The sequence below is a fragment of the Dromiciops gliroides genome, chromosome 4 (assembly GCF_019393635.1).
Source record: "Dromiciops gliroides isolate mDroGli1 chromosome 4, mDroGli1.pri, whole genome shotgun sequence".
In the NCBI taxonomy this organism is placed as follows: domain Eukaryota; kingdom Metazoa; phylum Chordata; class Mammalia; order Microbiotheria; family Microbiotheriidae; genus Dromiciops; species Dromiciops gliroides.
This window is the reverse complement of record NC_057864.1, coordinates 182,271,347-182,343,435: the sequence shown is the minus strand read 5'-3', so window position 1 is coordinate 182,343,435 and position 72,089 is coordinate 182,271,347. Positions and strand designations below refer to the sequence as shown.

General features: G+C 39.1%; 1 protein-coding gene across 1 annotated transcript; it reads right to left on the bottom strand.

Annotated features, from left to right (window-relative positions):
- Window positions 1-32,528: 32,528 nt before the first annotated feature.
- On the bottom strand, window positions 32,529-54,405 carry KRT23 (keratin 23). Its single transcript, XM_043963854.1, has 8 exons — window positions 53,989-54,405; window positions 42,727-42,809; window positions 41,363-41,519; window positions 38,884-39,045; window positions 38,650-38,775; window positions 35,825-36,045; window positions 34,383-34,414; window positions 32,529-32,656 (listed from the first exon to the last, which is right to left on the bottom strand). The coding sequence occupies exons 1-8, from the start codon at window positions 54,403-54,405 to the stop codon at window positions 32,571-32,573; spliced, it is 1,284 nt and encodes a 427-aa protein (XP_043819789.1). The 3' UTR covers window positions 32,529-32,570.
- Between the last annotated feature and the right edge of the window lie 17,684 nt (window positions 54,406-72,089).

The window sequence follows — 72,089 nt, the reverse complement described above, 5'->3', positions numbered from 1 at the left end:
ATCCTCCTGAATCCAGGGCCAGTACTCTATCCGCTGTGCCACCTAGCTGCCCCAACCCAAGACTTCTTGATGAAGCCATGTTGACTCTTTGAGGTCATTACTTCCTTTCCTAAATATTCACTAACCAGCCCTTTAATTACACACTGTAGAATTGTCTTAGGAATTCAAGTCAGTTTCCTTGGCTAATAGTTTACAGAATCTATTGAGCAATTTGATTTTCGACAATTCAGTTTGGAATTTACTGTGTCTTCTGTATATAAAGCACTAGGCTAGATCTGGGTGAATCAGAGCCTGAATTCACCTAAGCCTTTTCCTCAAGGATCTTATCTTCCCCCAGACATATAACATGTGCACAACCAATTCAATACAAAGTCTACATAATGCAACACAGTATTGCAAGGGGGAGAAAAGATGAACAACCGGAAGAGTAAGGAAAAACCTCCTCTTGAAGTTTTTGCTTGAGCTGTGACTTGAAAGATGATAGGGCTTCAAAGAGGTAAAGTGGGAATGCATTCCAGAAAAGGATTGGGGGCGGGGTTTGACTTTCACAAAGGCAAAGAGATGGGGGATAGAGCCTCATGTAAAGAAAGTAGCCAGACAGCCAGTTTGGATGCAACAATGAGTGCATGATGGGCACAGATATGTAATAAGAATAGGAAGGAAAGTGGAAGCCAATTGTAGAGGACTCTAAGCACAAGTGTGCAGGAGGTTAGGTGCCAGCTAACGGATGTGCATTTTATCCTATAGGCATTAGGAAGCCCCTGAAACTTCTTGAGTAAGGCTGTGATCCCATGAGATCTGTGTATAAGCAATATTTAGAAGTTGCTGTAGAGGATAGAAGAGAGGAGTGGAACTGGATGAGGGCAGTATGGGAGCACAGTAGAGTGCCAAGCCAGGCCTGGAGTCAGAAAGACTCATCTTTGTGAGTTCCAATCTGGCCTCAGTTGTGTGACCCTGGGCAGGTCATTTAACCCTGTTTGCCTCAGTTTCCCCAGCTAAGTGCTGGGGATACAAACAATAGTTTTAAAAAAGACAGTACCTGCCTCCCCCCCCCCCCCCCCCGCAGGAGCTTACAATTTAATGAGGAAAGACAACACACAAAAGGAAGCTATGAGGGATAGGGGAGGGAATGGGTGTGCAGGGGCATGATGGAGAAGTACCACAATGTCCAAAAGCAGTGTAGTTGGTGGAAAAGGGGGAGAAGATTATACTGAAGCTCATTATTCCTTCCTTCCCTCCTTCCTTCCTTCCTTCCTTCCTTCCTTCCTTCCTTCCTTCCTTCCTTCCTTCCTTCCTTCCTTCCTTCCTTCCTTCCTTCCTTCCTTCCTTTCTTTCTTTCTTTCTTTCTTTCTTTCTTTCTTTCTTTCTTTCTTTCTTTTGGAGAGGCAATGAGGGTTAAGTGACTTGCCCAGGGTCACACAGCTAGTAAGTGTCAAGTGTCTGAGGCCGGATTTGAACTCAGGTCCTCCTGAATCCAGGGCCTGTGCTTTATCTACTGTGCCACCTAGCTGCCCCCTATTACATTTCTATATCACAGATAAAGGTAAACCCTCTTATCAGGAAAGGTAAACTTTAAGCTATAGCAGCATTTCTGGAAATGATCTTGCATTGAAATTCCTGACTTACTTTTCAGGGTCCCTGATACCTCTAGGATATTTAATATATCCTACCTGATATTTAAAAGAAGTTCATGATCTGTCTTCCACTTACCTCCTACCTCTTTTTTATTACTCCCCTCTACACACTCTTCATTCCCTTTAAGCTGGCCTGCTGGCTGTTGCCAAATTGGAACATCCTATGTCTTGCCTCCATGCCTTTGTACAAGTTGTCCTCCTTGGCTAGAAGCTATGTTCTCTTCACTCCTGCTGTAGTGCAGTCCTTGGTTTCCATCAATATACACTTCAGTGGCTTCTTAAACTTTCTATAGGAGGGATCCTCCCTCCCACAATCCCAAAATATTAGCAGTCTCTCTTTGAAACTGTTGTTTTGCTTTATTTTTACTTTATTATTTTTTTTACAGTTTCTATGATAGGTACAAGAGCCCTACAAATGGGAGCACCTACCAGGCCATGCCCCCCTACTTTTAGCTTAGCCCCCACAGTTATCACTCAGGAGAGAAATTATGGTGGATAGGAAGCCTACCTTCATCATCACCAGGAATAACTGCTGACCACCTGCCAACCACAATCATATAGGAATAGGACCTTTGGGAAGAGTAGTACCACCTAGACCACCAGACGTGCTTCAAGTCTAGTCACCATAAGCATAATTGAAGGGACAAATCATGGTGGAGAGAAATCTGGAATTATACCAATGAGTTATTAAACTACCTATATTATTTGACCCAGTGATATCACTAATTGGTCTATTTCGAAAGATGATTAGAGAAAAAGAAAAATAACCTATATGTTCTAAAATATTTATAGCAGCTCTTTGTGATGGCAAAGAACTGGACATTGCAAGGATGCCCATCAGTTGGGGAATGGCCGAACAAATTGTGATATATGATTGTGATGCAATACTATTATGCTATAAGAAATAATGAACTCAATGATTTTACAAAAACATGGAAAGACTTACGTGAAATAATGAAGAACAAAATGAGCAGAACCAAGAGAACATTCTATAGTGTAACAGCAATATTGTTTTTTCCAATCTTAATAGTAAGCAATAGTGTTTTAAGAACAACTGAGTGAATAAATTATCTTAGCTCTTATAAATACCCAAATAAACTGCAAAGAACATATGAAGAAAGATGTTATCTGCATCCAGAAAAAACCTGATAAATAGAAGTGTGTATAGAATAATTTTACAAATATGTGTATATATACATACACACAAGCACACACATATATATCTGTTAACCATTTCTAGGGTGGGAGGGGGTAAGGAAGAAAAATAAAGGAAAAAATTACGTGATAATTTTGTTGTATATTTGAAAAAATAGCAAATTGTACATATTAGATCTGCAGTTTCATATGTAATCATTTTTATTCTACTATGTTATGGAAATGCTTGTTTTATTCCATAAATTAAAAATAAATAGGGGCAGCTAGATGGCGCAGTAGATAGAGCACTGGCCCTGGATTCAGGAAGACCTGAGTTCAAATCTGGACTCAGACACTTAACACTTACTGGCTATGTGACCCTGGGCAAGTCACTTAACCCCAATTGCCTCACCAAAAACAAACAAACAAACAAATAAATAAATAGAAACTTAAAAAAAAGAAACGACAGGGGAGAGAGCGCCTACATTCTTTGTCACTACCGGCAACACCTGCCAAACTCCTTCAATGAACAATTAGATGGTCTCAGGAGACCTTGGATGAAGAGTTCTTCCCACACTATTAGACCTTCTTCCAGCTCAGATCTCATACTCATCTCCCACAGCTTTGTCCTGTGGAGAAGGGGCCAGCCATCCCCATCTTCTGCCAACCAACTACCACATACAGACAAAGCCAGTCGGCCTAGGTGAAGCAGTAAGACACTCTTGGGGAAGAGACAGGAGGAAGAATGCTCTGTGCAGGTTAATCTGCCACTACTATCTTGACCACCATCTCTCCTCAGACCCCAATGGAGACACACTAGAACCCTGAGCTCAAGAGCCTTGGGGATGGTCATGTTCTAGCCCAGTGATCTCTGTCATTGTTTTAAGAAACAATCCCTGTAGATTGCTCCTACAGGTTCTCCAACTGCTGCTGCTGAACATTAATAAAAGAAAATTCTTAGTACCAAAGTCCTTGGCATTGTCAAATGCTTCAATGCCAGAACTGATATGATTTTATCAGTGAATATGATATGAAAATAGAGGTAGTATCAACTTTGCCCCTGGACCTTAAAGACCATGGGACTTTTCCACTTGACTTGAAACTGAAACCTTCCATATGTATTGTCTTCCCCATTAGAATGTGAGCTCCTTGAGAGCATGGTCTATCTTACTTTTCTATATGTCAGGGCTTCTTAAGCTTTTCCCCCTTGTGATTCCTTTTTGCCCAAGAAATTTTTATGCAACCTTGGTATGAAGGTATATAAAATAGGTATACAAATCAAACATTTACTGCCAAATTTTTTGTGACCCCCAAATTCAGTTCCATGACCCCATATGGGCTTGTTACCCACAGTTTTTACCCCTTAGTAGATATTTATTGTTGATTTCAACCACGTCTGAATGGGCTTTACCTTTACCTAGTCCAGAAATGTCAAATATGTACCCAGAAACACTCCCCCGTCCTGCTAGAAGCAGATTGAAATGAAATTCAGAAATGTTTAACAACATAAATATAAATACAATAGAACATAATGTTAATATGTGGTTTTCTAAGTCATTAGACAGCTTCCTGAATTCTTGTGTGTAGTTTAGTGGCTCAATTTCCATTTTAGTTTGACATCACTAATCTAGCTCATCTCTCTCTACCTTGCCCATAAAAATAAAATGGGACCTTTCTGAGTCTATGAAATCTGGTCAAAAATTGAAATTAGGTTAGTTCCCATGTCTTATTCTTGATGAAGCTAAGTTTTCTTCTTTTCTAATTATGCAGAAACAATATGTAACAATATGCACTTTAGTATTTTGCCAGAAATTGAAGTTCTTGGTTTATAGTTTGTAGATTCTTCCCCTTTTTGAAATTAGGAAATATGCCTTTTTCCAGTCCCCTAACACGTTTCCTAACTAAGAGAATCGTTCAAAGATGACTAGTAGAGTTTCATCTCTCATATGTACCATTACTTTTGGTAACCTGAGATGTGGTTAGTCTGAATCTGGTGACTCACAGTTTAAGAAACTTTGCTATATGTATCCCCACAACTTAGTATAGTTCATTGTACTTAAATACTTCAGTCACTTAAATACTTTATTCAGTCATTTTTATTTAACATTTGATTACTTATGTACATGTTTCCCTTCAACAGGATACAAATTCCTTGAGTCCTTGGGGACTGGGACTATCTTACTTTTTTATTTATATTCCAAGCCTTTAGAATAGCTCATTGTACTTATATACTTAAATCAATTAAATACTGTATTCCTTCCTTCATTTTTACTTAATATTTGATTACTTGTGTACATATTTCCCTTCAATAGGATACAGACTCTTTGATGGTAAGAACTGTTGCTTTCTTTTGCCTTGTGGGTAAAATTTTCAGTGATGGAACAAACCAGAATCAGAACTAGAACCAGAACAAAACCAAAATGAAAACCAGAAACAAAAATTCAGGAACCAGTCAGGGTTTATTGAGTTTGCCCCAAGATAGCAGCACCCAGATAGGCAGAGACTCCAAAGGAACCAAAGGACAAAGCTTATCTAGATTTTAATTTAGGCAGATGGTGAATTGGGTATAAAGTACCATGGGCTTGGGCAGATATTGTTGCTAGGGGCTCAAAGGGCAGGAATAGGAGATGTGGTATTCCTTGATTTGACAGGGCCTGTTGCTAGGGCTAGGAATGGGAAAGGCTCTTCTTCAGCTTAGCTATCTCTTATCATCCCAGCCTAATAAATAGGACTGTCCTTGCTGTTTTAGCAGAAAGGAAGGTTGAAGACAGGGCTGGGGGCCACAGTACAAACAAGGTCAGGGGCAAGACAGAGGAACGACACACAAAATGGAGTTGCTTTAGTTTTTCTCATCTACCCACAATTTTTGTATCCCTAACACCTGGTATAGGACTTCGTAGATCATGGGAGTTTAACTTTTTGTTGAATTGAATTTGAGTACAGCCCATTATAATCTTCCATCTCAGGAACAGCTTTCCTCAGATAAGAGAGGCTCCATTACTAGGAAGCCAGCCCCCAGGTGATTACTCTATTTGACCACAACAACTCATAAGAAGTGTCTAGTAAGGCATAGAAAGGTTGCAAAGGGACCTATGTCAGAAGGAGGAGGATTCCCAAATATTTTTTGAATTATTGAAATAAATTTTGCTTAACAATGCTTTCTATAGTTTTCTATAAGTAGGATATCAGCACAAAAATATCCGCATTAACAATTTAATGCATCTCCAGCTTGAGTGAGTTCCTAAGTCAATATACCCAAACAGCCCCACCCTTCAGACAATGCCCTTTATTTGCAGTGTTCTGTTCAAGAACATGAACTATTCACCATCTGTGCTCTTATCGTTGGGAGAAAATCCTGTTTGATTTAAATATTGCCAACTTTTTCAGTTACGATGATGTTTGTAAGTAAAATACGTTTTTCTAACAGAAGGCATCCAGGGCTGTGGACTAACTATAGCTTAGAGCCCCCGGGGAAACCATTTTCTCCTTTATCTGCTTGGTTCCATTAAGAAAAATACAACATTTATGATGTGGGTTTAACAGCTGGTAATCACAGCGGGTGGCATGACTCAGTCAACAAATAATGGAAGCATAATGGCTGAAATGAGCTCTATCCAGCTGCTGGGCTATTGTATAATGTATTCAGAGGGGCTCTGCCTATCCATTCTGAATGATTCTTTTTATCTTCAGCCAACATTTTTAATATGGTGACATGCCCCATTGCAGACTCCAATGGATCTATGAGTCAATCAATGTGGTCACTCCCTCTAGTAATGAAGGTGACAACACATCCTGTGGGATTCTCAGCCTTCACAGAGTTTGTCACAGGGGACCTAACCAGTGTATTGGGGGCTTTCTCTAAATGTCTTGACATTGCATGGACACCAGTGGAGAATTAGAACCATCCATTGGTTATTCCCCATTTTGGCTACATAGGCAGATCATTTTTTTGTTTGTTCCCATCACGTATTCTTTTCATGTCATTCTTTTTTTTTTTTTTTTTGGCAGGGCAATGAGGGTTAAGTGACTTGTCCAAGGTCACACAGCTAGTAAGTGTCTGAGGCCGGATTTGAACTCAGGTCCTCCTGAATCCAGGGCTGGTGCTTTATCCACTGTGCCACCTAGCTGGCCCCTTTCATGTCATTCTTACCCCACTTCTACTACGACATCTTGTGGGCTGCTCATGTCCACTATGTACCTTTCCATTGCCCTTTGTGTGATCCTAAACTTTAATTATTTAAAGACTATAGTATGACATAACTTGGAGCCATGAAACTCCGTGGAGAAACCTCCACTATCATAGATAACAAACCCCCAAATTTCAATACACTTAACATTATGCCATATCCCTGAATGAGAATTCTTGTTAGTTTTTGTTCTGGAAGGAAATGGTTCAAGGGAATTCAAAGAACTAAAAAAATGAAAATTATTATTAAAACCAAAGAACCAAGGCATCAGGGGTCATTTATCATTGAAAAGGGAACACTAAAAGGAGCAGCTGTTGGACTCTTGGGTAGGTAGGCAGCATGGCAATATGAAATAGGTCCTGGTTGCCAAAATAGGGGACCTGAGTTCAAATACCACACCGGATGCTTACTCCTAGTGTGATAGCCTCCATGGATCTCAGTTTCCTCTTCTAAAAATAATGAGTAGGGTTAGGTAACCTCTGATATCCCTTTCCACTCTAGGCTGATAATCCTATGAGTGTGCATCTCTTAATATATGTTCCTATAATACAAGGGATTTAGTAATGACAATAGTAACTAATGTTTGTATAACTTAAAACAATTTTAAAGTCTTTTAAATACATGCTATCACTAGATCCTATGAAGTAAATTACATATGTAATATTACATCTAACATTATGATATATAATATAATAAACATATACACATATGTAGTTTTAGAGATGGGGAATTTGGGCATAGAAATGTTTAGTCACTTGCCTATATTCACACAACTACTTAAGTGTCAGAAGTTGGATTTGATGATGGAGCCCCTGTTGATTCTAAATCTAACCCCCTTTCTACTATATAATTGAAGCAAACTTAATGCAAAAATCCTGGAAGAATAAAAATTCCAAGTAACCCAGAGATCAAGGGGAATATGCATGGTGGCAGTATGCTACTACAATAACTTATGGCATAAAGGGCACCACAGAGGATCTATATCACACTGCTGATTCATACTGATCTTGTAATCCATTAAGATCCCAGATCTTTTTTAGAACAAGCCTGTGCCCCACCAATTTTGTACTTAGATTTTTTAATACAAAAGTGTGAGACATTATATTAATTCACCTTTAATTTCATCTTATTTGATTCAGTTCAATTCTTTGGCCTGTCAAGATCCTGTTGGATCCTGATTCCATCATTCACTGGGTTAGCCATTCCTCCTATTTTCTTGTCATCTACAAATTTGATGAGTGTATTATCTATTTCTTTATCCAAAGGATTGATACAAATGCTAAATTGCATAGATCACTGAGGTATTCCTCCAGTGATCTCTAGTGGTGACCAAGAGGTCACCTCTTGGTTTTGACATTGAACCATGAATTACTCTTTGAGTCCAGTCATCCAACCAATTCTGAACCCAGGTCTTTCTGTTACTCAGGCCAGCTTTATATTCATTATGTCTATTTAATTTTATTTATGTCTATTTAATACCAAAACACTGGTATTAAAGTGAGGAACTTTTGTGTAGGTGAACAGGTTGGGATCATTGGGAGAAATGCAATTTTTCAAATATGATCTGACCTCATCTCTTTTCCCTATGTAGGTCTGGGCCTAGCTCATTCTCCATAAACACATATGTGCACATATGCTAATTTCCAACAATTGTACACACATATATACATATATACTTTGTGTGTGTATCTTTAATGGGGATGCCAATATGAGTGGAACTGCCAGAGTGGAAACTCCCCCCACCAAAACAGAATGACCACTCATCTGTAAATTATAGAATCAAGGGATCATAAATTTAGAGTTAGAAGGGACCTTAGAAGTCATCTAGTCTCATGCTCTCATTTTATAGTTGAGGAAACCAAGGCACAGAGAGGTTAAGTGATTTGCTCAATGTCCCTCAGATAGTAAGGCTGGCAGATCCAAAGTTATGTCCTCTGACTCTGAAATCTAACACTTAGTTTTAGAGAATTGTCTGCAGCACTGTGATGTTGAGATGCATCCATGGTCACTTAGCTAGTGTGTCAAAAATATGTCCTGACCTCAGGTCTTTCTGACTCCAAAGCCATTTCTCCATCCACCACACCAAGCTGTTTCTCTTGTATACATGCTGTGTATATATCTTTATATCTATGTACCTATCTTTATGCCTATTTTTTCTAATGTGGAACATAAGAACTTTACCTATTACATATGAATATACAAAGAGTCAATTCTTTACTTATGCACAAGTATAATAACCACTAAACAGTAGAATTGAAGCTTTGGAAGGGTCCTTAGAAGTCATCTAGTCCAACTGATGCATAAAAGGAACATCCTCTTCAACATAGTGAGAAGTGTTTATCCAGTCTTTTCTTGAAGACCTGTTGCCAGGGGACTCTGTTACTTCCTGAGCCTGGCCATTATACTTTTGGAAGGTTTAAATGGCCAGAAGGTGTTTCCTTACATCAAATAGTGACTAGATAGCATAAAGGATAAAGTTTTGGATTCGGAGTCAGGAAAATCTGAATGTTCATCCTGACTGACACTTACTAGCTATTTGTCTCTAGGCAAGCCATCTAATTTTTCTCAGTTTCCTCATCTATAAAATGGGAATGAGAATAACACCCACCTCAATAGGTTGTGAGGATCAAATCAGATAAGATATGTAAAGTGCTTTGTACACTTTGAAGTGCTATACCAATTTTTGCTGTTATTATTTATAATAATATTTATAATATTATTTATAATAATATTTATAATAATTATAATCAGTAATGTTATAATATATTTTTACTGCAACTTCCACTCATTACTTTTCAATCTGTCCTAGGAATAAATCCAATCCTTCCTCCCCATAATAGTCCTTCAAATGTTTGAAGAAAACCATGATCTGTCCCCCCTAAGAAGTCCCACCTAAATCTTCTATCTTTCAGGTGAATGCCAGTAGCACATATAGGGAGGATATGGATTTGTGGTACAAGGGGTAAGCAAGCTTCTCAGATACACTTGGGAATAACCACATTAACCCTCACCTCTCTCCACTACTGGCTCATCTCATTAATTTTTTTGGAGTACAAAAGTGGTCTATTGTGGGTATGAGCTGGAATCTTCTCATTAAATGACGAAAATGGAAGAAACTCCCTCTCTAATCAGATTGCTCCTTTCTTGTTGTTCAACCATGTTTTTCAGGCATGTCTGACTCTTTGTGGTCCTATTTGGGATTCTCTTAGCTAATATACTGGAGTGGTTTGCCATTTCCTTCTCCAGCTCATTTTATACATAAGGAAAAAAGAGACAAACAGGGATAAGTGATTTGCCCAGGGTCACAGAGCTAGTTAATGTCTGAGATCAGATTTGAACTCAGGAAGATGAGTCTTCCTGACTACAGGTTCAACACTATCCCCTGTACCACCTAGTTTTCTAAGTAAAACTGGGGAAATATCATCTCCCATGAGCTAATTTTCCCTCTCTCAAATCTTGAATTGCATTCTTACAGTCTTAGGCAAAATCATTGTTAGGGGATACTTCATTTATTAGCAGTATCAAACAACATAGCAATGTAGATAAACATTCATAAGACTTGTAGCTAGTCACTTCTTTTCCCCCTCTTTTCCCCTTTCCAAAGCCATTCTCAAGAGCATTGCTTAAGGAAGAGATCAATATTTAAACACTGGGCATACATTTCTAGAGAATGAACTTCACTCCTATCCCCTGCCACAATTGCTTTAACTGCCAGTTCAACCCGGCTCTTAACTCCAGCTGTCTCCTGTACCCTACTTCTTGTCTTGTCTTCTCTCATTTTCTGGTCACCTGCATAATCTAATCCCATTTCACTTAAACCTTGTCACTTCTCCCATTTGGTTTCCCTAAATTTGGGCAGAAGTCCCTTCCTCAAAGCCACTCAAATCGCTCAAAAAAGTTGAACCGCCCTGGATGCCTGTAATAAGTCTAGCCAAAGGATTTTCTATCATCCTTGGAAGGTGCTCCAGAGCATCTGAGATCCTTGGCAATACGGTGCTATATACCTATTGATAAACCAAGACTGTGAGAACAGTGGAGTAATGCAGTATTTGGTGAACGTTCCTTTAGAAAGTTTTTTTTCTTTTAAAAGCTAGAAGGGACCTAGTAAAACTTCTTTTTTTTTTTTAAATAAATCAAATTCAATTTATCCTTTTAACAACATTTTTTTTAAAACCTGGGAAGATATAAATGAACTATACAAAATTAAATTAACAAAACCAAGAGAACAATGTACACAGTAGTAGCAATATTGTAAAGATAATCAACTATGAAAGACTAAGTAACTCTGCTCGATATAATGATCCACCATAAATCCAAAGAACTCATTAAAAATGCTATCTGCCTCCAGAAAGAGAATCTATAGATATGGAGTGCTGAGTAATGCATATTTTCCCTTTAAAAATTTTTCTTGCTTTCTCTATCCCCAATATAGCTAATGTGGAAATATGTTTTGCATGACTTCATATGTGTAATTGGTATTGTATTTCCTGTCTTCTTAGTGGGTAGGATTGGGGGTAGAGGGAGAAAGAATTTGGCACTGAAAATAAAAATAAAATAAAACAAAATTCTTTTTTTAAAATGTTTTTTCCTTTTCAAATTAATCTATTCCATTTAAGAAATGTGATTATATCTTTTTCAGTTTTAAACAGAATAAACTCCTCTTTCCTTGCCCAAATGCTTAAAAAAAATCCCTAAACTCCCAGTTTTCTGAAATGAGTTTTTAAAGCTTTTGCTCCCTCTGCTGGCTGGATGATAATCTGATGTTCTTTGATAATGAATATACAGCGACTGATTTTTTACTTATAATCTTTCAGCCTAGTGACTAATTAAATCCAGGAGAATCTCTTAATGTCTAGGGTGAGGACAAACCAAATTCCTTGTCCTGTGATTAATTATGGTATTTAAGATTTTCATTCATGTCTACTTTTGTGTGTGTGCAGTCCAGAGCATACAATTTCACTATAATCTATTTAAACCAAAGGGACTTAGACTTGGTAGAATCTTTTGATATCACCTAATTCAACTCCTACATTTTATAGGTGAGGAAACCGAGACCTGGGGGAGATTAAGAAACTTGCCCAAAGTTGCACAGACACACAGGTAGTAAGGGAAGGGAATAAGTATTTATTAAAAACCTACTACGTACCAAGCACTACTCACTAAACACTTTACAAATATTATCATGTTTGATACAACAGTTGAGAAAATTGGACTGTCAGAGTTTAAACAACTTGGCCAACATCATACAAGTACTTTTTTTTTTTTGGCAGAGGGGTCCTTGAAATCACTGAAGGTCCACTCTTCTGGGCCTGAGGGGAAACCTGACCTTTTTAGGAGGGAGGTCAGAAGGGATGATTCATGATCTTCCCACTAGATGCGACCTCCTCCCTAAAAGGTACATTCTGAGTACAGAGAGTTAAAGAGGACCAACTATGAAAGCCAGGAGCCTTTATGCTTGGAATTCAGGTTATCCTCATCACCACCTGGTGAAATCCTCTTGTTTCGAGGCTCAGCTTCATATACGTGTCCTCCATGAAGCCCTTAATTCTTCCCATATCACACCAGTCTACATCACTTTTCTCCTTCTTTCCATTGTCCCATCACACTCTAGCATGTATCATAGTTATATATAGAAATAGCCACCCCTGATAATTCACTTTATGGTTTGTTTGTTTTTTGTTGTTGTTGTTGTTGTTTTGTGGGGCAATGGGGGTTAAGTGACTTGCCCAGGGTCACACACCTAGTAAGTGTCAAGTGTCTGAGGCCGGATTTGAACTCAGGTCCTCCTGAATCCAGGGCCGGTGCTTTATCCACTGCGCCACCTAGCCGCCCCCGATAATTCACTTTAAACTCCATGAATGCTGGGGTTATGTGGTACCTATCTCTGTATCCTGAGTGTGGTGATGTTTCTTTAATGCTATTTTATTGAATTGGCTGCTCCTGTTTAGGGGCTATCCTTTGCTGTTCTGCTTGTCTCTTTAAGTGCTAAGGGATATAAACAGCGTTGCATTTATTGACACAAAACTCCCAGAATGCCCATTCTCTTAATCAGCCACCTCTGGGTTAAATCTTGGATAAACACACTTTGGAGGGTAAGCCAATGCTTTGTCAGGCTGCAGTTACTACTCTGGCCAATAGATGTCACACTTACTCTTTATAAACTGAATAGGAATTCTGACAACTACAGTCATTATCAAGGCTGTAGGAAATCGGGGGTTCCTGCAAAAAACAGCATTGTTCCATGGGGTAAAAAAACAAAACAAAGCAAAAAAACCCCAAATCCCCCAAACCCCAAAACAACAACAACAACAACAACAACAACAAAACAACCCAAGACGAAGCAAAACAAAAAAAAACCCAAGCCCTCTGACAAGGTACCACACAACTGTAAAAACAGACAGTAGAATATAGATTCAGTATTTATCTCAAACTACCACCACCACCACCGTCTGTTTAAACGAGAGAATTTCTAGGTCATTTTATAAGGAGAAAATAGGACTTGACCTCCCTCTAAAATACCCTTTATCTTCCATTGACTTTGAAAATACTATTACCCTTTTTTCTATGTGTAGCATTCTTTTCTTATGATCCGTATCTTTCCTATTTTACCTGTGAATTAGCCTGTGCAACTAAAAGATGAAGGGGATGGTCTGAGACATCTGTGGTGTGTGTGTGTGTGTGTGTGTGTGTGTGTGTGTGCCTGTCTGAGCTCAAACATGCATGAGTACTGATTTCAAAGCCATTCAGAAACCAGTGCAGCTGGAATTGCGAAATGGCATCCCTTTTATTTATCTCATCCTTTAATCCACCTTTAAAAAGAAAGGTGATATAGTTTACAGTAACAGGCTCTGACTGGTTGAAATATCCCAGAAAAACACTGTTTTAAAGTTTTCCAGAAGTTCATCCAAGAATATCATGTTCTTTCTTTTAATATATTGAAAGGCACACAAGATAATTATGGCAGTCTAGCTGTTGATGTGGAAATTCAATTGATAAGAATTCTTGTCATCACCAATCATAGTTATAAGACAAATCTCTGTAAGAAGGGGCAAGGACTAAAGCTTCTTTCTCCATTGACCAAGTCCCTTAAGCCCCTCTCATTTTTAGACTATTTGGCAATTTTGTTCCAGCTATTGGCCAATATATATGAGGCAAGACTTGAACATAGGCCTTTCAAACACCTAGTCAGGCTCTCATTGGTATGGCATGCCACCTTTCTGTGATGTAGTAGTAATGGTGGTGGTAGCAGTACAAGTAGTAGTAGTAGCAATTACAGTAGCTGCAGTAGTAGTAGTAGCAGCAACAGGAGTAGTATTTGTAGCAGCAACAGGAGTAGTAGTAGTAACTTTAAATTTGCAAAGTGCTTTAAAATATATAATTTGATCCTCACAACAACCTTTGGGGTAGATAATATTATTACCCCATTTTAGAGATGAGACCAAAGTAGACAGAGGTTAAGGGACTTGCCCAAGGTCACACAGCTAGTAAGTGTCTGAGGCAGGATTTGACTCTCGCAACAACTCTGAGAGGTAGGTTCTATTATTATCCCCACTTTACAGATGAGGAAACTAAGTTAGATAGAGGTTAAGTAACTCGTCCAAAATTCACAAAGATGATAAATGTATGAGGTCAGATTTGAACTAATTTCTTCCTGGTTCTTGGTTCTCTGTTTAAGTCCACTGTACTACATGGCTGACATTTCTCTCATCAAATATTCCCATTCTCATTTGTTCGATGAATTAACAAAGAGACGAATATTGGAATAATTATCAGTAGCACATGTATTCAGAGCTTTCCAGTCTTCACTGACTCCGTGGTTGAAGGATTTGGATTCAAATCCCAAGTTGTATGCTTATATGGCTATGACTTTGGCCTGTACAATGACCTTCTCTGTAGCACAGCAGATAAAGTTCAGGTCTTGGATCCAAAAAAACCTGAATGTCTCTGAATGACTCCTTTAATATTTATGTTAGCCAAATGACTTTGGGCAAATCACAGAACCTGCTTGGTTTCTTCATCTCTAAAACAAAAGATTTGGGGTAGATAGATTACGTTTTCCTTCTAGTTCTAAATCTTTTTCTCTTCTATCCTTGCTAGACCTTTTGGTGGTGCAGTGCGGACCTGGAATCAGGAAGATGTGAGTTCAAATCTGATTTCAGACATTTACTAGCTTTGTAATTTTGGGCAAGTCACTTCACTTCTATATGCCTCAATTTTCTCCTCTTTAAAATGGGGATAATAATAGCACTTACCTCTAAGGGCTAGTCAAATGAGAGAATTGTAAAACACTTAGCTTGATTCTTGGCACATAGTAAGTACTATATAAATCTTTTTATGTTTTTTAATTTTTTAAAAAAATTTTTTGCAGGGCAATGAAGGTTAAATGACTTGCCCAGGATCACACAGCTAGTAAATGTCAAGTGTCTGCGGTCGGATTTGAACTCAGGTCCTCCTGGATCCAGGGCCGGTGCTCAATCTGTGGTGCCACGTAGCTGTCCTCTTATATAAATCTTAATTATTATTATATCAATTCTGCAAGGTAGGAACTATAGGTATTATTAACACTATTTCATAAAAATAAGAAAACCAATGCTCAGAGAGGTCAAGGAACTTGTTCATGGTCCCAAAGCTAAGAAGGGGTAGTGATGATAGCTCTACTTGTTTCTTTTCCTTTTTTAAAAATGAAGATTCTGAGGCAGCTAGGTGGCGCAGTGGATAGGGCACTGGCCCTGGATTCAGTAGGACCTGAGTTCAAAATCCAGCATCAGACACTTGACACTTACTAGCTGTACGACCCTGGGCAAGTCACTTAACCCCAAATGCCTCACACAAAAAAATAATAAAAATTTTAAAAAATGAAGATTCTAGGATTATAGATTCAGATCGAGTTCACCTCCCTCATTTTCCAGATGAGAAAACTGAGGCTCAGAGAGGTTACATGACCTCCCTAACACAAAACTAGTAAGAGTCTGAGGCAGAATTTGAATGCAGGTCTTCCTGACTCTATAACCAGGGCATTATCCACAGGACCACATAGCCTCTCACTCCCTTCTGAGTCATTCCTCAGATAATCCAGGCATTCCGAGGGAAATACTTAACTCTTAGAGGCACTGGGGATGAGGCATCTCACCTTGGATTCAGAAAGCCTCATTCTGCTGTACTACCTGATTACTCCTGCATGGGTCACTGCTGGTAACTCAGGTGTGACTTCTACAAAGCTCTTTATTAGTGAAGCTTCCACTGGAACCTGTCATTCCAGTAAGGACTGCCGCCCTCAGAAAAAAACACATGCCAAGGCATCATTAGGGGCAGGTCTGTGTGGTAATGCATGGATGTTTGAGAAGGGTGGAAGACTAGTAATAGGAATCTGTGTATTGGAATGAAGGTGAAAAGGTGGAGAACCTTGAAAAGGGGTTTAAGGTAAAACTCTAAGTTGCAGGTAGATTTCCAGCAGGAAGGAGTATGTGTGTGGGGGTTGAGGGTGGGGCTGTGGGGAGGTAGGTAACCTACCACAGTGGAGAAATTAATATTTTCTTTGTGTCTTTCTAATCCAATTACTTCTGTTAACAGGATAGACAACTAGGGAAAGAAAGGTAGTGATTATTGCAGTTGGATAAGCAGGGTAATTCTGACTGCCCGGGTTGGGCAAAGAATGGGTTTCAGTTCCATATTTCCTTCTCTGAATTTCCCATTTCTAGAGCTTTCTTGTCTTGAAGCCCTCACTGAGCCTAGCAAGGTTCTAGGCATCTAGTTGGGGCTTAGCCAATACTTGCTGAGGGATCATTTAGTCACATAAATGGATTAGTTCCATAAGTTTTTCTGGGTTGGGAATGGAATAAAATCAGAGTTTCACTGTTTGCTTTCTCTACTTTCTCCTCTCAAAACTTTGATTTTGTTTTTGGGTCCCTTATTTCAGTAGAGGGGGTAGCGAGGTGGTGTAGTGGATAGAGTGGGGGGCCTGGAGTCAGGAAGATTCATCGTCCTAAGTTCAAATCTAGCCTGAGACACTTATTAGCTGTGTGACCCTGGGCAAGTCACTTAATCCTGTTGGCCTTAGTTCCCTCATCTGTAAAAATGAGTTGGAGAAGAAGATGGCAAAGCACTCCAGGATTTTTGCCAAGAAAACCCCAGAAAGGGTCATGCAGAGTCAGACACAAGTGAAAAATGACTGAACAACAAACCGAATAAGCTGTAAGGGATTCTGGATGATCAATGAGAATGGTATTTAGCAGTGTTCTCCCATGTGATAGTAGCCTCAAATCTTCCTGTGGTACAGTAGATAGAGTTCTGGGTTTCAATCTCTCTTTTAAAAAAGAGAGGAAAGTCATTTAACCTTTATGAACCTCAGTTTGCTCATCTGTTCAAATAGGTATAATCATAGCTACAATACCTATGTCATGTAGCTGCAGTGAGACAAAAGTGAGATAATATATGGAAAGCACCATACAAGTGTCAGTTCGGTTCATTTGAACCATTGACTTATAAACCAAACATGTGGTCCAGAAGAATGATAGTGTTACTTATCTGTTAAAATTGTATAGAAGATTTGGGTGAAGATCAACCCACAAGGGCTGCTAGGTGTCTCAGTGGATAGAATGCTGGGCCTGAAGTCAGAAAGACCTGAGTTCAAATCTGCCCTCAGACACTTACTAGCTTTGTGTGACCCAGGGCAAATCACATAACCTTGTTTGCCTCAGTTTCCTCATCTGTCAAATGAGCTGGAGAAGGAAATGGCAAACCACTACAGTATCTTTGCCAAGAAAATCCCAAATGGGGTCATAAGGAGTCAGGACACTTTTGTAATGACAGAAAAACAACATCATCTAAGGCTGTTTTTTTTCAAGATTAAAGGAAGCAATGAAAAATACTTTGTTGGGAAAGTTGTCTTTCTCTTATGGTATTACAATATCCCAACTTTCCTATTAACATATTTGCTGTGATATGAATTTAGATTAATTCTGGCCAGTAGCATCTTTTTACAAACAATATGATGTGTGCAAAGTTATTCTATACACCTGAAAGAGCTATATAAACATCTGCTATTGTTATTATTTTTGCTGTTATTACTGTTATTATTCCAGATACATGAATTGTAGCTCTTTGGTCATCTGCTTCACTGACAAACGGTACTGCTAAAGTCAAATCTTTTTTTTCTGCTACTTTATATTCCGTGGTAGTGTGGGGTAAAGGGAAAAGAGCACTTGACTGGGGAGCACAGGGCTTGGGTTCAAATCTTAGGATCTGAACTCAGGTCTCCTGTACCACCTAAGTGCTTTTTTGTTTTTTTAGATAATAAGAGTTCACATTTATAAAACACTTTAAAGTTCATAAAGCACTTTACACATATTATCTCATTTGATTCTCACAGCAACCCTTAGAGGTTATTATTGTTTATAGATGAGAAAATTGAGACTTGGGGAAGGGAACTAAGTTACCCAAGATCTCACAGCTAGTTAATGCCTTAGGTGGGATTTGGACCTGGGTCTTCTTGGGTTCAAGTTCAAAACTTTATCTATACCTGTTTCTGATTCTTCTTCCAATAAAAAGTATGTGTATGTCTATTCATAAGTGTGTGTGCATATGTATATGTAGTCACATGTACGATCAGCCTTTGCATGTGCTGTGGAATCGATATAAATTGCTTAGTTTTGTGATTGTTAGCATATGGTGAATAAAAGGTGGTTTTCTTTTGACTTGATCTGCTGCCCAATTGGGCTACTGAACCACGGTGAATTGGGTCATTCACTCTTGTAACCATCCTCTTCAAGATGGTTAGGTCATCAAAGAATTAAGTAGATCAGAAACACTTGCTTCTCCTGTGGGCATGACCTCATTGAGAGTCTCTCTGGCGTTCTCCATTCTACTTGAGCAAGACCGTGAAGGATGTCTCATTGAAGTATGTGATGAATCAGACACACTGGAATGAACCCAAGTATGTCATCCCAGGGAGGTAGAGAAACCAGTTTTGATATGAAAAAGAAATAGCAAATGAAAATACTTTAGGAGGCTTTATAAACCCCAAAGACTTATATAAAACAGGGTCATAGATTCAGGGGTCATCTACTCCAGCTTTACAGATAGGAAACTTTAAGAGACTAAAGCCTGGAAAAAAAAGTTAAAGTGACTTGCTCAAGGCCACATAGATATCAATTAAAAGAGGCAGGATTTGAACCCATGTCTCCTAACCCCAAATCAAGAGTTTTACCCCTGTAATATGCTACTATTCACCTTTATGAAGTCTTTGGTTTACAAACATTAATTTGTTTTGAGAATGTGGCAGTTAATGAGGACTTTTTTTCTTTTTTGACAATCAAGGTTAAGTGATTTGCCCAGGGTCACATAGCTGGTAAGTCTCTGAGGCTGAATTTGAAGTGGTTTGCCAAGCTCATTTCCTAGATGATGAAACTGAGTCAAAAAGGGTTGAGTGACTTGCCCAGGGTCACACAGCTTGTGTCTTGGGCTGGTCCTCCTGACTCTAGGGTCTGTGCTCTATCTGCTGCCTAGCTGCCCAGTTAATGCAATTAAGAGACAAGTGTAGTTTGCATAGAATATTAGACTTGCATTTAAGAATATTTGAGTTAAAATCTTGATTCAGGAATTTATTGGCCATGTGACCATATGCAAGTCACTTAGGTAATGGCCTAGAGTCATAGATGACTATAAATCATAATTATATAAATCATACATGGATCCCATACTTAGGCAACCAGAGGTACTTGATTTATTGAGATGAAATCATGGAACCACAGAATTATAGGGTTTAAAGGGACCTTATCTATCATCTAGTCCAATCTACACCTGAAAAAGTATTCCTGCAGGAATTACATTTAGTATTATTCCTATAGGCCAAGCGCTCACCCAACCTCTACTTAATGATCTCCAATAAAAGAATGCCCACTGTCTGATGAGGAAGCCTATTTCACGTATCAATACTTTGAATTATTAGGAAGCTTTTACTTATATCAAGTCTATGTTTTGTCTCAGAGCTTTGATCTATGGCTCCTGGTTCTGCCCAGAATATTTTAAATCCCTCTTTCACATAAAAGTCCTTAAAAAACACTTTAAGATAGTTATTATGGGAAGCAAGGTGGCACAGTAGATAGATTTCTGGGCTTAGAGTCAGGAAGACTCATTTCTGATTTCAAATATGGCCTAAGACACTACCCGTGTGATCCTGGGCAAGTCATGTAACTCTGTGTGACTCAGTTTCCTTATCTGCAAAATGAGGTGGAGAAGAATATGGCAAACCACTCTTTTCTAAGAAAACCCCAAATGGGGTCACAAAAGAGTTGGACATGACTGAAATGGCTAAACAACCACCACCATGGCTATCATGATTCTCTTCCTGCCAGCCCCTATCCAATTTTCTCTTACTCAGTCTAAACATCTCTAATTCCCTAAGTCATCTCCAAATATAATGAACTCAAGACTTTCTTCTGGATGCTCTCAAGCTCCTCAGCATCCTTTCTAAACTGTCTCTTAATCTCATTAATCTCTATGTTCTGTGGTGGCCAAAACTGAGCCCCACACTCAAATATGGTCTGACTAGGGCAAAGTACACAGGGACAATCACCTCCTTATTTCTACACCTGGACACGACATCTTTCTCAGTGTAGCCCTGTTTGCACAGAACAGTTTAGCTAGATGGCCTGAGTCTTAGGTTAACTAGAGTCTAGGCTTAATTTTACGACAACCTTGCTAGAGTTGGGAAGAAACATGGGTTTTCCTTTTTAAAACTGACAATATTCAAACCACTTAACCATTTGAAAAGTGTAACACTGAAAACCTAATAATGAAGAGTTATCCTTTACCTGGAAACACTTTACCTGGGAGATTCCCACTGGGGTTGACAAATCTCTTTAGGACATGTAATACTACTCATCCACGCCTGAAATACAACCACCTTTGGTGAAACTAGAACTGTAGGCAAGTCCATGCACAAATATTTAAGGAAAGCTGGTCAGCTCCCTTGGAACGAGGAACCTAAAAGGACTCTTGGTCAAAGGGGATTGTACTCCAAAGATAAATATGACTAATTGATCTTGGCAACACACCACGCTTTGTGGAGGAGGGGAAAATACATTTCCAACTGCACACAGGGGTAGACTGAAACTGGCCTGAATGGCTTTGCCCATTCCCTTTCCCAGGCAAATGGGAAAGTGTGGAGAAAGATTTCTGTCTATCTCACACCCTCACACCCAGAGTAATTTGCTGTTCACCCTGGCTGCCACAAGGGAGCACAACCATTGAAGCAAAACTAGTTAAAATCCTTTCTTGGAATCATGTAAGTTTATTTTCAAGTTGCTGGGGCAAGATTCGTGTCCAGTTCTATTTTATTCAGTGGCAGGAGAATTGAAATCTAAGGGAAAAATATAATGAGATAATAATGGGTTAGCTTTAAAACACTGGCTGCTTATTTTAAGGAAATAGCAGAATATAATCATCATTCACATTCTTATTGCATTTTTAGGTTTGCAAAGGTCTTTCCTTTCAACAGTCCTGGGATGTAATGCAAGTCTGTAACCCTTCACCCAGGGATGTTGCTACAGAGACTGGGTGGAGGGGAAATGTTACTGTGAAAGTATTCCCTAGAGTTGCCTAATTTTCTGAGAGCATTTGACCTTGGAAAGGACTTCCTTCCAAGGAGAAGCCAAGTAGTCATGTAACCAAAACAAAGGAGAAGGACTATGGGCTATGCTTCTCTTGCAGGTGGGCAGGAAACAGGGGGAAGGGTGCTATCTCTGTAAAAGGAAATGTGGAAAGGAAGAAGAGCCTTGACTTTGTGATGTGGTAGAGCAGGGCTTCTTAAACTTTTTCCATTTGCAACCCCTTTTCACCCAAGAAATGTTTACATGACCTCAGGTATATAGGTATATAAAATAGGTATAAATAACCTTTTACTATTGTCAAATTTTTCGTGACCCCCACATTCAGTATGGGGTCACACCCCACAATTCAAGAAGCTTTGTGGCAGGGGATGCATAAAGGCAAGGAGAGACCACTGGTTAAGCCAGCATGAGTGTATTGGAGCAAAGAGAATGCTGTGATTTGTGAGAACTTCAATTCTAGTCCACAGCCCCTGTCTTCCTCCTGGATTTCCCAGAACTATTCTAAGGAAATATCACATTTCCTCTTTTCCTATTTGACCACCGTACATGCTATTTCTCCTCTCACCAGCAGGAAGAAGGACATTGGAAAGGAAAATGTTCAACCCCCAGTCCACAGCCAATTCAACCAACAAGTAGAAGTCTGTTCCTTTAAAGTGCTTGTTTGCATTTTTGTGTTATTTTAAATCGTTATTAAAATGGATGGCCATTTTGAATGGTGTTAGTCCAAACGAACACCAAACTAAATGCACAGATTGAAAGTAGGGAATGCTATCCAAAGATAGCCTTGGCTAGCTCAGGCTGAGGACAAATCAGTTACAGAGAGAATTTCTGCAAGGTTGGTAATCTCTGAGGTATCTCTAAGTTTCTTTTGAATTTAAAGTGAGACTTAAAAGAAAATGAGCCAGTGGCAGGGAAAAGTCAAGGTCTATGTATTTGTTTAGATAACCATACATCTTGCACACAACACATAGTCAAATCCAGTCTTGACTGATTTTTTTTTTGGCCCTTTTACATATGAAGAAACTGAGGCTCAGGGTTGTTAAGTGACAACTAGGGTTATTATGGCTACTACGTGGTAGAGGTGGGATTATGAATGCAGGTCTCCACTTGTCCAATCCAACATTCTTTGCACTATATTAAACTATCCTCATACTATTTTTGTTTGTTTGGGGTTCAGAACTGTGACTTTTATCAGTGTTGGGGAACTCCTGGCATGGAAACTCCCTCTACTGATACACTCTGGCTACCTACATGGAGCTTTGAGAGGTTGTAGCCAGGGTCACATAGCTAATATGTGTCAAAGGCAGTACTTGGAACCCATGTTTCCCTGACTACAAGACTGATTCTCTACCACTTTCTTGTCTCTCTTGACCTTATTTATATGCAGAAAATGGTACCCTTATGAGTTACTTTCTAATATGCTCATATTTTGTGTGTGTATATATGTATATGTATGTATAAGTATGTATATACATAGACATACACACACATATACATACACACATACACATACATATCCATATCCAAAATGTCAGCATTAGCAAATATAGTAGCATGTTTGCTTTTTTAGTTCACAAATGTACATAAAGGATACGTGTTAATTTATGTCTTTGCTTGAAAAGAAACTATGTTCTACACTAGTTGATAGGAAGTCAGTTTTAATCTCTACTGCTACAATCTTTGCTAAGTAATCTCAAAAAGCCCTGCAATTATCTTCATGTCTCTAAGTGTTTACTAAGAAAATAACAAGTCAGAAATCAGTGGTGATGTCTCCACCCAGGGCTTAGCTTTTATTGTTTCTTTGGGGACATTACAGCCTTGTCTCAATATGATGGGACAATTCTCTAAATTCTGTCTTCAACCAATTATTAATAAAATGTTGACTATTATTCTTAACCTGTTTTCAATATTTAAAATGTAACATCCCACTTTTATTTCTAACATGTAACTTTTCCAGTTTCTTTCTCTATTAAATATTTTTCAATATTTGAACTGAAATTTTTATTTTCTCATTTTCTTGATATATCTAAAGAGTTCTTTTTATATCTTTGCATGTGAGTGTGTGTATAAAGGTGTGTGTCTGTGTGTGTGTTTTAAAGAGGGGTTTTACCCTTTTATGTGTCATGGCAACCTGGCAAAGCCTATTAACCCCTTCTTAGAATAACATTTTTAAATGCAGAAATAAAGTATATTGTTATTGTTCTTCCTTCGTTTTCAAAGAGGACCAGTGACATCCTGGGGTGAAATCTTGACTTGCACATGAATTGCCTTTAATTGAGGCAAAGCTACACAAAGACATCCGCCTTACTCTCTCTTCCAGAGTCATCAGGGCCCAGTGGCAGGACAAAAGTCAAGACAACTAGTGATACTCAAGGATGCGATTGATGACATTGGTGTCTTTGATGTCTGACAAAGATCTAAAGTGCTCCATAGCACCTATTTCAGCTGCCTTCATGGCTGTTGGAACAAATTATTCTTTTCTACCCGTTCATCAGGGAACATCTTTACATGCTTGGGGTACACATCTCCCTGACTTACCAATGGGTTTGAAGCCTGATAGTTACTCTCAACCTGGTTGACCCCATCTGCTGAGATAGTTTTACCAGGTGTGACCTCTCTAGATGCTACAGCTTCTTGGAGCCACAGGTGAGAGTAATAACATTCTGAAATCCACAAAATATAATGCATGGGATAACAAACATGGAATAAAGTTACAAATTATTTTTAAAAAACACATTTATAGACCACAGTTTAAGAACCCCTGCTTTAAAATATCCCTTACATATTAAATAATATTTAACTAGGAATCAAGAAACCTAGATTCTAGGCTTTTCTATGTTGTTTACACCATGCGTGACTGTGGGCAAATATCTTCAGCTCTCTGGGCTGCAGTGTTCTTGTTTGTAAAGGAGACAGCTGAATTAGATAAAACTCTTCCAGCATTAACATTCAATCATTCAAAAGTAGATAAAAGTATCAAACAAATATCACTCAAATATTCCAAGGAATCTGTGCTCTCACTCTGATGACACAGAGCAGGTCACAGCCCCTTCTTTCCTACCCACCCTGAGTGACTTTTGTCTAGGTCCTCCTATAAATTTGCCACTGGGGGTGGGGTGGGGTGGGGGGGTGGTCTACCCAGCATGCTGAGGGCCTTTTCTTTTATTCTCTTTATATCACAAAGATGTGGCCTATCCCATTATTTGTACCTCATTCTTACAATATAACTAGTCCATCTTCTTTTTTCACTCATATAGTTCTTTGATGCCATCCTTTACACCACTTTATCTCCCTAATCCTTTATTTGTGATGTGCTACAACCTGCTGATGCCCAACATCTCCATTGTCCTTTAGGATATACCCATTTCAAAGTTTTCTAGACTTCAATGTTCTATGACTCACATCCCTTCACTACATATAAGTATATCAATATAATCTATCCTCTCAGGTGTATAATTCATACACCATTATTTTGTTTTAATTAGACCATTAAAATGTTGATAACCATTCATCAACTAGCAGAAAGGGAGAGAGTCCAGATGTAAACTTGGGCAACTTGGCCTCAACTTAACCTCTCTGGCTTAGGTCATCTAGTACAACCATTTATAGGTGAAGTTTCTTATACCTAGCATATAATCCATATACTCAGTATTCCACATAGCACTGGAAAGGGACTTGAGGTCATCTAGATGACTCCTCGTTTTATAGATGAAAAAACTGATAGAGAGGTCAAATGATGTGGCTATATCATACAGGTTGTCACTGTCAGAGTTTTGAATTCAGTTCTCTCTAAATCCAGCACTTCTTTCCCTCTTCCTTCTTATATTTTCATTGAGAACTTTGCATTTTTGACATCTCTGTTGTCCTAGCTTGTAGACTCAGTGTCTAAATGTATCCCTCTAATAGACTATGAATTCCCTGAAGACAGTAATTCTGGTTTTGTTTCCATCTTTGTATTCTCAAGATAAGTACTTTGAACACTACTCAATGTGGTGACTCCTCGTGCCTTTGCATCTGTTGAACTTAGATTGATGATGGCAGGACTTGCCCATGATCATATGATTACTAAGCATTAGAGGTGGCATTTGAATCCAGATCTTCTGGTCTCTCTCCAGATCTAGCATTCTACCATTTCCATTATTCTATACACATAGAAGGTCATCAATAAACATCAAAATGAATTTTATTGTTTTCCATAGCACTAAGGAAGAAGAATCACTATAGTCACAGGAAATGTAAAAAGAAAACAACCTTTTCTTCACTTGCTCTCTAAATATCTTTTTTTAGCTTACCCTGTCCCTCCTTTTCTTGTTCTTCCATCCTCACCCCTTTCCTTCCTTCCTTCCTTCTATCTCTGCCATGCTATTCCATTCTCCACATACTTGATGATCCTGACTCTGGCCTCTATGCTATTCATCAAAAATGATAGTCTCTGTCTCCCTACTGTGGCATTTTCACCCGCTGTCTCCCATACACCAGAGTGGAAAATGTTCTCCCTCCTCATCTCCACCTCTTGTCTTCCCTGGCTCACTTCAAGTTTCAACTAAAATTCCACCTTTTATCGGATCTCTGTTGATTGTTTCCAGTTTATATTCTATATAAATTTCCAATGTAGCCTCTATGTTTTCAAACAATCCTGTAACTTGTTTGTATGTAGTTATTTGTGAGTTATCACTCCCATTAGATTGTGAGCTCCTCAAGAGCAGAGGCTGGTTTTTTGTTTTTGTTTTTGTTTTTTTGTTTTTTAACAAACATTTATTTTATTTTTCCCAGTCACATGTAACGGTAGTTTTCAACATTCATTTTCATAAGATTTAGAGTTCCAAATTTTTCTCCCTTTCCTTCCCCCTCCACAAGACATCAACGTATCTGATATAGGTTATATATGTACAATCCACAAGTGCTCCTTTTATCAGTTTTTTCTATGGGGGTGAGTCCCTTGGGGTTTTCTTGGATCATTGTATTGCTGAGAGTAGTTAAGTCATTCACAATTGCTCATTGAACAATACTGCTGTCACCATGCACAATATCCTCCCAGTTCTGCTCACTTCACTATACATTAGTTCATATGAGTCTTTCCGGGTTTTTCTGGGATCATCCTGTTTGTCATTTCCTATAGCACAATACCATTCCATTGTAATCATATACCACAGCTTCTTCAGTCATTCCTCAATTGATGGACATTCTCTTGATTCCCAATTCTTAGCCACCACAAAGAGTTGCTATAATTTTTTTTTGTACAATTTTCCCCCTTTTCTCTTTTTCATGATTACTATTGTTAACAGTTTCCCTCCATCCTATTCCCTTCCCCATGATATTTACTCTATTATCTATCTTCTTTCACCCTATCCCTCTTCAAAAGGGATTCGATTCTGTCTGTCTCCTCCCCCAATCTGCCCTCCCTTATTTTGCCCCTCTCTCTTTATCCCCTTCCCCATCTATTTTCCTATAGGGTTCCATAGTTTACTCTACCCAATTGAGTGTGAATGTTAATCCCTCCTTGAGCCAACTCTGATGAGATTAAGGTCTTTGAGCCTATTCTGATGAGTGTAAAATTCATTTACTGCCCTGTTCCTCCCCCCTCTTCCCCCACTCCATAAGACCTTTCCTGTTTCTTTCATGTGGGCTTTCACCCCATGCTACCTCTGCCCTTCTCCCTCCCCCAGTGCATTGCCCTCACCCCTCAATTTAACCCTAAAGATGTCATCATGGGACACCTAGGTGACACAGTGGGCAAAGCATCTACCCTGGATCCAGGGGGATCCCAGAGGCTGTCTTTTACATTTCTTTGTATCCCTGGCATTTAGCACAGTGCCTAGGGCACAGTGAGTGTCTAATAAATATTTATTGATTACAATGATCTAAGACAATTCTGAAGAATTTATGATGCAATCCACCTCAAGAGAGAGAAGTCATGAACTCTGAGTGCAGATTGAAGGATATTGTTTTTCACTTTTATTTTTCCTGTTTTTTTTTCAACATGGCTAATATGTTTTGCATGTTTTCAAATGTATAATTGATATCACATTTCTTGCCCTCTTAATGGGTGGGGGAGGGTGAAAAGAAGGAGAATATTCAGAACTCAAAATTTTTTTTTAAAAGAATGTTAAAAATAAATAAATAAATGATAAATTTTAAAAAGTATAAATGCTTATTGATGTAGCTGCTAAAACCTGTGGAGATTCTTTAAAACTAAACTTCCTATTGATTCCCTCCTTAACCAGGTAGGGAGGCAAACAACCTGAGCTGTACTAACACTGAAGTCAAGTCCACCCCCTTTGGGTTTATAATTAGGTGAGGAATCATCCACTCAGCATTTTAAAGACATCCCAAATAAATATTTACTTACAACCAATACTCTGTACATCTGCAGACTAGCCAATTACTGTCTAAATAGTTGTTCTGTGTATTTTGGTGGTTTAGCCAATGGCTTTCTGTAATGGAAACAAAAAGACTTCAGAAGAATTCTGAATACTTCTCAGGAGGTGGGTGTGTCAGTGTCAAATTTGTGTAAATACTCAAAGTGGAAACCACACCTAAATACCACACTAATTGATTTTCTATAGGTCTTTTAAAAAAAGATTTCAGATGTTTGGGATTTGGAGGTGTGGTATTTCTAAAGACTTTCACTAACTTCCCACCTTTGGAGAATTGCTTAATTTCTCTCTATAGGCTTCTATTTCCTTCAGTACTACCTGTACTTCAGTACTTCTATTTCCTAGTACTGTCTGCTCCAGGAATGACCTTGCCTTGCCTTCTCCTCCCCTCCTAATCTTCTTCTGAAATCTAAATCTAATCCATTGAAAGTCAATTATTGTTTCTGTGAAGGTTTCACAAAGAGACTGTTCTCTCATCCTTTGCTCCACTCTTGAAGCCTAAAGTTAACCCTTATTAAGTTTTCATGAAGATGGAAAAGTTTCAGTTTAGGTTCAGGATTCTGTGTCCTCAAAGAGAAGTATGGGCATAGAGATCCATCAGCTAGAAGGCTTCCTGAATGATGAGCTGTCAGGTAACAACTTGGGAAAATTTTCATATAAGAAAAGGATGAAAATATGCATCAGTAGAGGAAGTGTCTACTGGGGATGAAATCAGTCAGTCAACTAACATTTTTATTAAGATTCTACTATGTGCCAAGGTAGTGTTATTTGTCCTTCATTCTCAAAGAGGACCATGACATGTGCAGATGATGTCCTGACATAGTTAATTAGATGTGAGGCAGGGGTGTCCAAAGTCACCAGCCTCACACTTTCCTCTGGAACACCTGGATCTGGGCCCAGTGGCAAGATATAGATCAGGACGAGTGGAGATGGCCCCAATGCAGTCTGAGACCTTAGCCTTTTTAAGCTAAGGTCTTTCACAGGTCTCAGTTTGCCTGAGGCAACACCCATTCAGTGATTAAGGCTAGGTAAGAAAAGAGGCTAAAAATGGCCTTTGCCTTCATAAATGAATCAGTCTGGGAGTGGGGCACAACTGAGTAGCAACTTCTCTTTCTATAATTCTTAGGTCTTTCCCTCTCATTCAGAGTTATATTCTGGGTATCCAGACCTTTGAACAAACTCTGTTTTCCCATTCACAGAAATTTCTCTGATAATATCTCTCTTTTTTGTTTGTAAAATGAATGAATGGATGATATTCTGAGCACTTAGCTCTCTCCTCCTCTGACCTTATTCATTCTCTTCATGGTCTCCTGTTTTTCTCATGACTTCTTTGTTTTGCTTTTCTAGATCAGACACTGATGTTTTCCCAAACTCTGCAAAAGATACAGAATCATAGATCTAGAACCAGAGGCAATCTAAGAGGTAATCTAGTCCAATCTTTTCATTTTAACCAGTAAGAAAACTTGAGCTCCAGAGAGGTTAAGTGATTTGTCCACAGGTCACACAGATAATTACTAACTGAGCAAAGATTTGAACAGAATCTTGTTACTTAAAATTCAACATTTTCTCACTGAGCCAACTGCCTTCCTCCTGATTATTGCAGAATTTCTTTCCCCACTCACCTTGGTTTACCCAGATCTGGGCCTCCACTGACTGACATCTCATACACATCAATCAATTATTTTATTTAAAAATAGATTTTATTTATATCCTTTGGTTTTGTATCACCTACATTTCCTAATGCATCTCCTTATCAGAGAGCAATTCCTTATAACAAAGCATAAAATAGAAGAAAAAATTCAGCAAAATTAACCAACACATTGGAAAAACTGACATTATACGTAGCATTCTACCTCCATAGTCTTCCACTTGCCACAGAAATGGAAAGAGATAATTTCTCATTGTTTCTCAACTGTTTGAGTATTTTTGATATTTTCCATTTACATTGATGTAGTCGATGTGTATATTGTTTTACTGGTTCTGCCTGCTTCACTTTAGATCTGTTCATGTAAACCTTCTTCTATTTCTCTGCATTCATTATATTTATTGTTTATTATAGCACAGTAGCATTCAATTGCATTCATGAACCACAATTGGTTTATCTATTACCAAAATGATGGACATCTGCTCTGTTTCCAGTTCTTTTCTGTAGAAAAAACTCTGTTATAAATATGTTGGTATATATGGAGCCTTTCTTTTTGTCACTGAACTAAATATATGCCTAGTATTAGAATCTCTGGGCATTTTTGTCCTACTCCCTGTTCCCCTTCCACTACCCCCTTTTTAGCAAAGTTTCAAATGGTTCTCAGGAATGTTTGGATCAATTGTCAGCTCTATCAATAATGCATTAGTGTAAAAAACAAGCAAACAAAAAAAAAGATAAAAATAATGCATTAGTGTGTCCATTTCCCTTAACCCCTCCAACTTGGGTGATTCCTATCTTTTGTTATTTTCACCAGTTCAGGAAGTTAGATGGCTCAGTGGGTAGTGCTGAGCCTAGAGTCAGAGAAGATCCAAGTTCAAATCATGCCTCAGATATGTACCAGCTGTGCAACCTCTTAACTGCTATCTGCCTCAGTTTCCTCATCTGGGGATAAAATGGGGATAATAATAGCAAGTACCTTTCAGGGTTGTTGTGAGGCTCAAATGAAATAATAATTGTAAAAACACTTAGCATAGTTCCTGATACATAATAAGCACTATATAAATGTTAGCTATTAGTATTTCTATCAATGGTTCTTGATTGGTGCAGAATAGCAAATTTAAAAATATATATATTATTGTGGTCCTCTATAGTCTAAGATTCCAGAGAGTAATCTCATAGTCACCTGGGAAATATAGTTCCTTATTGCATGAGGACATTTAATGGGATTTGAAATTAGACTTAGATCTTGCCATTAAGTAGCTTTATTGATGGGAGTACTTGGGTCAACCTAAAAACACTTTACAATGACATATGGAGTTACACTATACTTATCTTTCAGTAACATTTGTCGAAAGTCAAATATTTAACCTTCCTGAGTTTTAACTTTCTCACCTATATAATGAGAAACTCCTTTTAGTTTTAAATCCTATGGTTCAATCCTTCTTCATTCTTTTTTTTTTTTTAAAGAGGGGGTTTTTTGGTTTTATTTCTTAATATGTTTCCACAGTACTTTTCTCCATTTTTTTTTTTTGCGGGGCAATGGGGGTTAAGTGACTTGCCCAGGGACACACAGCTAGTTAAGTGTCAAGTGTCTGAGGCCAGATTTGAACTCAGGTACTCCTGAATCCAGGGCCGGTGCTTTATCCACTGCGCCACCTAGCCGCTCCCAATCCTTCTTCATTCTTAAGGGCTCAGATTACAAGAAGGATTTAGGTTAGATAAACTTCCTGAATATAAGGAATGTGAGAGTGTAGGATGAGCCAGAGCAAAACTGTGACATCACCTCAGAAGATCTTTAAGGACAGTGGCCAGGATGTGTTGGATGTTGAGGTCAGATGAGTCAAGAGAACTTCACTGGACCACATACCCCAAGCTTGGTAGCATTTTCTGGAGTTCATGTTCTGCTCAGCCCAGTTAAGGTACTGAAGGAGAACTTCAGTGGAGAAAAGAGGCAGTTAGAATACATATAGAAATAACTGTTTAGTAGGGCATGCCTGGGAGTCAGCAACAAAGTGTCTTCCTTCCCCAAACCCTTTAAAAAGGGCAGGAGAGAGAGATGTAGGAGGGCTCATGCAGGCATGATGCTGGGAAGAAAAGATGCCATTTCCTAGAATGCTGAAGGTAAAAGGCACATGGTAGAAAACTACTAAGGAAAGAAAGAAAGGAAGGAAGAAAGAAAGAAAAGAAGGAAGGAAGGAAGGAAGGAAGGAAGGAAGGAAGAAAGAAAGAAAGAAAGGAAGGAAGGAAGGAAGGAAGGAAGGAAGGAAGGAAGGAAGGAAGGAAGGAAGGAAGGAAGGAAGGAAGGAAGGAAGGAAGGAAGAGAGAAAGGAAGAAAGAGAGGAAGAAAGAAAGAAAGGAAGAAAGAGAAAAGAAAGAAAGAAAAGAAAACAACACTCATTTTTTCAAAATGGTGTGTGCCAGAGACCCATGTCATAAAGCTCCAAGCAAGGAGTGTTGGGAAAAGAGCCAGAAGGGAGGAGGAATAAGGGGGAGGAGATCCATGTGACCTCTTTGGATTTCAATGTATTCATCTGAGCTGACCTCTAAGGTTCTCTCCAGTTTAGGAAGGACCTTTTTCAACCACTAACTCATGAAGTATGTTCTGAAGATCCTTGAGCTAGATAATCTCTTAAGGATCTATCTTACTTTATCATTAAAAAAAAATAACAAATTGTTAAATTTAATGAATAAAAAACAATATACATCACACAATTGACATGGAGTTTTATTGGAAACTGAGATCCAAAATGAAAAGAATCCAGAGCTGATAATAAGAGGGGAGATATTAAATTTTTTATGAATTCCCACATTCATTTGACAAGTACAGTGAAAAAGCAGTCATGTTACAGAGAAAAAGGTGAATTCTGAAGTTCGATACTCTAATAACTTGAATGTGACATGTACAACACTTCCATAAGTGTTTTGGGCCTTGCTAGCATTTTCATTAGAAATGTATTTACAACTGGCAAGAACTTTTATATGCTTCATTCAGGCTTCGGAATCTCATTGACTTTCAAAAGGACAACTTTTCCATTCACAGTCTCCTGCATTATGGCCTTGATCTTGGGAGCTGAAGAGACAGAGAGAAAAATAATCAGAAAACACATGATGAGCAGGTTCCTCCCTTGGTGCAAAATTACTTTCTCTGACATTTGCATGCTTTGTGCTTTCTGAGATAAGGAAGAGCAAAGATACTCAGCAAACTTGGGTCCATGTAAGCTTACTAGTGGAGAAAACCCCCAATCAAGGCTTCTCTTACCTTCTCTAGCGTCTATGGTGCAAGTATATTTTAAGAGAGAGGTATTTTGTGGATGGTGCCTTGGCTCTTGTGTTATTAACTCAGATTTGATTCTAATTGGAATGGAGACAACTATAATGACTGGACATAATCAAATAGGATTGCAAACTTAGGGTAAAAAAATTCTGCTAGAGCATACTTGAATTTGAATTTGTATGATTACTTCTGGCTAGCTTCTTGATTTTCACAAATCCCATTCACTGTCTATGAGCAAACATCCCAGGATTTTTTGTGTGTATACATTTGGGAAGGTATAGGGTGATAAATACCATAAGTATTCTATGCTTATGAAATAATAGGTTTATCTATGGGCACCACATTTTAAAATTAATTAATTAATTGATTTTTGTGGGGCAATGAAAGTTAAGTGATTTGTCCAAGGTCACTGTAAGTGACTAGTAAGTGTCAAGTGTCTGAGGCCAGATTTGAACTCAGGTGCTCCTAAATTCAGGGTCGGTGCTGTGCTTTATCCACTGTGTCACCTAGCTGTTCCCATTTTATTATATTTATTTATTTATGGGGCACTGCATTTTAAGGGCAAACTGACCAAGACAGGAAGGGATTTGGAAACAATGTCATTTTAGGAACTCAACATAGTCAGTCTTAAGAAGAGAATATTTAAATATGGTGAGAAAGAACATGAAAGCTATTTCTCAATTTTGAAATATGGAAGTGTCAGTATTTTACAACTCTTTTCAATAAGCATTGATTCAATGTGTATGATGTACAAGATACTTTCTTAGATATTTTGGGGTACATAGATAAAGATGATGTATACTTTGCTCTTAGGATGAAACAGACATAGAAAACAAATAATTGCAATTCAGAGGAGAATATAGTAAATGTCAGTGAGGGAGGTCATGGCAAAGTATTGGTGGATGTTCAATAAATGAATGAATGAATGAATGAATGAATGAATGAATGAATGAAAAGTCTGGACAAGATAAAAGCCTTAGTCTCTGTTGTTTGGGATATAGATTCAATAGGCAAAATGACTTCCTAGTAGAGATGATGTTGGGTAGAGTGAGTTGCTTTTCAAAAGACTGTGATACCTACTACTGAAAGTGTTCAACAGAGATTGAATGACTATTCATCCACTGTCATAGAAGGGAGAGGGAACTGGTTCATTATGTGGGAGGTTGGACTATATGATCCCAAAGGTCCCATCCAACTCTGAGTCTATGCTTCTGTGATCTCTGGGAAGAGAATACTACTGACAGATGATAAGTGTAATTTTCCTTTCATTTCTAAAGACTGGAAAGCAGAGTCCCAGTCTGTAAGAAGAATATAAGCAAAGGGATCCTAACTCATGTGATAAGGATATAGAGGACACTGTTTCTTTTCATTGGTTTCTTCACACTTTGCTACTAGTCAATAAAGTTAGTACAAATTACTGGTCATTCTTTATTAGGCCTAGCAACACATCCAAAAGAACTTTTGACATGCACAAGAGGGCAATTAACTAGAAAGAATAGTTTGAAACAATAAAATTATTTACCTTTCATCTCTGATTTGTAGTCTTCTGTTTTTCTGTAAAAGATAAAAGGGCTTAGAGAGAAAAAACAAACAAACCCATCACACAGAATAAAAACTACCCTCATTTCAGCTGTATTGGGAGGATTATAGTATTATATTTGTTATTATAAGTGTCATTATACTCATTTTATAGGTGGAGAAACTGAGACCCCCAAGAGTTCAAGATAACACGCTCAAATATCAGAGCAGGCAGGTCTCTCTGACTCCAGTGTCAGTCAGCACCTTCACCACGAAGTGATGCTGCCTCTCATGAGCTCCCAAGCTCGGATATAGACAGTTGGCATTGGAGGGCTAGCACAAGGCCTAGCATATAGGTGTTCTATTTTTGTGTGTTCAAATCACAACTCTCAAAAGGTGCAAAGGTTTGGTTCAGTTCTGACCTCTTTTTTTTTATCCTGAAACTAGACTGAGGAGCTCATGGAAGTGTTCTCTGTGAATTAACGCTAGAAATTTCTGGTCGGGAGATGATGAGGTCAGAAATCCAGTTTTAAAAAAGAGAAAACAGGGGCAGCTAGGTGGCGCAGTGGATAGGGCACTGGCCCTGGAGTCAGGAGTCCCTGAGTTCAAATCTGTCCTCAGACATTTAACACTTACTAGCTGTGTGACCCTGGGCAAGTCACTTAACCTCAATTGCCTCACTAAAAAAAAAAAGAGAGAGAGAAAACATTTAAAAAATAATCAAAGTCTGAAGTCAAAATGAAAAACTTGGAGTCATCAGAAAACTAAATTTTAAATTTTACTGCAACATTTACTAGTTGTATGGTCTTGGACAAGTAACTTTAACTCACCAGTCTCAGTTTGCTCATCTATAAAATGGAGAGAATAATTCTTGTGCCACCTGCCTTACATGGCAGATGATAGGAATTCATTTTGTAAAGCTTTCAAGTGCTATATGAATGCGAATTGTTATTGTTAATAACACTATTCTTGGGATCCTGTCTCTGTGGAGTTGAAGGGGAGTCTCCCTAAGGAATGTGCAACTGCACCCATGGTTGGACTGTCCCCTATGGTATCAATGCCCCTCCATACCCCAGCCATTGCCCCTCCCCACTCCTGCCCAGGTGAAAGATTTTCCTCTGGGATCCCTTCCAACTCTAAAGCTATGAAGCTAACCTTAATTCCCTAGTTAAGGCTCTGCGGACAGAACCCCAAATGGGAACGTTCAACCAGATACTGTTTTCACATAACATAAGACCACAGTTTTAGAGCTGAAAGAGATCTCATAGGCCATTTAGTTCATTTTACAGGAGAAGAAACTGAGTCCCAGGGAATTTAAGTAACTTGCCCAAGGTATCAGGTAGAAAACAGCAAAGGCAGGATTTGAACCCAGCTCTTCTAACTCCAGAGTCAGTGTTCTCTCCGCTGCACTGTGTGGGTCCTTTGTCAATGCCGTGCCTGACGTACCCTTTGTCCTCGCCCTCCATGAGGTGGCGGTAGGTGGCAATCTCATTCTCCAGGTGGTTCTTGATGCCCAGCAGGATCTTGTATTCATTGTTCTGGCGCTCCAGGTCATGGCGCAGTTGTATCAGCTCCTCCTCATAATGGGAGATGATCTGCTGCATATCCTGGAGCTGGCAGGAGTAGCGGGACTGGGTATCTGCCAACATGCCCTCCAGGGCACACTTCTGAAACCAAAACAAATGCACCAGGGTGGTCACAGCTGTGCTTGCATTACCCAGAACCTTTGTCCCAGGGATCTCTCCTGGCATTCAATGCTTCCTGTGTATGACACTCATTGGCCAGTGACCATGTACCATCTTCCCACTGGGTTGGTTAGTCATCTATTCATTTGTATGTATGTGTATACCTTGTTCAGGGCTACAACAAAGTCTCTGTGTGCCCTAGAAGAGGTTGGAAAATAGGGGCATGATGGAGCCAGCTCACACTGGTTAGCAAGAGACACTTGTTAAATTTTTTGTTCCTTGTAGATGCAGTGAAGCATGGTTTTATTTACTCTCTTGTTGATTATCTAGACTTTAGAAAGTGATGGAGAAAGTGTTAATGCAGATTAAACTTAAAAGTGTATATTTTGGAGCCAATTGTTAAACGTTTACCTGCATGCTCCTGCCTGTATGTCACTGGGAGGCAACATTCCTCAATATCACTTGTGCAAACTGGGTGTAACTAACTTCCATAGTGATGCAGCAAAGAGAATTTCCTGGGATTAATGTTTTGTGTCTTTATACAAGGAAATATCCCTTATTGCATTTTATTTCATGTTTTACCTAACGTGGCTAGCTCTCTAACTTGCCTACCCCTGGTTTCTCAGGTCTGGGGTCTCTAGCTGAATGGTAAACTCCTTAGGGACAAGGACCATGACTTTATGTCTATCAAAGTTCTTTTTTTTCATCCTCCAACTTAAATGTCATCTCTTTCAGGAAGTCTTCCTGGATTGCCTCTTTGGGTGCAACTCTCCCCCCTCAAATTTATTTTTTACTCATTTAAATATTGATGTCATTTGTTTTATTCTTCCATCAAAGTCATTTCATAATATGCTCCTCTCTCCTGTCAGTTGAACCTTCTTCCTAATGACCCTCCTCAAATTTCTTATGGTACTTTGCTGGCATCTCTCCTTATTTCACTCTTCCTTGCATCACAGTTATTTTGTTTCCCATCTTTTCCTCGTTGGAGATACAAATTTATGTTATCCAATCTCAACAGGGCCCTCGGTAGGCAAGCCAAGTCTTTAACTCCTCCTCAATTGATTCTCTATTCTACCTACTACAATGTTTTTTTTTTTTTGCAGTCTTTCTCTTCTCTATTCAACCCTCCCATGGCATTCCTTTCCTTTTCTCTTCCAAACCCAGTCTCTTCATTGAAAGACTTGGCCTTATGTTTTGCTGAGAAAATCAAGGTCATTCATCCCAAAGTCCCTCATCTCACTTCCTTCTCATCTCACATGCCCTTGATATCAACCCCCTACTATTTCCTTCTTTTCTACAGCCTCTTATAAGACAAGTACATTTTAGTTGCTTAAAAAACACTTGGTAATTGCTTGATAGATTGTAAGCTCCTTGAGAGTAGGGTCCTCTTTAAATTCCCATCATCCAAAACAAGACCTTGCACACAGTGGATGCTTAATAAATGATGGTTGAATCATACATTCTTGCACCCTCTGCCCCACCTCCTTCCACTGCCCAGCACGGTGCTGTGTGAATAAAAGGAATTTAATAATTTCTGTTGTTGTTGTTGTTGTCAGAATTGGACATGGATTAGTTCCATATTCAGTACTCTAATGGGGTAGAGTAACTTGGTAACAGTTGTGTTCAAATACTTCCTTGTGCTGAAACATCATTAGCAATTCCCATTATTCTTTTGTGTATGTGTGTTTGTTCCCCCATGTATGTATCCTTACTAGGTGACTAGCGCAGTGCAACAACAATTAATTAATTTTAGCTGAAGTATGCTTCATAAACATTAATTATCACTCCTTAGAACAGCCCTAAGCCTAGTACAACCCTGAACTATAGCTTTTTTTGCTGTCCAGTCCAACTCTTCTTTTTTTTTTTTTTTTTGCGGGGCAATGGGGATTAAGTGACTTGCCCAGGGTCACACAGCTAGTAAGTGTCAAGTGTCTGAGGTAGGGTTTGAACTCAGGTACTCCTGAATCGAGGGCTGGTGCTTTATCCACTGCGTCACCTAGCCACCCCAGTCCAACTCTTCTTAACCCTATTTGAGGTTTTCTTGGCAAAGATACTGAGGTAGTTTGCAATTTCCTTCTCCAGCTCATTTGATAGATGAGAAAACTGAGGCAAATAGGGTTCGATGACTTGGTCAGGGTCACCCGGCTGGTATGTGTCTGAGTCCAGATTTGAACTCAGGAAGATTAGTCTTCCTGACTCCAAGTCAGTGCTCCATCCATTGTGCCACCTGGCTGCCCCAGTATCTAGCTTAGATGATGAAATCCCTATAGGCTAGAATGTCGTTTTTCCCTCACAACAGGATTGTTCTAGTAGCATAAAAGCCCCTTGAGGGCAAGGACTATTGTGGTTTTTGCCTTTGTATCTCCAGTGTCCAGCATTTTGCATTATACCTGATAGGAACTTATTAAATGTTGAGTTGAATGAAACTGAATTGAATTGGTGGTTCCATTTCATAATACACCCATGTCTTCCACCTTAATAAGGAGAAGCTGGTACTCAGTTTTACTAGAGGATAATAAGAAACTATAGGGGAGATGTGAGTGAGAGCTTCACAAATAGCGATTGGTTTCCTGAGAAGAGACTCACTTTATTCTTCTGGGTTTGAAGGTCAATCTCTAGGGCCTGGAAGGTTCGTCTCAGTTCATGGATATTGTCCTTGCTGCTCTGCACAGCCACTGTTCTGCTTTCCAATTCCTGGGACACTGATTCCGACTGAAGGAGAAGGAAAGGACATAGCTCATTAACAAAAGCAAATGGCCCAGGGAAACAGTCCTTCTCCCCCCACCCCTCATCATCCCATCATCTTAGGCTTTCTTTTACCTGTTCTTTGTACCATGTGTCCAAGTCTTGATGTTTCTTCTTAATTATCAACTCATATTCTTGCCTCATGTCCTCTAGGATCTTAATCAGATCTTCTCCTGGGGTTGAGTTCACCTTCACGCTGACCTTGATGTCATCTGTCATGTGCTGTTTGCTAATTTCCTGTTTATTTTGGAATTGGGGAGAACAATGAATAATTACAGTAAGGTTCCTGGACCTCTTCACTTATCTTTTGAAGCAGAATCATAACTAGGGTGGAGTGGCTGGAGCTTTGTCCAGGGAAGGACATTTAGAAAGTAGAAGAACAGGACACTTTCAGCAATGTAAAAATCATGATAGTAAGTAACCAAGTGAGATAAAGCACACAGTGGTTTACAAACTTTAGAGTCTATATAAAGATTAGGTAATAATATTAATACCTTCTCCAATTTAACTGTGAATGTCTTAATTACTCTCTGTATTAATTTTTGATCAGGAATTAAAAAGTTATTTCAAGGGCAGGTTTTGTAATGCTTATTCACCCTTACCCTCCCAAGTCATTTACACCAGCTCAATCTTTTTTTTTTTTTTTGGTGAGGCAATTGGGGTTAAGTGACTTGCCCAGGGTCACACACCTAGTAAGTGTCAAGAGTCTGAGGCTAGATTTGAACTCATGTCCTCCTGAATCCAGGGCCAGTGCTCTATCCATTGTGCCACCTAGCTGCCCCAATCATTTTTGCAAATAAGGAAACCATGGCCCAGGGACGTTAAGCATTTGTGCTGCTTGCCCCAGGTCCCAAAATTGTGAGTTACTGCTCTCCTTAAATGTCTCATTTTAAAGGGGGAGAAAGCCATAGTGGTCTCCAAAGGCTATTCTTACCCTGACTAGGATTAGATTCTGAGATATTATTTGCCTATTATGCAACCCCCCCCCAAAAAAAAAACCCAAATAAATAAACCCTCTGCTTTCTTCCTTATTAATTTGTAAAAAAAAAAAAAAGAATTAGACTGTCAATCAAAAGACCTGTGTGACAACTGTTTTAATCCTAATTGCAATGTGCTCCAGGAAGAATTCTATTCTTCAAGTGATTCTTTATAACCAGAAATCTCATTTATACCCAGCAAATAGCATTTACTTGTGCAGTGATTATGAAAATGACAAATTGAGCATTTTTAGGTTATAAGCTAAAGGATTTGGGAATCAGTTCAATAACCTAGAGCAGAAAGGTATAATAGCTTTTAAAATCTTCTTATTGTAAATACTTGTTGATTGAATGTAACCAATACCCACTAGCTCATCGTACAGCCAAAGAAAGGGTTTATTTAACAACCACTGTCTCTGAGCAGATTTGTTAAAATCAGTATACCCAAAACTTGTTGGATTACAATAAGGAGAAAACTTCTCTGTACTGTCATTGGACATAGCGAATTAATTTAGGTTGATGATTTTTTTTCCTTTTGGACAATTTTTTTTCCTCCTTAAGTCTATTTGGTGCTATTGGGAATGGGCATTCTTGGCCTGTTCATTAACCTAGTAGAATATGAGTGGTAGTAGATTAGTTTAAAAATATTGTCAACTAACATATTTCCATATTGGTCTAGTTAGGGAAGCTCAACATTCATTAGACATTTGTTCTCAAAATAGTATATTTCCAAGCCGAACTGTCTCCTGATCTTCACCAACCAACAATTCCTATTGTGTAATTAGTGCTATATTTTCATCAATAATCTGGGAACTTGTAGGTATAGGAATTTTCTCCATCAACATAGATCATAACTCAACACCCATAACTTTGATGATAATGATCATGGTTAAGATAAAAATAATGGTTACTATTGGTGGAGAGAGAACCAGCTTTAGACTTAGGGAGACCTGGATTCAGGTCCTTCTTCTAATGTGTTCTGGCTACGTGACCCTGGGTTTAATCACTTTTATAGCAATCAAGTCTGAGACTATAAACAGCAGAGCAGGTATTCAGCTGAATTAGTAGGAATTTCTTTACATGGAATTCCTAAAATCAGTGAGATCATATGATCAAGAAAAACATTTAGTAGCTAACATTGATATCATGTAAAGCACTATCATATACATGGTCTCATTTGATCCCTACAATAACCCGATGAGGCAGGTGCTATTATGAGTCCCATTTTACAGATGAGAAAACTAAGGTTCGATTTTATATCTTCTAGAGATGCCAGTTATACATCTTCTAGAGAACCCAAGTCTTCCTGCTTCTGAGACCAGCTCTCCATCCACCAGACCATATTACTTATGATAAAGATGTATTATGGAGCTCTTGAACTCAAGAGTTTTGGACAAACGTATTTTTCTACAATTCAGGGAAGATTTTTCACATTTTATAGTTTAATGCATTATAAAGATATTTGGTCAGCATTCTGTTACTCATCCTCCCTCCTTAGCTATCGATTCACCCCAAGACTTGAGGGTCTTTAAAGAATTTCCGGATGAAGAGACCCTGAGACCTCTGTTTTCCCTCACCTCCTCATGGTGTTTCTTCATGAGAATAAGCTCCTTCCTCATGCCCTCCACCTCCATTTCCAGGTCGGTTGTGACAATTGTCAGGTCATCCAGGATCTTCCGAAGTGCCTCCACTTCTGTTTCCAGGTCTTTCTTGAAGGACAGTTCATTTTCATACCTTTGGGTTTAAATGAAGGAGCATAGACCCTTATTGATTCAAAACCAGGGAATTTGCAAGAACTAGTCCTAGGCTAGATTTAAAGTTTTTTTTTTCTTTTTTTCTTGTCTTTTAAATGAATCCTTTTTGAAGAGGGAAGTCAGCAGAACCAGGAAAACAAGAAACACAATGAAAGTACACAATGTAAATAGGAAGAAATAGAAGAAAACAAGATTGGACTCTGAAATGCTAATGACCCAGATTAGCCCCAGAGAAGGGTTTGGAAAACAGATCCAGTCTATGTGGGCAGACAGGGTTGTTTTGGTTTTGTTGAGCCGTTTGTAGCTTTCCTTTTTAATCTTTGTTATAAGGGATGGTTCACTGAGTAAAGTAGAAAGAGATAAATTCAGAAACGAGGGTGATACAAAAGCAAAGGAAAGGGAAAGGGAAGGAACGAAGTGTTTATATAGTGCTTACAATGTGCTAGGAGCTGTGCCAGGCACTCTTTACAAATATTATCTCATATGATCCTCACAAACCCCCTGCATGGTAGGTGCTATTATTACTCCCATTTTACAATTGAGGAAACAGAGGATAAGATTAATGGATGGAGTCATTGTAAATCTTACCTAGGAAGCCATTTCCGTAGATTTGCCATGGACTGGAATCATAGCTTGAAGAACCAACCTCAGTCAGAGGTCATCCCCCTAATTTCTTTAGAGCCAGAGAGAGTACAGGATCATAACTTCAAACCTGTAAGGGTTTGAAGTCCAGTTGCCCTCTTTTGACGGGAAGCTTGGTGGTGCAATGGATAAAGCTCCAGACCTGGAGTCAGGAAGATCTCAGTTCAAATCTGGCTTACTGGCTGTGTGACTCTGGGCAAATTACTTGACCCTGCCTCAGTTTCCTCATCTGCAAAATGAGGATAATAATATCTACCTCCCACAGTTATTGTGAGGATCAAATGAGATAATAATTGTAGATTGACTGGCAAATAGTAAACGCTATATAAATGTTAGTTATTTTTATATGTCAGGATACTGAAGTCACACAGATAGTACAGAGTTGGGGTTCTCACCCAAGGCCTCTGACTCCTAAAACTCAACCCCCAATCCAGCACTCTCCTTAGCCCTATCCACGCTGTCCCCTTGGATAGACATTGATTAGATAATGTTTTTCTGGAATTTCCCTTTGAAAAAATGGAAAATGGTGACAAGAAGGAACTCACTTGAGGCTGAAGTCATCTACGGCCATCCTGGCATTGTCAATATGAAGGAGAATCTTAGCATTTTCCAGCTTTCCATCCATAATCTATAAAACACACAAGAGTCAGTCCAATTGATTGTGGCCCCATTGACGGGGAGAAGAACTTCCCCAACTGAGAGTGACTATCCTTTTTTCTCTGTGTGTGGCTCTTTCTTTTGGGTAAATTGAATAAGATACAGTGGAGTATCCATTGAGATCTGAGATGTCAGACACTATCTCTTCCACCCACCTCATGTGGACATAAAGAGGGACATAAAGAGAATGGCCCAATAGAGTAAGTATCATGGCGGAATTTGAACCCAGGTCATAGGATCATCAATATAGAGCTGGGAAGGATCTTTAAGGCTATCTAATTCAAACTACTTATTTTAGAGAGAAGGAAACTGAGGCCCAGGGATCTTAAGTGAATGATATAAGGTCATACAGGTGACCTTACAAGCATTAGTGGAGGGCTTTAAGTGCAGGCCCTCTACCTCCATAGCCTATAATCATTCTACTGTATTATGCTAATCAAGAAATTGAAAACCTACTATGTGCAAAGCATAAGAGGCATAAGAATCACTTGATTGTAACATGAAGTGTAGGGACTGAAGAATAGTCAATCCCTGCATCTGTGTGTGTGTGTGTGTGTGTGTGTGTGTGTGTGTGTGTGTGTGTGTGTATGTGTGTGTGTGTATGTTTGTCAGACAAGGTCAATAGGGATACTTTGTTTTATCTCTTACCGAATGACATGATACCAGGATATAGTAGACAGAGAACTGGCCTTAGAGTCAAGAAGACCTGAGTTCAAATGTTGCTGCTGACACATACAGGCTTGTGTGACCCCAACCTCTCAGTGCTTTGGGCACCTTTCTTGGGACTACAGATTGCAGAGCAGTTGCAGGTCTGCATTGGTAGAGGGAGATTTCACAGTAGAAATGCCCTGTACTAATGCAATTACAGGTCTATGAGACAGTGGATGATGCAGTAGGTAGAATTCTGGAACTGGAGCGAAGAAGAGTTTAGTTCAAATTTTCCTTTTGATACTTGCTAGCTGTGACACTGGGAAAGTTACTTTAAACTCTGTCTCAGTTGTCTCAACTGTAAAATGGGGGAAATAGCATTTCCTACCTCCCAGAGTTGCTATAAGGAGTAGATGAGGTAATTATAAAGCATTTAGCACAGTGCCTGGAACCTAGTAGGTGCTTAATAAATGCTTATTCTCCTCCCTTCCTTTCCTTTCCCCTCCATACTCCTCCCCAAGAACAAATACAGGATATACCTCATAGGTAATAAAGAACAAGCTAAGTTAACTCTCTTTCCATCCGGGGTATGCTGGAGCCAGTTCATACCAGCCCACAAGAGTTGATAGTTAAATTTTCAGTGTGAGCCTTTACACCACAAAAATTGGCCAAGACTACCAAGGATTTAAGTGATAGAGAAAGTATTAATAAAGCAGAGTAAATCTAAAAGTGTGTCACGAGTGTTTATTTTTCCCCTCAGAGAGCTGATTGTTAAACACTTACAAGGGAGTGGGAAACAGCTTTCTTGTTCAAATAGTTATTGTTTCCACCTTCTGAGGGAGCAAAAATATTCTCTGTACCCTCTAAATTTCAGTTTTCTAGGGCAAAACCCCGATCACCCTAGCTATGTTCCAGGGACAGGTGATTCTGGGCATCCTCATTTTAGGGAGGAGGAAACCAAAGTTTCAAGGGTGAGATGTAGGCCAGCACCACACAGTGAAAGAAAACTAGCCTTGCAGTCAGTGGGCCTGGATTTGAATTCTGGCTCTGGTCCTATGTGACCTAGGTAAAGCCACTGAATCTCCATGAGCCTCAGTTCCCTTTATCTGTAAAATCAGGTTGTTGGACTAGATGAACCCTGAGGTCTTTTCCAACTCCAAATTTACGACTCGGTCACCTGTCATTGTTCTCACAACCAGTGCATGTTATGGGAAAGGTCTGACATCAAGGATTGAATACAAAATACTGTCATTCAAAGTCTTTTATTACCTAGCCCCCTCTGACCTTTCCAGTAATTCTCATACATTACTCCTTGACACATACTCTTCCATCCAGTGACACTGGCCTCCTGGCTGTTCTATGAACAAGACACTCCATCTTTCAGGTATTTTCTTTGACTGGCTCCCATGCCTGGAACATTCTCTCTTTTCTATTCCAACAACTGGCCTCCATGGCTTCCTTTAAGTACCAACTAAAATTCCACCATCTAAAGGAAGCCTTGTCCATTTCATCTTAATTCCAGTGTTTTCCCTCCGCTAATTATTTCTTCATATATATATATATATATATATAAATATAAATGATATGAAAAATATCATCAACATGACAAATATATTATATATATTTAGATTATATGCTGTTAAGGGCTAAAATTCTAGGTAAACTATCTAAAATATCTAATGAGTGGTCGCCAATAAATTATAAGCTTTAGCAAGAGTTAGACTTTTAAGCATTTATTAAGGAAAATAAGAATTTGGTAAAGAGAGAAAGGGCTAGATTCCTATCTATTAAAGGGAGAGCACATTTCTAGCTCCTCTCTCCACCAGAGTCCCGAGGAAAGAGCATGAGACAGAGTGCCAGTCTCTTCCTTCTTCCTCCCACTAGCAAACGTCACTTCCTGACGCCAAAGAAAAGACGCATGTTCTTGCCCTCAAAGACCTTCCTTTCATGGCAGAACTTTTCTACAGTAAGTCTCCAGCAGGTGGCGTCATTCCAATTGTTACAGTGCATATATATTTCTTCATGAAAGATGTGTCATACCATACACACACACACACACACACTCATACACATATACATATATATTTGTTTGCATGTTGACTTCCTCATTAGACTATAAGTTCCTTCAGGGCAGAGACTGCCTTTTGTCTCTTTTTGTAACCCCAGATATCACAATGTCTGGCAAATAGCAGGCAATTAAAATGTTTATTTTGGCAGCTAGGTAGTACAGTGGATAGAGTACCAGCCCTAGAGTCAGGAGGACCTGAGTTCAAATCCGACCCCAGACTCTTATTAGTTGTGTGACCCTGGGCAAGTCAATTAACCCCATTGTCTAAATAAATATACAAAATGTTAATTGATTGGTTGATTGAAATACAATACTCTATTTATTGTGCCAAGTATAATTTTCCATATCAGACATATTATATGTAACTTAATATCAATGCAAATCTTTTCTTCCCAACTAATCAGTCAATCAACAAATACTTATTTAATGTCTAGCATATGCCAGGTTCTGGAGGTATAAGTAAGATGATCTATGAGAATAACTTAGGATGTTGACTTTTATGGCATTTTAAAGATACTTAGATTTGAAATAGGTTATTACAGCTAGGTGGTGCAGTAGATAGAGTGCTGGGCCCGGAGTCCAGGAAGCCTCATCATCTTGAGCTCAAATTTGACCTTAGACACTTATTATCTGGGCGACCCTGGGCAAATCATTTAACCCTGTTTGCCTCAGTTTCCTCATCTCTAAAATGAGCTCAAGAAGGAAATGGCAACCCACTCCAGTATCTTTGTCAAGAAAACCCCAAATGGGATCACAAAGAGTCAGACACAACTGAAACAACTGAACAAAAGTACCTAAAACAGTGTATATGTATATATATATGTGTGTGTGTGTGTGTGTGTGTGTGTGTGTGTGTGTGTGTGTGTGTGCACGCACCTGTATGTATGAGGTATGGTGGCATAGTTGATAAAACCTTAGTTGAATAGGGTACTGGACTTAGACTTAGAAAGACCTGGATTCAAATCCAACCCCAGATGCTTCTTGGCTAATGATAGCACCTACATGCCAAGGTTATTGTAATGATTAAATGATATAATATTTGTGAAATACTTGGCAAATAGTAGGCACTTAATAAATGTTTGTTTCCTTCCTGTGATTTCAGTGGCATAAGGAACTCTCAAGTGAGAGGAGAAGAAACCTCTGCTGCTGATGTAGGTCAGCATCTCTCTACAGTTTACTTACTGTCTCAGAGAGTTACCTGGATGATGGCAAGCTTAAATGATTCACTCAGGTTCCCACTGTCAGTGTGTGCAAGTGGTGGGACTTGAACCCAGGTCTTCTCGGTTTTGAGGCCAGCTCTTTATCCTTTGTGCCATGCTGCCTCTCACAATTCACTATGGCATTTTAAATTTGGATCTCACATAAGCCAATACTGATCATAGGGAGCCTGCTTTAAAAGGACCCAGTCCCCTATATGATGATCTATAAATGAAAAAAAAAGAAACATATATGGGGAAAAAAAGTGGGAAAGATTTTGCTGAAATAGGTGAAGACCAGTATCTTTAGCTTGTCTATCAAGAACTTCACATTCTTCTCCAGTAGGTATCAGGACTCTTGCTTCCCTGCTCTCTTTTCTACAATTTGCTTAGGAGGGACTTGACTTTGTATTCCTGCATTCTCTGCACAACTCAGGCATTGTGTGACTCAGGGCAATTCACTTAACCTTTTTGTGTTTCATGTTCCCTATCTGTAAAATGGGGATAATCATAGCCCCTGCTTCCCAGGGCTGTGGTGAGGATCCCATGAGATAGTATTTTTAAAGTGTTCTGCAAATCTTAAAGCATGGTCTAAGTGCTAACTATTATTAAACATTCTTTCATTTTGCAAATTACTTTACATGCATCATTTCATTTGATCCTCACAAAACTCTTGTGAAGTAAATGCTAGGGATATTAGTGCCTGTATTTTACAAGTGAGAAAACTGGGGCTAGAAGAGGTTAGTTAAGTGACTTCTCTAGGGTCACAAAATCAGTTAATGTCTGGGATGGGATTTAGAGTCAGATCTTCCAGATTCTAAGTCCTGGGTCCTATGACTTGGTTCTGCCTCTTCCAGGTTGAGCTCCATAGGCAAATCCTTGAGATGCTTTACCACAAGGAGTCATTGAAGAATGACATGATCAATGGACCATGTGTGGCATTTAGTGTAGTGAATAGATAATTATTTTGGGAATGTCCTTCTTAATGACAAATCTTTCATGAAGAAAGATTGAACCCCTGGATTTTTCAGTTTTATCTAGAATACCCTGAACAAAAGAATTGCTTAATGTCCCATTGAACTAAAGGGAACCATTGGGGCTTGAAAAGGTTAAGTATGCTGTCCTTCACCTCTCTCAATTGACATTTCTGGCTTCCTTCTGGATTCAGCTCGGCACCACTAACTTCCTATTACAATCTCTTTTGTTGTCAGTTCTCTCTCTATCCTCTTGTATTTACCCCCCCCTTCTTCTTCTTCTTCTTCTTCTTCTTCTCCTTCTCCTTCTCCTTCTTGTCCTTGTCCTTGTCCTTCTTCTCCTTCTCCTTCTCCTTCTCCTTCTTGTCCTTGTCCTTGTCCTTCTTCTCCTCCTTCTTCTCCCTTTTCCTCTTCTCTTTCTCCTCTCCTGTTCTCTCCTGTTCTCTCCTGTACTGTCCTCTCCTATCCCATCCTCTCTTCTCTTCTCTTCTCTTCTCTTCTCTTCTCTTCTCTTCTCTTCTCTTCTCTTCTCTTCTCTTCTCTTCTCTTCTCTTCTCTTCTCTTCTCTTCTCTTCTCTCCTCAAATCTCTCAACCTCATTCTCTTCATATCTTTAGTAGAAAACATCTCCACATGGGTGTTGCCCCAAGTCTGTGTGTCAGAACCTCTTTTCTCTATAAACCCTCTCTTTGCAATCTGATCAACTTCAGTAAGGTCACTTTTCAGCTAAGGGTCTGACTCTAAAATCTATAGATCCAGCTCTAGTTTCTTTCCTGAGCTCCAGTTCCATATAACTCACTGCCTATTGGACAAATCTAATTAGATGTCCCCCAGGCCTCTCACATTTAACCATCTCAAACCATCTTCATTATCTTTTCCCCAGAACTTTCTCTTCTCCCTAACCTTCCGTAGCTATATTGAAAGTCTCATATCCCTTCTAGTTATCCAGGCTCTCAACCTCAGTCATCCTCAACTCTTCCCATTCTCTCACCCATTCCCCCTTTTAATCAGTTGCCAAATCTTGTCAATTGCACTTGTGAAATCTCTCACATCTCTACCATTATCCATTGGCACAGTCCTTCACCCCAGTTTAGTCCTTCATCAACTCTCACCTGGTGTCTACCATGTTCTTTGTTTTACCTAGGTCTGTTCCTTAAGGGCTGATTGTTGAATATTTAATGACCTTAATGACAAAAAACAAACAAAAAAATTCTACATGCCTCTAGACTTCAGTCATGGAGACTCAGATTGAGAACAGGCTTTTGCAGGAATCTAACATAAACCATATTGAGAAGGGAGGGTGGCTCTTTGGATTTAAGTAACTTTATTCCCTTCATGGATAGTAGCTAGGTGGTGCAGTGGATGGAGTACCAGAGTCAGACAGACTTATCTTCTGGAGCTCAGATCTGGTCTTAGACACTTACTAGCTATATGACCCTGGGCAAGTCACTTAACCCCATATACCTCAGTTTTCTCATCTGCAAAATGAACTAGAGAAGGAAATGGCAAACTATTCTAGTATCCCTGCCAAGAAAATCCTAAATGGGGTCATAAAGAGTCAGACACAATAGAAAATGATTGAAGAACAATAATTCCCTGCATGCTATTGTGGCTATTGACCTGGGTTCATTCCTTGAAGACTGGACCCTGGAGAATTGCACTTTGTCAAGTGTTTCTTTATATATCCTTTCTGAATGTATTTAGCAAAAGGGTTATTTAAAATGATCTCTCTCATTGATTCAGTCACACCAGATGGTAGAATCACATTTGGGGTCAGTGTATATTCTGGCCTAAGACACCTGAACTATAGCAGTAGCATACTCATTTATCTCCCTGCCTCCTATTTCTCTTCTCTTTGATCCATTTTCCACACAACTGCCAAAATGACATTCCTGAAGCAGAGGTCTGACCATGAGGCAGCTAGATGGCACAATGGATAATGCAGTAGGGTTAGAACCAGGAACATCAGAGTTCAAATCCAGCCTTAGACTTTTACCAGCTGGGTGACCAGGGGCAAGTCACTTATCCTTTCTGAGACTCAGTTTCTCCACTTATAAAATGGGGATAATAATAGCACCTACCTCTCAGAATTGTTGTGAGTATTACTACAGGGAGGAAGAATGATTCCCTGACATCAGTATTCTACAGCAAAGTTCTGGTCACCCCATCTTAGTGACAACTCTGTTAAATGTGGGCAAATCAATTTCTAGTACTCAGAGTCCACATTCTGAGCATAGATGCACAAAATGTCAAAGCTAGAAGCAACCCTCGCAATCATCTAGTCCTTATTTTGTAGAGGAGGAAGCAGAGAGAGGAGATAACTGTCTCACAGTAATACAACTAATTATTAGTAACTCAGCTATGGCTTGCTTTTTTCCCCAAAGTTTAAACAAAGTTTAATAAGATTTTTACTAAATGAGCTCTTTGTGACTGGGAATTATTTCTTTTTTTTTGAACCTGTATCCTTAGCATTTAGCACAGCGTTTGACATACAATGTTGTTGTTTAGTTGTTATTTTTCAGTCCTGTCTGACTTTTTGGGACCCCATTTGGAGTTTTCTTGGCAAGGATACTGGAGCAGTTTGCCATTTCCTTCTCCAGCTCATTTTACAGATGAGGAAACTGAGGCATACAGGGTTCAGTGACTTGCCCACACAGTTAGTAAGTGACTGAGGCCAGATTTGAGCTGAAGAAGATTGTCTTTCTGACTCCAGGCCTGTAGCTGTTTCTTGTACACCACCTAGCTGCCCCTATATACATACTGTATATCCTTATAAATATTTGCTGATTGAGAATGAAATCACTGTGGTCCTGACAGAACTTTCTGACTGTATCATGAAAGGAAGGAAAAATGTATTTATGAAGCACTTATTACATGCCAAGAGCTGCTCATATGTGATCTAATTTAATTCTCATAATGATGCTGTGTGGTAAATTCTATAATAATCCCCATTTTACAGATGGGGAAACTGAGGCTGAGATAGAACAAGTGATTTGTCCAGGGTTACACAACTAATAAATATCTGAGGTGGGATTTGAACTCAGATCTTCCTGACTGCAGGCTCAGTTCCCTATCCATTGTCCTATCTAACTTCCTCAACACAGACACCTCTAAAACTTTCAAATGTTCTTTGGATTTTATAAGCCACTGTCTATTTTCCTCATCATTCTACTGACCCTATTCCATTTTTGACAAGGCTGCTCAGTCTTTTTCATTTGTTTGCATTCTTGTTACCTCTGCCAATTATAAATAATTAAAACCTCTTTACAGTAGCACAGTTTATTAAAGTGCTTTTGCTCTTTTCATCTCATTGGTTCATCACAACATCTCCGCAAGACTGGTTGGCCATGGATGGTGCTGCTCATTTTACACAGAGGCAGACATCTCAGGCATAGGAGGTGATTTGCTCATGATCACAGAGTTAGGGAGAGAAGGCAACACTTGAAGCTGGGTCCCCAGTAGCTTTATCTCATCTATTGCAATGCTTTTCTTCTGCTACCTGCAATTGAGATTTCTCAATTATATTGGTTTGATAAATGATCTGATTAGCATCAATTTCCAATTTCTTCTCTGGAAAGTCATGTCCTTAATGCATAGAACCATAGCTATAGCTCTAGAAGCAACCTTAGAGATCTTCCATTAAGCCCTCCCTCAGCCCCCCCACCCCATTTTACAGATTAGGAAACTGAGATCCAGAGAGGTGAATTGAGTTGCCCAAAGTCAAGCAGGTTGCAAGCAGTAGATCTGAGCTTCGAATTGTCAATTTCCTACTATCTCCAAGTTTCTCTCTTCTCAAACCAAAACACCATCATTAACCATAAACACAGTGAATGATCGTTGAGTCACCTTGTTTTTTCCCTAACACCAACTGTGCACTCTATAGTTAAGATAATTATACAGTCAGTTATTAGGTCGATTATTCAGTAATTAGGGTTCATTACAAGGACAGATTTATATTATCATAATATGAAACTTGGGAATATGGGATGTTGTAATAGTAATACAAAATAGACTCTAAAACCTGTGATCCTCCTAGTTTGGTTAAACCATGGTGGGTACAGTGACAACAGTGCTCCATTCAAGAGCCGGGGGTCTGGGTTCAAATCCAGCCTTGCTACTTTCTACGCGTGTAACTTTCGGCAGGTTTTATTGAACCCCTCTGGGTCTCAGTGCCCTCATCTGAAAACATATGGAAGCCAGACTAGATGAAAACTAAGGTCCTTTTCTGTCTCTGAGCCTGTGATCTCTCAGAACATTGGCTGAGAAAACTTTATGTTTGTTAAAATTACAAAGTAAAAAAAAAATAAACCAGCAATTTATTGAACATTTCTACTCTTTTCCTAGTACTGTGTTTGTCTTTAAGTTATGATCAGCTGGAAAAAACTAAGGAAAGTACATGATTGAACTTTTCAGTGCTGGAATGGGAATTTGTCAATAGTTCATCTCATGATATAACCTGTAAATATCTTGATAATATTTTTATTGTACTTTAAAGCTTGCAAAGCTTTAAAAAGTCTCAAGGCAGTTTTAAATTATGAAAGCTTAGAACTATACTGAGACTTCTGTGACACGGTGTTCTAGAGCCTCACAAGAACATAGGGAGGTCTTATTCCTATTTTGCAGATGAGGAAAATGAGGCACATAGCAATTAAGTGTGGAGGCAGCTAGGTGGCGCAGTGGATAAAGGCACCAGCCCTGGATTCAGGAGGACCTGAGTTCAAATCAGGCCTCAGACACTTGACACTAGCTGTGTGACCCTAGGCAAGTCACTTAATCCTCATTGCCCTACAAAACCAAAACAAAACCAAAACAAACAAACAAAAAAAGCAATTAAGTGTCTTGTCCAAGGTTGCACAGCTTTTAAGTCTCACTGGTGGAATCTGAACCTGTCTCTCTCTGACCCCAGTGCTGGATCAAGCCTCCTTTTAAATTCCCCAGAATGGGATATCAAGTGATATCCCTGGTAAAATTCTTCAAAGGAGTGACAGTTTTTGCATACTTTCCTGAAGATGCCATAGCCCAGCCTGTCTTAGAAACTTCTACACTATTGCAGGTCCTTGGAGAGAAGGTGGAATCTTATTAGGAAAAGTGGTATCAAAAGGTAGCAGTTTTACTCATTCTTTTGCAGTAATATTTTGGGAGAGGTATGTAGGTGCTCTCCTGGTGATGGGAGAGACAGTGTGGTACAGCTAGATCTGGCATCAGAAGAAATGGGTTTAAATCTCAGCTCCGCTGACATTACCTATTTGACCTTGTGAACCCCTTGAGGTCTTGGTTTTTTGCCTTTTTTTCTGTATCCCCAGTGCTTAGCACATTGCCTTGCTCATAGAAGGTGCTTAATAAATGCTAGCTGACTGACTGGCAGACTGACTGAGTGAGTGACTGACTGACAGCCTCTCTGGTCCTTGGTTACCTCCTTTGTAAGTTGAAAGGGTTTCACTGGATGATGTCCAAAGTCTATGTTCATGATGTTATGACAACCTTGCCTAGAGCCAGGAATGGCTTTTTTGTTGTGTATGATTTTTATAGACTGAGCCTCCTTTGTTTGTCAGAGAAGCTACATAAAAAGATTAGTTTATATAAAAACTGATGGGCTAACCCAAAAACTTATGTCAAATTAGACCCTTACCACCTGCATGTCTTGGGGGCAGGTTGCTTAACCTCATTGGATCTCAGTCCTATCATTTGTAAAATGAGGGGAGTTGGGGATAAATGGTCACTAAGGTCCCTTCTAATTCCAGATCCATGATTTTAAGAAAATACTTGGAGCCTGCTAGGTGGTGCAGTGGATAGAGCACCAGTCCTGGAGTCAAATGTGGCCTCAGACAGTTACAAGCTGTGTGACCTGGGCAAGTCACTTAACCCCAACTGTGTCCAAAAAACAACATAAAGGAAGGAAGGAAGGAAGGAAGGAAGGAAGGAAGGAAGGAAAGAAGGAAGGAAAAAAGAAAAAGGGAGAGAGAGAGAACCTGGAAACATTTATAACAGACTTTAATACGGCTCTCTTTTTCATAGGATCACAGATTTAAAGCCTGAATGGCCATCTAATCCAACCCCTTCATTTTACATAGGAGGAAATTGAGACACATTCAGAAAAGTTGAATGTCTTGTCCAAGGACACACAGGTGGTAACAGAGCCGAGGTTTAAACTCCTGTTCTCTGTCTCCTGATCTGTATTGATTTAACATTCCCATAATTATGTAGGGCAATTACCCCCAGAAAAGAGGGAACAACAATTAAGTCTCTTAGTAGAGTCACCACTTACCTGTTCGTGCAGGTTGCTGATATTTTCCTCATACTGAGAGTAATCTTGCTTCTTATCCAGGTCCCTTTTCTTATGCCACTCCAGAATGCAACTTTCGAGTTTTATATTGGCTGCCTCCAGGGAGCGTACCTTCTCCAGGTAAGAAGCCAGGCGGTCATTCAGATTCTGCATGGTCTGCTTCCCACTGCCACCAAGGAGGAAGCTGCCTCCTTGGTTTCCACCAAGGCCCCCTACATAGCCCCCAGCTCCATGAGCAGATGGGCAGAATGACCTAGTGGAGGAAATAGAGACTCTCATACCTCCTGCACCTCCATGGACACTGGGTGGCCTCGGGAAGATCCCAGGCCTGGCCCAGCCATAGCCGGAGCCCTTGAAGGCACCTGAAGGGGACTGGAAGGGACTTTGGCTGGAGCTCATGCTCCCATCGGTCAGGAATGCAGCACTGGGCTCTTCCTTCCCACTGGCACCTGTCAGTGAACAACTCAACTGCCTCCAGCTGCCTGTGCCCTCATTCTTTTATGCCCTTCCTTCTCTGTGGGAGTTCCCTTCCCTCCCTGGCCACGGCAGCAATAAGATCTTGTCTTGTGCAATCTGTGTTTCCTCTTGGTCAATGCTGCAGCCTTTACGGGTTGTTGTCATTGTCATTTGAAACAACAACATACAAGGTTGGTTTTTTTCCCCCTGTCCTTTCTTGTTGGAGACCATGAGGTGTGTCCCAGGGCCCAAGGTATGTATTAGATTCAAGTAGGCTGTTAATCTTTGAGTAGAAGCTTTATATGTTTCCCTTTGAGATTAAAAGAATCTGACACAGGAACAGATTAAAATCCAGAAAAGTTGACCGGGTGTGGTGTTGGGAGTTTCCTTGTAAAAGTTACAGAATTAAAAGAAAAACAAAAACAAAAAAATAAACAAAAAAGCTACCTACGTTTTTAAAAGGGAACAAAACAGTACTGAAGGATTTAAGTCAACCAGTTCATATCTGGCTCCAAGATTTGTCAGGATATCTATCCTTTTATGTCAAGGAAATGGTTACATTGGTCAACTGTTCACAGTCCTGAACTTTGTCGGCATGGAGTAAAGAACAATAATGGAAAGTAGTTTCAAAGGGATAGCTTTTAACGTGCAAACCCTAAATTAGAATTAATTAATTAATGATTGTATTCCTCATTTCCAGGGTGCCTTTCATCCCAGCCTACCTAGAAACTAAACAAACTCCTAGCTGAGTGCTGTATATAGCCTCTGGGAGGAATGCAGCAGTTGCTTAACAATTCCCTGACAATTTGGCAAAGCAGTTGAGGTCAGAAAGTGGGAAAGATGTTTCATTGTCTAAAACCAATAGTGGGGAATTAGGGGAAATGCTTGGGGAATACTCTACAGCACTTTCTTTGAAAAATAAATTTTATTAAGGTCTTCTGTTTTTATAGCATCTATATTATTTATTATTCTATTTTTATATAATATGTTATTTTGCTATTATCATTGATTATATGATCTATATTTAGAATATATTCTATGTTGGTGACATTTTATATGGAAGCAAATATATTTTATATCATATTTATATGTTATACATAACAAATAAATAGACCTAATGATAGATATCTTTTACATATTTATGTGGATATTTTATATAACCTAATGTATTTTTTACTTTTTTCTCTTCTCAGAGAGTCATGCCTTATAGTAAAAAACAGGAAAAATTTAAAAAATAGTTTAGCAAAACTAACATATAGAAAAAGTCTGACATTATATGCAAGACTATACCCATAATCTTAAGAATTTAGCACAAAATGTGGCACAGATCAGGTGTTGAATAAATGGCAATTGACTGATTGACTCTGTCAAGAAGGGAAGGCTGGAAAAATGCCTTCTCATATCTCATCTTTAGGACCAAGTCTAGTCATTTTAATTTCCTAGCATTCAGTTTCACTTGTTTTGTTGTTATTTGTCTTTTCATTGGCATTATTATCACCATTGTTTTCCATATTCTGCTTGTTTTACTTTGGATCAATTCATAGAATTCTTCCCATGCTTCTCTATCTTCATTATACTCCTATATCACATGTATATAACTCATGTACTACAGCTTGTTTAGCCATTCTCCATTTATTAGGCATTTACTTCATTCCTAGTTCTTTGATACAAAATGCTTAATTAATCATTTATTATATTTAGGTGGCACAGTGGTTAGAGAACTGGGCTTAGAATCAGGAAGATTCATCTTCATGAATTAAAATCTGACCTCAAACACTTATTAGCTTCATGACCCCAAGCAAGTAACTTAATCCTGTTTGCCTCAGTTCTTCATTTGTAAAATGGCCTGGAGAAGGAAATGGCAAGCCACTCCAGGATCTTTGCCAAGAAAACCTGAAATGGGGTCACAACTGAAATGACACAACAACAGCAGCAACAACAACTTTTCTTCTTAGTTTAAGGATGTTGTCGTTCAGTCTTTTCAGTCATGTCTGACTCTTCATGACCCCATCTAGGGTTTTCTTGGCCAAGATCCTGTAGTGGTTTGCCATTTCCTTCTCCAGCTCATTTTACAGATGAAGAAACTGAGGCAAACAGCGTTAAGTGACTTGACCAAGGTCATACAGCTAGTAAGTGTCTGAGGCTGCATTTGAATTCTGGGAAATGAGTCTTCCTGACTCCAAGTCTGGAACTCTATCCATTGTGTTACCTAGCTGTCACTGGTGTCCCAGTTTAAGGTTAAGTAATTTGATTAAATCCAAGTCAAAAAATGTGTGTCAAGAACGTACTATCATCTATCCATCTATCCATCTATCCATCTATCCATCTATCCATCTATCCATCTATCCATCTATCCATCTATCTATCTATCTATCTATCTATCTATCTATCTATCTATCTATCTATCTATCTATCTATCTATTTCTCTATCTATATCTAACTGTCTGTCTGTCTGTCTGTCTATACATATAAGACACTATGTTGGGTGCTGGGAATACAAAGACAAAATTGAATAGTGGCTGCCCTCAAGGAGCTGCCATTCTACTGGGGGATATAATATGTCCACAAATAACTTTAGAAAAAGGAAAAGTAAGGAGGAACAAGCTATTATAGGGAAGGTAGAGATTAGGGAAGGCTTTCTAAAGGAATTAGTACCTGAGCAGATCTTTGAAGGGAGATGAGGATTCTGAGAGGTGGAGGAGATGAGGAAGGGATATGTTCCAGGAATGGGGAATAGCAAGTCAAGATTGGATGCAATCTGTCATAGAACAAAGCTTCTGAAACTGTGGGTCGTGGGGCAGCTAGGTGGCGCAGTGGATAGAGCACCAGCCCTGGATTCAGGAGTTCCTGAGTTCAGGTCCGCCCTCAGACACTTGACACTTACTAGCTGTGTGACCCTGGGCAAGTCACTTAACCCCCATTACCCCGCAAAAAACAAAAAAACTGTGGGTCGTGACACCATATAGGGTCATGTACCTGAATGTGGGGATTACAAAAAAATTGGCAATAGTAAAAGGTTCTGTATACCTATTTTATATTCTCATATACCCTGGATCATATAAAAATTTCTCAGGCAAAAAGGGGTCAAGAGTGGAAAAAGTTTAAGAAGCTCTGGCATAAAAGCTGCATAGGTAATTGGGAGCCACCACATGGAGGGCCTTAAGCACTGGGTTAAGGAGTTTGTATTTTCTTCTTCTTCTTCTTCTTCTTCTTCTTCTTCTTCTTCTTCTTCTTCTTCTTCTTCTTCTTCTTCTTTTTTGTGTTTTCTTCTTAAGCAATGAGGAGACACTGAAGATTTGTAAGCATGAAAAAATGGGATGGAGTCACTTTCAGTCTGTTGATGCTTGAACTAGGAGTTTTAAATAAGGAAAGCACACACACAGAGAATTTAAAACATGTAGATCAATTTTTGGCTAAGGGCAAAATCATAGATGTAGAAGTGTCTGAGGTAATTTTCTCTACCCTTCCATTTTATATATGGAGAAATTAAGGCACAGGGAGTATGTCTTCAAGTGACTTACCCAAGGTCACAAAGGCAAGATTTAATCCCAGGTCCTATGATTCTACAGCCAGAGTTCTTTCCCCTCTACTAGGGTATTCTTCCTAATTCTTTCTCTATCTGTCTCATAAGTTTCATGATTTCTCCCAATGTCAGATTTCCTTTCATGGTCCCCTCTATTGTTAGTTCCTTCCATCTGAGATATGACGACTCTGGATATATAATATATGTACAAATGTGCTTGTTTGTTGTCTCCTTTATGAGAATATGAGCCCCTTGAGAGCAAGGACCTTACTTTTTCTTTTTAGAGCTTAGCATGATTGCCTAGCATATGGTAAGCACTCAATAAGTGCTGCTGTTGCTGAATGTGAACTGTGAGAAGTAGAGAGTAGGATAAGCTAGTACCTCTCTCAGAAATAGATCAACTACATGCAGAAATAGAGAATTTGCCAGTTAGATGTCAAAAGGTCTGAAAATGCAGCCTTCTATCCAGGTCTTTTCTTGCTTGGAAGCTGTTTGACGAGTGTACTCTTTGATTTAGGGAACTCTTCTTCTGAACACACTGAAAGATACAATAAATATTAAAGGGAGCCACAAAGGAAAGAAGGCTAAACAAATATTCTCCTCTTTCTTGCATCTGAAACCAAGAAAAGGAGAAAGGAGAGAGATGACACAGAGAAAAGCAAATAAAGGAAACACCAAAACACTATTTGACATGTGGGGGCACGAACTTCTTTTTGTCACTTTATCATTTTTAACCATGGCAGTATCAACCAAGAAATGTTCAGTCATGTCAATTTTTGCTATGGTACATACAGACTGAGCCTTAAAAGGAAATGAACAGGGACCCTTGGCATTGGTAAGCCACACCCCAAGTTGCATTCATTTGCCCTAGATGCTTTAAGCAAAGTCCATCATGGAAGGGACCCCTTTAGGGTCTGCTTGAGTGCCAATGATTTAGAACCACAGCTATTAGGAAAATTACCTTCAGACAATTCTAGTTGGCAGGCTTAATGTTATTCTTTCATGTCCTGTAATAAATCAAATGTTGGTAAAAGAAAAAAAATGTTTTGTCCAAGAATGTATCTACTCCTGCCAGGTTTTGAAGGCATAGGGGGATGGTTTTCTTGGAACCCTAAACTTGTGCCGTTCTGTCAAAAGATGTGTCAGAAGTTTCAGACTCAGAAACCTTTTGTTTTCAAGGAAACTCAAAAGGCCCATGAATCAGTCTGAAATCCATCTTATTTCAAGGACTCCTAAAATTGAGTGGAAGTTGAAGAAGTCATCTAAGTGAACCTTCCTGATACCTGGCAGGTCAGGCATGATTTCTGCATTCTATTTTCAAAGGTCTCCAACAATGGCAAACTTCCAGCATTTACTCATCTTTTAGTCAAGAAACCCTTGACTTTTATAGATTCATGAATTGAATACCTTTGTGTAGAACAAATCTGAATGTGTAAATAATACTCTTTGGAGAGCTTAACATGGAAAAGAATTACAGTTTGGAAAATAACTGAATATTTAGGATGATATATAAAATGTATACTTGACATGGGCTGTTTAATCTTGTGTGTGTGTGTATCCCCAGAACCTAGCATGGCATTTTCCATATAGTGGTTCTTTAATAAATGTTTGTTAGATTGAAAAATGACCAGGAGTCTACATCCCTCTTCCACCCATTTCAACGTCATCATTAAAAGAGGCCAGTATCTGGTGGATCTCATGGGAGAGGTTAGGTGATGAGCCAGTGAGCTGGGGTTGTGTGGGTGTATCAGAAATCAGAAGGATACCTTGTCAACAATCATTAATTGGTACCAGAGCTTGTCTGCATTTTAAAAAGACAATCATTCTATCACTGAATGTTTCCCTAGACAGGTTTGCTGTGGATGACAGAAGGATGAGAACAATACTCCAACAGACTTTTACAGCAAATGTCATTTCAGGACAGATAATTAATGGATCATTAGGTATTATTGCTCTATTATTATCCTGTGATTCTTGGGATTACAATAAAAAGATGAGACATTTATAGAAACAAACCTAGCTCCTGCAGTGACACCAGGTTAGAGATTTTACAAAATATTATGATCGTTTGTTGTTGTTTAGTCAATCAGTTGTGTCTGACTCTTCATGACCCCATTTGGGGTTTTCTTGGCAAAGAAACTGGAGTGGTGTAATTTCCTTCTCTAGGTCATTTTACAGACGAGGATACTGAGTCAAACAGGACTATGTGACTTGCCAAGGATCACTAGGAAGTTTCTGAGGCTGGATTTGAACTCAGGTCCTCTTGATAGCCAGGCCAACACTGTATCCACTGCCCTACCTAACTGGAGATACAAGAAGTCCAGCAAAGATTCCTTCCTATGTTTTCATTTCTTTTAAAAAGAAGTCAACAGGGACATCTAGGTGGCACAGTGGATTGAACAGCAGTCCTGGATTCAGGAGGACCTGAGTTCAAATCTGACCTCAGACACTTAACACTTACTAGCTGTGTGACCCTGGGCAAGTCACTTAACCTCAATTGCCTCACCAAAAAAAGGAAAAAAAAAAAGAAGTCAACAGATTGAGGATCTAGATTAAGGTGGATTAAGAAGGTATTTGTTATCATTTTTCAAACTAGGAGGAGAAGACAGTATTAGTCTTTTTCAGATAATGTGGCAAAAGGATATCCAATTAGAATCTGGATTTGTCTTGGACTAATGGAAAAGTTCTGAGATCTAAATTATAAGGTGTTGGAAATGCCTATGTGAGAGAGATTTGTAAGGTTAGAGATGTTTATAGAAAGATTAATTAAATCAAGTGCAATCAGTAGCCCTGTGGTCCATTTTTTACTAACTAGTCTTGTTTATTCTAGTAGGTTCCAGGCCTTAGCTTCTTGGATTCTGGAGTCAGCTATGGATCCCCTCATCCCAGCTTCCATCCTCTACCCCATATTAAAGGTCATGCTTCCAGCCCAGTCCTCCCTCACTGCAGCTCCTGTGGAGAGAGAGAGAGAGATTCATCCCCACAAAATTGTCAACTGATATCCAATCATAGCAGGCATCCTGGTCTGGCTGAAGTAGCAAGGTACCCTAAGGGAACAATAGGATGTGTGTGTGTGTGTGTGTGTGTGTGTGTGTGTAAAAATGTGCCAGACAAGTAGTACAACCACTCCCAGCTTGACCACCATTTCCCTTCAGACCCTGATAGAGATAGCCCAGGACCCTGAACCCAAGAGCCTTGGAAATAACAATTCTTCCAGCCCAGTGCTCACAGATATTCTGGGAAACAACCCCTATGGGGATCAAGTCTGGCAGCTACTTCTATAAGGGCTACTGAAGACCCAGAAAAGCCACCAAAATTCTTGGCATTGTCAAATGGTTCAACATCAGAAACTGACATAATTTCATCAGTGGAAATGACAATAAAGACGAGCCATCATCTACTTTGTTACTGCACCCTAAGGACCATGGGCTATTTCCATCTGTCTTGCTGCTGAAACCATCCATATGTTTTGTCTTCTCCATTGAAATGTGAGCTCCTTGAGAGAAGGAGCTATCTTGATTTTCTCTTGATGTCCCAAGCACATAGAACAGTGCATTTTTTACATAGTAAGTGCTTAATAAATCATTCATTCATTCATTCATGCGTGGCAAGTAGGTCATTACTTCAGTACTGAGCTGGTTCATCTTTGTTTGTTGCCCTATTACAGTATCCAAAGGGACACCATCAACTAGTCTATATCACTTGGGGTATTTGTGACTGTTCAGCCTCCAAGGGGTCCCTATTCTGAATAGCATGTTCTTATGCTAATATAATTTTAGACCTGTCTCTGGCACATGCAATGAATCTTAGGCCAACGAGGAGACATGAGTTCCTTCCGTACTTTGTTCCAGGCAGCCGGATGGATAGCCAGATCACATTTTGAGAACCATTGGATTAGATGATCCCTGAGGTCTTGTTCATTCTGAAATCCTGTGATACTGTGAACATAAGACAATATGTAATGAACTGTTTTTTTTTTCAGGTAAGGGCTAAAGGAATTTAGAGATGAGAAAGACCATTATAGCTTAGGGCACAGAGAGAGGCTTCTTAGGCTGAGCTTTGGAGGAAGTGTAAGAATCAGATCAACATATTTTTCTATTATGAATTAGTAGGATATGGACTGCAAGTAAAAAAAAATGATGTCATATTAAAGGGTCACCTAGCATCCCAGATAGGAGCTGGCTGGGCATGGATACCAATAAATCTGCTTCTAGCATAAGCATGTGGTTTATATTTTCTGAGATACCCTTGTGCAGGATGAAGGCAGAAAGGTGCTAAGACAAATGACATGAAAAGGCCTTATCTTTGAGAGAAAGGTAGAGTCAAAAGCTTTGAGAAAATTGTGGTTAAAGAATCAGGAACTTAAGCAGAAATACATTGCTCAAGGAATGAGTGCTTGACTATCATACAAGCAGTTAATGGAGTTATTAAAAACTCCCATCTTTTGCAGGATCCTATGAATGAATTTATCCACTTATAACATCATAAAAGTCAAGTTGGGAGGGACCTTAGAAGTCATAGAGTCTCTTCTTGTAGATTGAGGAACCCAAGGCACAGAGAGGTTAAATGATTTGTTCAAGGTTACATAGCTAGTAGGTAGCTGAGGTGGAATTTGAACGCAAGTCTTCCTTGGGAAGTCTACTGTCCCATCCACTCCATGATGCTGCCTCATACAGGAGGTCACATGCAAAACGTCTCTAAGAGTATGCTAGTTTTCCCAGAACAAAAGACAATGGGGGTAATTGTGTTAGAAACATTTCTTTATTTGGCTCTTAAAAAACTAAGAGATATTAGTAAAAGATTTTGAGGTGGGCACAAATTTTGTAAGTTGATCATAGCATTTGGGATTCTGAGAGAGGAAATAGAAAGGAGTAGGGGAGAAAGTAACAAGATAAAGGAATTAGATTTTAACAAGAAAGAATTGATAGGAGGTCAGGTCATAAATTTGCTATGAACACACTGAGGGTGGTCAGTATTATCTACAAATACAAAGGATTCAAAGAAGAACTGGGAATGTTCAGCTTTACAGAGAGAAGATTTAGGGAAATATTTTAGCTGCCTTCAATAATAATACTAGCTCACATTTATATAGCACTTTGAGGTTTACAAGGTGTTTTACAAATATTTTCTCATTTGATCCTCACTACCCTAAGAGGTAGATACTATTATTATTTCCATTTTACAGATGAGGAAAATGAGGCATCAGGGGTTAAATGACTTGCCCTGATACAAATCTGTGTCTGAGACTAGATTTGAATTTATCTCTCTTGGCTCCAGGTGCAGCACTCTATCCATGCCTCTAGTACTTAAAGTATTTAAAGGAAATACAAAGCATACTGCTTTCAAATATTTAAAGGAAGCAGGATCAGTCTGGTTCTCTTAGGTCCCATAAAGCAGAATTCAGAATGAGGGGTGAAAACTGCAGCGAAGTAAATTTAGGTTTAATTATAGTAAGATTGTTAGGAAAAACAATTAGAATTATTCCAAAGTGCACTGGGATGCCTTGGGAAAGTAGTGGGATCTCTCTCCCTGAAATTTCTCTGTGGCTAGCTAAGTAATATTGTAGAAGGAATTTTTTATCATATCTGGTTTGCATTAGAGCAGAGGTTTTCAGATGTTCTCCCCAGATCCTTTTGCACTCTTAAAAAATATTGAGGATGACAAAAACAAAACAAAACAAAACAGAAAACAAGGGGCATCTAGGTGGTACAGTGGATAGAGCACTGGCCCTGGAGTCAGGAGGACTTGAGTTCAAATTCAGCCACAGACACTTGACACTTACTAGCTATGTGACCCTGTGCAAGTCACTTAACCCCAACTGCCACCCCCCAAAAAGAAACAAACCAAAACCAAAAGCAAAAAAAGTATTGAGGATGAAGCATACTATCCACCTCCAAAGAAAGAACTGATATTGATTGAACACAGACTGAAGCATGCTATTTTTCACTTTTATTTTTTCTTTTATTCAAGTGTTCTTATACAAAACGACTAATATGTTAATGTTTTACATAATTGCACATGTATAACCCACATCTGATTGCTTACCACTTCAGGGAGGGGTCAGGGGAGGGAGGGAGGGAAGGAGGGATAGAATTTGGAGCTCAAAACTTTAAAATGTTTTATTTTTTAAAAAGTATTAAGGATCTCTTTCTCAAGAGCTTTTGCTTATGTGGTGTGTTGTCTGAAAATAGATGGGGGTGCCTATCCCTGTTCTAAGTTTTAGAGAACTTATCTGGGGTTTCTAATATATTGCTACCTATAAATTAGAGGCTATAGCACCAGTTTGGGGTATTAAAAATTTATTAAAGCATATTAAATGTTAGTAGAGAGTGAGCACATTGCTCAGAATTAGAGTTCAGAAGCGTCACATACCTAGTTAGAAAAGAGAGAGAGTGGGGACCACATGGCTGTCACTTCCAGTATCCCAGGCCCAGCATAAAATCCCAGGATGGGGAGAGGCACAAGGAGAAGAGCAGGGGAGAGAAGAGACCTACCCCCCTCTCCCCAAAGATTTTATCCTTATCAGGTGGAGGCAAGTCACTGCATTTTGACCCAAGTTAATTGGCCAGTAACATTCAAGTCTACTGATTGACATGACTTGGGGGGGGGGGTCTCACCCAGGTGAGTTAACTTCCTTTAGGTAGTCAGGAAGGTCAACCCACATTTCTTTTACAATTCTACTGACTCTGGGCTGGCCCTGCAAAACCAGCCAGAGTTCCTCTGTGTGTGTGTGTGTGTGTGTGTGTGTGTGTGTGTGTGTGTGTGTGTGGTGTCTCTGAGTCCCCCCAAACACCCTATTATAAATAATTTCTCACAGTGGCTTATCTCTATTGATATTTACTGTATTAGGAATGAAAACATCTTAGTGTTATTCTGAAGATAGTTTTGACTCCATTGGCCCCCTGAAAGGGTCTTAGAGATCCTGAAGGAGTGCCCAGACCATACTTTGAGAACCATCAGATTAGTTGATCCCTGAGGTCTCTCTCTACTCTTAAAACTCATGATTCAATGAGCATTAAGACAGTACATAATAAAGTATGTTTCAGGTAAGTGCTATAGGATTTCAGAGATGAGAAAGATGATTGGAGCTAAAGATAGTGATGGAGTCTTCTTAGGTTGAACTTTTGAGAAAGTGTAAGGTTTGGATTGATAATGAGGAGTAGAAAAGGTATGTGGAAAAGCACTCCTCAAAATGATTATGATAATGAGATCAGGTAAGGTCAAAGGTGAATGTAATAAAATATAAATGTTTATTCCAAAGAAGAGGAAGTAATGAGGGACTTCCCAGAACAAAGTATTAACTGTGCATACTGTGATAAAATAATGGAATTTGGCAGACACCCAGGGGCCCTACCTGATTGACTAAGTATTATTTGAATTGGGTGAGAATGAGAAACTGACTAAGTACCTACTTGGGGAATGATTGAATGGAGGCCACACCTGGCTGGCCCTGAGTGACCTGTTGGTGTACTACTGACATCAGCAAGAGACCACTCTCAACCAACCAGCTTGAAGGACCTCCCCTTTGGGGCAGGGAGAGAGGAACTAGAAAAATGGATGCTCACTCATAGAAGGTCTCTTTTTGGTAAGGAGGAATGAGTGTGCAGTAGATGGAGAACTGGGGTGGGGGGGGATGAGGGCGGGGCCTCTTAGTCATTTGGACACCAGCTTGGTGGTGAGATATTTCACTTGGGCTGCTAGGAAAGAAAATTGCTTTCTTTCTCTCTGACTATACCAAAATAGATCTGAGCTAGGATTTCCATGCTATAAGGAATCTGTTCTCAATCTCTCTCTCTCTCTTCACTAACTTATAATATATATTTTAATAAATCTTTAAAAGCCTAAACTCTTGCTGAATTTATCAGTGATTTTACCCAGTCTTGGGGGGGGGTGTGGCAGATTACAACCCATAATTTAGATTTTAAACAACATAATACCATTCTTGTTTTCTTTTTCTTTTCCTTTTTTTTTTTTTGCAGGGCAATCAGGTTTAAGTGACTTGCCCAGGGTCACACAGCTAGCTAGTAAGTGTCAAGTGTCTGAGGCCAGATTTGAACTCAGGTCCTCCTGAATCAAGGGCCAGTGCTTTATCCACTATGCCACCTAGCTTTCCCATGCATAAAATTCTAATGTTTGAGATTCATGGAATGTTGAGGCAGGGGAATGGTGATCTCCTACAAGGTAGGGGAAGTAAGGGATCTCCAGGCTTTGCCAGGTGGATTGATAATGACACATAGGGATGAATTTGTGAGAAGCTGTGGTAGGAGGGGAAAAGATGAGGAAGCTTTATAGTGAAAACCTTGGTTTTCATAAAACTGGCATCAGTTTTATGAGTTGATTTATAATGGTCAGGATATACAAACTCCCTGCTGGAGAACCTTAAGGATGAGTAGAAGAGAGAAGAATTAGGCAGGAAGTGGGAGGTATGGCAAAAGGAAAAATAGGACATGGTGAAGAGAGATTGATGGCTCAACTCAGGGACACTGAATATATGGGCAGAATATATGTTCTGTTGCCAGAACAACAGGTTTAGTCCCCAGATGAAGGGTTGGACTTGTAGTTTTGTGATACAAAGAATTGGGAAATTCTGATTTTCTGGAGAAGAGATGTCTCCCTTTTTAATTCCTGGGTGGTGGCAGAAAAAAGTTATATCACAATCAAGGATTTTGTAAGGAGGTTGGGTGAGGACTCCTGAGGAAGGAGCTTTATTGTTAAAGGGTATCTCAGGGGAGGAGTGAATGGCACCTTGATTTGTTGTCAGTTGGGTATATCAGTTTAATGGAGGATTATAAATACCAGGGTAAGGATTTTGAATTTGAGTGAAGAGGCAACCATGGGAGACTCATTAATCTACCTACTTCAGTCTATTCTATATTCCGATTTCAAATGAATATTTATCAAATAAATTTACCAAATAAATAAAACATTTACCTCCTCTGCTCTAAAATGTCTGGTGGCTTCCCTTTACCTACATGATGTAGTCTAGCACTGAAGGTTCTCATAGTCTGGTCCTGCCCTGCCTGTTCAACTTTACCTTTTCTTAGTCCTCAGCATATTCACAAGAATCATACATCAGTCTCCTTCTTATCTTAGTGGTGACCCTAGTTTCTCCAAGGTTATTCTGGGAGTAAGCAAGCTCTGGTAGATCCTGACAACCCAGAAAGACTTTAATTCTATACCCAGAGACAGATTTTTTGTCTTCCATTCAAAGACCTAAGTTTGGAGAAGTTCATCACTGAAACGTTGGCAATCAGATGATGAGTTTTCTTGATTACAGCAACTCATTAAGTAATCTACTAATGTTTGGAAGGGTCTTGACCTGCCTCGGTGGAGGGACTGCTTCCACTGATGAAATCACAGATCCTTGAAATGTGAAGATATATTCCTTAGCCTCTTCAACCAGACTGGTACCCTCATTAGTCTCTAAGCAGGCCAAATTTATCACTGACTTTAAGCCTTTGGTAATACTATTGCCACATGTCTAGAATGATCTTCCTCCTCTCCTCTGCTGATCTAGCCACCACTTATCCTTCAAAGTCCAGCTTCAGTTCTTTCTCCTTATGAGGCTTTTTGCAGAATCCTCTTACCTCCCTTTCTATTCCCTCTTCTCTAAAATCCTTTAGAATTTGTTGTCTGTATCATTCATTCTAGAACCTTAAACATGGTTAGGATTCCTTCTTTCTAGAACTCTCCTCCATTTCCAGGTGGTGGCTGGGTCACTGAGGGAGGGCAAAGGCTCTGATGAGAGGTGTTAGAATCACTTCTGCTCTACTGATATCTTCTCCCCCAACAATTCAGTAGATGCTATGAATACACAACCTCTTTGTTGTTGTTCAATTGTTTTTCAATTGTGTCTGATTCTTGGTGATCCTATTTGGGATTTTCTTGGTAAAGGGACTAGAGTGGCTTGTCATTTCCTTCTCCAGCTCATTTTACAGATAAGGAAACTGAGGCAAACAGGGTTAAGTGACTTTCTCAGGGTCACATGGCTAGTAAGTTTCTGGGGCTGGATTTGAATTCATGAAGATGAGTTTTCCTGACTTCAGGCCTGACACTCTATCCACTTGTGCCACTTAGCTGTCTCTGACTGATCTCAAAATCAGTTCAGTTCATTTCAGCTAAATTCTACAAACATGTATTAAGACCTTGAAATCCTCCCGTGGTAGGATAAATACTTACTAGTACCAACTCCCACCATTTGTGAATCAGGCAAAATTTGTTGAAACTATTCTTGAGACTTGATTGGCTCAGCGGACTAAGACTCTGGTTGTTGATATGCCTTTCTGGTCATCTAAATACCAAAAAATCACAAGGAATTGCAGTAGCTCCCTGAGGCTTGAAACATGGATCATCATGGGCGGCACATTGTCAGAAAATCTTTGTTCAAGTGAATCAGGGCCAAATCTGCAGCTATCCCTTTCCTGCTCTGTTTCCCCCCTGTTTACTTAAACCTTTTTGTTGGCTGTAACTTATTAATTATGACTTGGAATATAATATGCTGGAAGGTAAAGGAGTTAGGTTTACAACCAAGAATTACATACCCAGAAAAATTAAATATAATATTTCAGGGGAAAATGGATATTTAACGAAATAGAGGAATTTAAAGCATTTTTGATTAAAGGCCAGAGTTGAATTGGAAATTTGACTTCCAAATACAAAGTTCAAGTGAAACATAAAAAGGTAAAAAGGAAACAAGAAAGAAAAACTATAAGAAATTTAATAAGGTTAAACTATTTCTAGTTCTGTGTAATAAAATAATATTTGTAATTCTCAATAACTTTATTGTAAAAGTAATTTTTAATGCAATTAAGAGTATATGAGGGGGCAGCTAGGTGGTGCAGTGGATAAAGCACCGACCATGGATTCAGGAGTATCTGAGTTCAAATCTGGCCTCAGACACTTGACACTTACTAGCTGTGTGATCCTGGGCAAGTCACTTAACCCCCATTGCCCTGCAAAAAAAAAAAAAAGTATATGTAAAGAGCTTGTGGTCATAAAGTAATATTTAAGGTATGACAATATTTGTAAGTCTAAAAAAATGTAATATAAGAATGATTAGAAAGAGTATATGTAGGGGCAGTTAGGTGGCACAGTGGACAGAGCACTGGCACTGGATTCGGGAGGACCTGAGTTCAAATCTGGCCTCAGACACTTAACATTTACTAGCTGTGTGACCCTGGGCAAGTCACTTAACCCCAATTGCCTCATTAAAAAAAAGAGTATATGTAGACAGAGTGTGTGATCATAAGGTGACATTGATGATATAACGCCATGGATAATAAAATAAAGGGCTAAAAAGAAATTGCATGGAAGAAGTAGGAAGGGAGAAACTGAATGGGGTGAACACATGCACATACACAAAGAAGCATAAAAATAGACAAACAAATAAATAATCGTAATGGAGGGAAAGATAGAGGACATGGGCAAAGATTAAACTTTATTCTCATCAAAGTTGGCACAAAGACGAAACAACAAATACACTCAGTTTGATATAGAAATCTATCTTACCCTATAGGGAAGTTCAGATAGGGACCATGATAATGGAGGGGGGGGGGCGGAGACTGATACCAGGGAGGGGATATTGGGGAAGGCAGTGGTAATAGGAAAGGCAGCTGTGGGAAAGGAGAGGGTAGGCAGGTGAGAATGGGAAGGATGAGCAGATGAAAAGTAGCATGGAGAGATATACAGTTAGTCATCATAACTATAAATGTGAATACATTTGAGGCAAAGTGATACATGTGGGGTGAATGTAGAGAGTTGGAGCAGGATCTATTATGCTTCAACTGGAGCAAGGAAAGCAGGTGTAGCAATTATTTAAAACAGAACAGAGGCAAAAATAGATCTAGTTGGGGGAGATAGGGAGGGAAACTATATTTTGCTGAGGGGTACCATGGACAATGAAGTCATATCAATACTTAACATGTACATGCCAAGTGGTATAGTATCTGGGTTTTTTAAGGAGAAGTTGAATGAGTTGAAAAATCTCTAGGACCAGATGGATTCACAAGTGAAATTCTACCAAACTTTTAAAGAACAATTAATCCCAAAACTATATAAATTATTTGAAAAAAATAAGAGCTTCAAAAAAGCTTGGAAAGACATGAATGAAATGACATATTGGGAAGTGATCAGAACCAAGAGAATACACAGAGGCAGCAATATTGTTTGATGAAGAACTGTGAATGACTTGACTATTGTCAGGAATGCAATGATCCAAGTTAATCCCAAAGGAATATTGATGAAACATACTATCCATCTCAATGGAAATAACTGATATTGATGGAACAGATTGGGGCATGCTATTTATCACATTCTTTCATTAAGTGACAAATATGGTGATGTTTTCCGTGATCATATATATATAAAAAACCTATATTGGATTATTTTCCGCCTTGGGGAGGGGGGAGAGGAGGGGGCAAGGGAGGGAAAGAGATTGGAATAGAAAAAATATAAATAAAAATGTTTCATCTGGAAACATGGGGGAGGGGTGTGCTGGGAAGAGTACAGGAGGTATATATGTATTTATATACACACGCATATATATATATATGTTGTACATTTATGAGTTATTTAGGTATTTATATAGTAATTATATTTAAATGAATTTGTCATAAATTATTTATATAAATTGATATGTATTTGTTATTTATAAGACAGTTATTTAAGGAATTAAAATACTAAGTTATATTATTAGACTATATCTATGTATAAATGTAATAATGTAGAAATTTTACATTATATATGTCATATATGTGTCTTTGTGTATTTTATGTTTGATATATGTATAAAATATAATTATATATAACAAATAAAATTTAAAAAATTTAAAAAGAAAGCATGAATTATCTAAAAAAAAAATTGTGGCCAACATGGGCAGCAGCTAGGTAGCACAGTGGATAGAGCACCAGGCCTGGAGTCAGGAAGACGCTTCTTTAGGAGTTCAAATACAGCCTTAGACACTTACTAGCTGTGTGACCCTGGGCTAGTCACTTATCCTTTGTTGGTCCTTCTAGCTCTGAGTCTATGACTATGACTATGACATACTGGCTATATGACCTTGAACCAGTCAAACTTTCTATGATCTAGATAACTCTTTATGATTCTAAATTGCAGAGAAAGTGCTGAACTGACTTGGGCTGGTGGAGGGACTTTCCCCATCCAGGATTTCCCTATACCAATGAAATCACAGGTCCAGAGCCTATTCCTGTCCTTACTGATCTGTGTTTATGTTGCTTACTGGTTCCTTGAAGTCAGGAACTATTGTTCAACATGTCTTCATGTTCCATGTTGCATCAGTTCACTTAAGTCTTCCCTTACTTTTCTGAATTCTTCCTATCCATTGTTTTCTTAAGGCAAAGGACTATTGCATTACATTCATGAAGTCAAGTTTGCTAATCTGTTCTCCCAGGGGAATGCTGGAGCATGCTTAAGAACCAGTTGTCAGGGTGGGGGGGGAAGGGTGGGGGTAGGAAAAAAAAGGGAAAAAAAGAAATTTGCATGATAACTTTAGTATTTATTTAAAAGGAATAGCAAGTTGTACATAACAGATTTGCAGTTTCATGTGCCATCATCTTTTTGAAAAAAAAATACAGTTACGGAAATACTTGTTTTATTCAATAAATTAAAAATAAAGTAAATAAAATCAAATAAAAAACCCCAATTGTTAATTTTTCATTGTGAGCATTTACAACCTCAGAAATATCAGTTGCTACAAATCTGGGTTAGATACATGGTTTTGTTGATTATCTAGACTTAAGAAACTGCTAATAATGCTCATTAAACTTATAAGTATATATCCAAATAATTTTTTCCTTTGTTGAACATTTACCAGCACATCCCTGGATAGCTCTAAAAATAATGCTTGAGTTCTGTAGAAGTAGTGTAAAAGGCCTGAAGAATGAAGTCATGACCAGTCTGTAGGCCTGGTGACTGGAGACTAGTGCTACTACTACTACCACCATCATTACCACCACCACTACTACCATCATTACCACCACCACTACTACCACCATCATTGCCACCACCACTCCTACCACCATCATTATCACCACCACTACTACCACCATCATTACCACCACCACTCCTACCACCATCATTACCACCA

Bases quoted from the DNA above. Each gene is read 5' to 3' on its own strand.
- KRT23 (XM_043963854.1), bottom strand. From the start codon at position 54,405: ATGAGCTCCAGCCAAAGTCCCTTCCAGTCCCCTTCAGGTGCCTTCAAG. The intron at 38,776-38,883 runs GTAAAAGAAAGC...CTTCTCCTTCAG, and splicing joins ACACATGGTACAAAGAACAG to TCGGAATCAGTGTCCCAGGA. The intron at 36,046-38,649 runs GTGAGTCTCTTC...TTTTGGTTTCAG, and splicing joins TTCAAACCCAGAAGAATAAA to AAGTGTGCCCTGGAGGGCAT.